The following is a 72,089-nucleotide window of genomic DNA, read 5'->3' as shown; positions in this document are numbered from 1 at the left end:
AAGAAGAGCTGCGACTGGCTCCTCAGGGAGAACTCTCCTGGGACTCAATCATCTTTAGGCCTCTAGGCCCCCCAGCTCCCAGGGGGGGCAACTCAAACCAAGACACCTCATGTACTGCCAGTATTTTTAGAGAAGACTCATTTAAAGCAGAGTTAACCATGGTACATAAAGATACTATTAATAAGTTCTATGTGTTGCACACTAGGAAATAGCATGAAGTTTTGTGATACAAATGATCATCTCTGTATTAAATGAGGTATCTCCCACATAGACAGCTTCTCAGCAAAAGCACTGGACCACCTTTTGTATATTAAGGTGTTATATTCAGAATTCGTGTCTATTCAAGAACCAGTGCATGTGAAACTTTTTGACAGAGACTTGAAAAATGCAGAGCTAACAGGCTCCCCAGTGAGAGAAGAAAAAGATGGGGATCTCCTTTGGAGTTGTAACTACAGAAGAACTAAACACTTTTTTGCATAAAGCTAACACTAGAGGAAAGGTTGTTTTCATGCCAGAGTCCTTATTTACAGAGGAAAGTCCTAGAAGTGCCTCTGACTTGAGTGCTTGTAGGAAAGCTTTTAGACTAAATGAATGAGCAATAGCAAATTACAAGGACAGAGCGATATTCACTCACGATTTCTAAAGAACACTATTCAGATCTGAAACTGATGAACTACTAAGAGTAGTGTGTGATCAGCCTTGGTATCAGAGGAATGAAATATGTCAAACATAGTACCATCTGGTTATGTAAATCTCAGAAGACCCAGTTTTGGCTTTCATTCAGGACAAACTAATAGAGGGGGAAAAAAAAACAAACACACCAAAAAAATACAGTATTAATGGACTGAAGAAAGAGTTACATATTGGAATATTATAAAATGAGGAAAGACATAGGAAAGATCAGTTGAAAATAAGCATCTGTTTCTCTTAATACCAAAATGGTTTGGGTTGAAAGGGAACTTAAAGATCATCTAGTTCCAACTCCCCTGCTATGGGTGGGGACACCTTCCACTAGACCGGATATGCTCGAAGTCCCATCCTACATGGTTTTGAATACTTCCAGAGATGGGGAATCCACAACTTCTCTGGGCAACCTGTTCCAGTTCCTCACCACCCTCACAGTAAAGAATTTCTTCCTAATATCTAATCTAAACCCACCTTCTTTCAGTTTAATGCCATTTCCCCTTGTCCATCACTGCATGATCTTGTAAAAAGTCCTTCTCCAGCTTTCTTATAAGCCCCTTTTAGGTACTAAAAGTCAGTAATATGGTCACCCCAGAGCCTGCTCGATTTTAGGTGGAACAATCCCAATTCTCTCAGCCTTTCCTCATAGGAGAGGTGCTCCAGCTCTCTAATAATACCTAATATCTGTTATCAAGTTATTACACAAGAAAGTATTTGCAAATAAACTGTCAAAAAGTTTAGCCTTGAAAATTTATGAAAGTATTTTTTTCACAAATTTATTAAACTATGGAGGGAAAAAAAAACAACAAACCCAGCCAATCAACCAGAAAGAAAAAAAAAAAACTAAAAACAAAAAAAAAACCAAAACAAACAAACAAAAAACCCCAAACCAAACCAAAAAAACCCACAAAAAAACAAAACCAAAACCAACCAAACAAAAACCAAACCAAAACAAAAACCCAAAAACCAAAACAAAACAAAAACCCAAACCAACCAAACAAAGAAAAAAGTCAACCCAGCAAGTTCTACTTACAACTGCCAGGAAAAATAAACTTGGTTTACCTGTTTAAGTGTCTCTTCTCCCACTGCCCTCATCTCCCGCTTCCTTCCATGACCACAGCACCCAGCACAGCTCTGTGCCTACCAAGTACTGATGTTTGTCTATAGGTTCTCCACAAAACCAAAGCTTTACAAAACTGCAAGGCAGTCAAAGCAGAGAGGTGTAACATTCCTAACTGCTGTTCTTTGACCTAGTAGGAGAGAGATGATTTAAGTCACACCTCACTCACTTCACTCTGTTATCGTCATAGTGATCTGCCATTTAGCTGAACAGAGAATTGAACTTATGGCTTTACTCTTGGCATTCCTCAGACTTCAGATTTCCTCTGAGAGAGCCTGTTTATTACAGAGAGTGGCTTGTATCATGGGTATTCTCAACCCTGTCAGTCTGATTTACTTGTGAAACTAGAGAAGAATAACTAAACTGTTTGTGAAAATGTTAAATGCCATATCTTTTGCAATGGTCTCCAGTCCATCTGCTGGAAGGCACACTACTGAAAGATTTGTTTTTGAAATCTATTTGATGTTAAAGCTAAAACATTTATACAGGAAAAAAAAAGAACTAGGTCAATGTAAATGTAACGTCTATCCCAAACTAGAATCTCATTCCTAGAACTACTGATGGGATAGCACTATTTGCCTCACCATTATAATTTCTTTGTGCTCCAGAGCTACTACCTTTTTCTTGCCTAAATCAGTTCAGATTTAGCTCCTCACCCATACTGACTCATTCCTCCAGTCAGGTCAGGCAGTGCTGTGACACAGAGCTTCTCCACCTCTGTGCTCTGACCACAGCATACCTGCTCACCGGAATGGGCACCAGCCTTCTGGAGTTTTCCCTCAGGCTATGGTTTGCAGCAGCCCATGGTCCCAACACCTCTTTCACAGTGCATCACGTCACACTGCTTCTTAAAGGAAATTAATGGGTATTGCTTGAAAAAAAAACTTGAAAAACATTACTCTGTGCTTGAGAATTTTCTAGATCTCCCTGTGAAAGAGACACTTCAGTCGGAACAGACGTTACAAGATTCTACTGCAGAATTTCCTAAGAAAATGGTATGAATTATTCTGTGTCATGTGGCTGTCCAGACTGTTCCTTGTAGACTTGATGTATATTCAAACACCAATTTGCATGCTGTATATATTGTATGAAATACCTTAAATAGGTAACAAACATGATTTGGTTGTTAATGCATTCAGACATACTTTCATGCATACTTTGTTTCCCAGATTCACATGTACGTAGATAATAACAAAGATGATATTCACCTTTTTTCAGAAAAGTGAGGATTTCAAAGTTCTAAATTTCATAAATTATTGCTAATATTTGTAAGGAATTACAGGGATTAGTAGAAAACAATTGCTGAAGTCTTTAGTTAGATAATCGTTCGTTCTTAACATCATCAAAAATGTCTTCACCTGCTACTCATTTTCTCTTTGATTTGAAGTGTTTGTTTGAATAAGTATGGGCAACAAGATGTTAAAATTTGTTCATACAGAAAATAAGGTGCCAACAGGAGCAAGCATATTTAATTCTATTGTGAAGTAGTTATATTTTGAGTGCAGGCTTACTGTGAGTAATTCAGAAGCACGCTGATACAGGCATCTGGTGGCTTCTTGTTTGGAGTAGCACTGCTATTCTCAAATATTTTAAAACCATGAGTTTTCTTATTCCTGTGGCCTCAAAAGAGCACACTTTCAAGCTTATCTCTGCAACTTTTAGGACTAGGAACTCACTTCTTTTTCCTCAGTTAAAACTGAAAGTCAAAATAAACCCATGATTTTGAGCTCCAAGACTTTAAGGGCAAAAGATGAGGAGATTAGCAGGAAGACAGAATGACACAGAAATTGTAGGAAACTACAACAGCATTCTAAGAGAATACTGTATAAGTGAACCCCACAACTCTCACTTTTCTTTTGAGCAAGTCACTTGAACTTCTCCTAATTATAGATTTACCACACTTCCTTTTGAGCAGAGGTCAACACTAAAGTGATGCATTTCAGAGAAAGAGAGAGAGGGACCAATTTTCTACAGATTTAAAATGACACTACTTCATTCGACCAAACTGTTCCTCTGCAGTTCTCCAGCTTTTGCAGAGAAAACATGCTGACTCCTACACTCTGTAGCATACAGCCACCGCTCGTGGCCCAGAAGAGCAGAGAGCCCTTAAGATGGAAGCAGCACTCAAACTTCACTAGTCCCTCTTTCCTTCGTAAAAAGAGAGGTTTTTCAAGTTATCATCATCCCATGCACATCAATTGCATGAGACGACATGTTGCAGCTGTGGTATCTCATGATCCTCGTCCTCTGTCACAGGGACCAACAGCTCCCAGATTGTCACAGAACTCGCTGGCTAAAGACTTAAGTAAACAGCACTCTGTGTGTGTGTGTGTGTGTGTGTGTTCATGGTTGTTTAATTTGTCCACTGCATTATTTTAATTCAATGGGGATTTCACCATTGCTGTGAGAGTTCAATGATATATTCAAGGCAGGAAGGAAGAAAAAAGTGCCCCAAACTGTGCTCTTCTCAAGTGACAAACCTGCACGTTTGCATACATATCTTGGGAATATAATTTTTTGTCTGAAGAAACCTAAGTGTTTAAATTCTGTTTAGGTTTGCAGTGTGGTTTGGTCGATTTTAGCCTAATATATTTCTTTTTTCACAGGAATTTCACAAAGTAGAAGCAGGACAAAATATGGTCCAGTAACCTGAATCTACTTTTTTATTGTGGTGATTACCAAAATTACTTACTATGCTAAGTGGATTTTATGATTTCACAGATACCAAATTTGCATCACACAATTTTAGTAATATTGATTCTTTTACATAATATTTTTAAACCATGGAAAAAATTTCCAGACTCGTCTATTTAATACAGATTATAATTCCTCCAATAGTCTCCAATTAAACTCCCTAAATCATGTAGTGGTAGGAATTCCCTTTCTTAACCTTACTATCATCGATGAACAACTGAGATATATTAAATATTTTCATGTATAACAATAACTCAGAAGAAATTCTTCTTTCACAAATGACAGCACCTCCCAACCTTTTCATTTTACTTGTTAAAACTGAACTTAACCTTTCTCTTCCCTGGAGTGGCCTCTTCACAGTCATGATTCCTGACCTACTTCTTAGTTTTTTCCCTAAAGAAAATAAAATCCCCTCCTGAATTATGAAAGTGGTGAAAAAACCAATGTCGATAATGTTTAATAAATAACCTTTGTTATAACAGTCTAAATCTATGTAGACTAAGCCCTGACAGCCCTCTCACATCCCAGAGCTGATTTGCATACTGGGTCATGAAATGTGTTTTAGGATATTTGACTGTAGACCTCATTGAAATATTCATAATACTGTGTTCCAAGTAACATTCAGTATAAATGGCCACTAGAAATTGACTACTTATTGTGAATACCCAAAACACCTTCAAATTTGTGTTTTTAAAAAGTCAAATCTGAAATACATTCTCTACTTGAAATCAGCTTTTAGTAGCCTTAATTATATTAAACACAAATTTCCCATAAGACTCCTGCAGCCCTGAACATATCCACACACATGCTGCTTAATTGAGAGAGGCCATCAGAAACTGACCTGGAATAGCAAACTGCACTGTCTCCGAGGGAAAACAGATGCTGAAAGTAGGAAGCACGTATTCTGATACAGTATGAAAAGGGTATGTGCTACAAACATGGTTTTCAAACGTCTGGACTTCTGACAAATCCTCGTTAATTTTGTATGTTATAGAGATGATCTTAACCAAACCAATAACACTTTCAGAGATTACCAATGCAATGCAATGCATTCATAATGCACTTCCCTCATATGATAATTTACTTACAACACATAAATTTTATCTGTTGCCTGTGTTGTTCCTAAGATGTCAATCTCTCATCTTTCTGTGTTTAAAGATGAGGTCTTACACAAGCAATTTCATTTTCTTTCCTGTAGAAAAATTATGAATGCCACATTTTACAGGAGTCTAAAATGTTCCAATATAGTATTTTACAGGAAATGATTGAATTTAATAGAATTTGAGCTGAACAAACACTTTTTTTTTTTCCTTTCAGTGTTTTTTTTTAAATCATTATTTCTTATAACCTGTGGTCTCAACACAGTGGGACCAACAGAAAGCATGAGAAGTTTTTGCTTACAAAACAAGCATCTCCAATTCCAATGCTTTCACAGATTATTGGACATTACATCTGGTTCAGTGCTAGACAGCAGACCAGCAGGTAATTTTGTAAGGGAGCTTCCCACTTAAGAGGATAAATACAATATATCTGTAGGTAATGAATTTTTTTTTATTGAAGGTTTTCACCTTCCATGCTCAAAGGACAGTAATGTCAGAATTGACCCTGGTAGAAACAGAGAAGTGAGAAAGAGCGGAGATAAATATATTCACTTCAAAGCTGTTTCTGTTTTAACTGTTCAGAAAGTTTGCTTTCCAGCTCCATCCTATTCAACAAGGGTCATGCAAAAAACTTCTCCAGGAGAAATCTCCACTGAAAATGGCTAAGTTAGGAAGAACCTCTGCAGAAGTTAATGCTGTTTAGCTGCTCCACTTGAGAGATGGAGAAAGAGTAATTCTTTCACAAGTCTGAGTTTAAGATAGCTCTGTTACCCACGGGTAGCGAAACCACAATCGCATTAGGCAAATTATTTCATGCGGTTTAGGTTAAAGCTTTATGTCATGCAAGAGTATATTTCTGTGCAGTGAAAGACCACACATGTCACAGGCACATTCTTATAGCAACGTTTGAAAGCTGAGAAATTTTATTGGTGTTACATGTCATATATTGCTCACAAAGATACAGGGCTCCCTTAATCCTCTAAGTCCCATTTTAAAAACCTCAGAAGGAAAGATAAAAGCTTATGCATTTTGGAAAGGTCTACAAACTATCAGAAATAACTTTTCCACATTGAATAATGCTGCAAGATTAACACTTCATATCGTAGGACCTATCATGTCTAGAAACAAATTCTTCCTGCTATTGGACAGAGGGAAAAGTAGTGTTTACATCTTTTTAACAGTATGAAGTGCCTGCCTCTAATGCTGATGAGTATACTGAGACCTTAATCCTTTTACTAATCTGGAAGAATTGCCAGAATACCATCACTTTCAACACAAAACCAAGTGAAACTTGGCAACTTCAATGAACATCACTTTGGAGACTTTAAATAAACTGAAGTCCAGAATTCAAAACAAAACTCAACAAATGTGAAGCCATGCAAATCAAACCACTCAACCAAAACCATTCCCATGAGTCGCTAGGAAACAAAGCTCTGTTAATGCAGGGACTTTGCTCAACATCAGTGACTAGTTGCCTGTCTGGAAAACCCCAGGTGGCAATGAGAGAAACCACAGTTTGCATTGTGTGCATCAGCTCCATTTTATCTTCCCTTTACGCTCTAAGTATAATGCTAAAAGCCCTCCAGGGGTCTGAACTTGCTGGAAAGACAACATATATTGCATCTTTACACTGTACACTCAATAACAGGGTGAGAGAAGTTTCTTCCCATTAATTGATTTGGTCTCCTTTGTCCAGGTCAGCCCCATCCTCTTCAGGGTTTAGCTGTTCAGTGGATTAAGTACAAGTACGAGCAATCTCAGGGTCTACACCTTTGTTGGGGGCTGGTATACCCTTACTATTATAAGAAATATGTGAGCTCAGACACAGCAATGTCAGAGTGAGAGGTAGAGCATTGAACAATTCCCGGAAAGGGTATCTAAGTCTTCATAAATTTAGTTGCCTCTTGAAAATCAAAACACGACTCTCCTGTTCACCATATCAACACAGTGATTGGTAGGATCCACAAAGCAAACCACAGTATCTTTCACACAAATTTAAAATAAGCATTGTATTTAAAACAAATTGATGTATAAGAAAATGTGTTTTCATATTTTGAAGGATGAATTTTTAATAACTTAATTAAAACTTCATAAAGGAAAGAATCATTACTTGTTACACACTCCAAGTCCATCTATATCAAACGTATCTCCACAACAGCCCTCTATATGTATATTAATGATGCCATCAGATGCTTAAAATACATGCCCTGAATAATACATATTATTTAAATTAACTCCCATTCTTAATGTTCTCAAGGAAAAGTGAAATCAATCAAATGATAAGTCAGGTTCACTCTCAGTTATTATCATTTCAGTATTATTATTTATTATTAATACAAATATCAGTGATCAGTATGTGTTTACAAGTGATCTCATTGAATCTATTCAGAATCCAGACATTGCAAGTCACATCAACATTGTAGAACAATTCAAGGCTCAATGAGCAGAAAAATCTCTGCCAGCTTGACAAGAAACTGGCTTAGACAACTCACAAAACTGATGACCTCTCATGGTTTGGAGAATTAGCATTCTCTCTTGTTGCTGGTACAAAAATCTTTTCAAAAGAAATGAGAAGTTTTCATCAACTTCATCTGTCCTGCAGGACAGAGAGGTCAAGGAACAGATCAGGTCATCATGGTCTTGAACTGTAGTAACAGTGTAGCAGCTGATCGATGGGTTACGCAGACCTTGCACATTTGAGACATCCCTCTTTGATGTCATGCAGCTACACCTGGTCTCTTTCAGATGATATCAAAAGTTCAGTGATGCTTGAGAAAAAATATCTTGAGTGGGAGCAGCAAGTCTGTTATCTAAAGAATTGCCCATAGTTAGCTAATTGAAGATGCAGAGATAGTTGCTTCTATCTCAATGTATGTAAGTAGTTAAGTGTAGTAGGTAGAGAAGGGACTAGAGAAAAATTGCAGAAGGGACATAAAAATAGATACAATCAAAACAGAGGATTCTTTTGGGGAACAGGATTTGAGGAACCAAGAGAACTTAGGGGTAGAGGATATTATAGCGAATCTTAAGAAAGTTATCATCACTTTCTTCATATCTCCTACACAGTCCAAATTTCCAAGATTTTCCAGGAGAAGGTCACATGATTTGATAGGGGAAGTAGATGCTCTAGCTATTAATGTAATTCATCTGTAGGATGAGACTTTGCTTCTGGTTTATGGAATCAATATCTGTGATTAACCATACGTAAAAGAAGGGTGGGCTTATCGAGTTATCCAAAGAGCTTGAAAGCCTGATTTTATTTGTCAGACATGGGTAACTGTGCTTTCTGGGATATCTCTCTCTGACACTTAATGTCAGGACATAAGTGAACCTTGATGGAGCAAGAGATTGGAAAAAACCTCTTTATGGTATGAACTCCAATCACTGCTCTCACAGAGAAGCAATTTGGGTGAAACACTGCAAAAAGAGCCTCTCTCAGAGGTTCTCCTGCTCACTGAAGGAGACAGAGCCAAGAAAATCTTCAAGGTTTCCTTTGTGACTGATAAATGACAATTATCAACCTCATGAAGTCATGGATGCTAGGGTTTTCTATGGGGAGCTTACTACTGCCGGGAAACAGAAGTATGAAAAGTAACAATTACAAATATTAGGTAGCAAGGATAGTTCCTGGCACAAAAGTTGGAAATAATCTCACTGAGATTCCACCAGATTCATTTCAGTTTCATATGTGCCATATATCATGTCATTTCTGTATGTTTGGGAGTGTGATTTTTATTCCTCAAGTTCAGTCCTGTCCAAGCTCATGGCTATTGAAGCTTTAGGACTAAATTCAGTAGAAGAAAGACTGAGTACCCAATTATCAATACACTGAAATTAATTTCTATTAAATTTGACTTCTATAAAATTTCAAGTAGGAGAGTCACTTCAAATCGGTAGACACACTGGCAATTTTGGTTGTCTTTTGCATAATACTTCTCCCTTTCCACACTAGACTTTTTACAAACTGCTCACAGAGACAAACACAGTTCAAATTTCTATCAAATCCTCCATACCCATAATCCCTGATTTATCTGAGGCCACTATGATATTTTTTTTTCTTTTTTTTCACTTTAACTGAACTGGATGTGATGACTCAGGAGACAGTGGGTTAAATAGATGTCCAGCCAGCCTTTTCACATCATTTAAAACAGAAGCCCAGTGTTACAAAATTCACTGCTGAGAAGAAAGCACACCTAGATCAAGGGCCAAATAGTAGCTTTCTCTGTAGTATTAAAATAAGTAGAAAAGACAGGGACTGTAATTACATTAAAACCCTGGCCTCAGTGTAAAGCCAACTACACATTTCCCACCACTTCAGGAGCAGTAGGCAAAGGTGTTTTGCCTGACATTGTTCTCAGGAGGATTACCAGGCATTTCTCCTTGAAATGCTCCTTTCCAGCAAGAATCATCCTCACTGATGGCTTTTTCCATCAGAGCCCTTGGAGGAAAATCACTGCAGTAGCTGCTGGCTGGAAAGTTCTGGCTCTGCAGCAGTGAGTAACCAGGAGCAAAAGAAGATGGAGTGGTCTGCATATTGCACAGGATCCAGAGTCCAAAAGGAGAGCACATTACAAGTGTGAACTGAATTTCAATAAAAAAATCCCTTGGAATCCAAACTAAAAAAAGAAAGGTTAATGACATTTACCTCCTAAAAAGGCCAACATGTATACGCTACAGGGGATGTCTTTAAGGAATGACTGATTGGCAACTACTTTCTGTATTGCTTCTGTTGAATCACCAGCTTTATAATGCAGAGATCTGCATTGTAAGTGACTGCAGTGAGGAGAAAAATACAACTTGCAAATCTTACCTTTCTAGAGAAATCACCAACCAAGCATCCATTTCATGTAGATTTTGACTGTATGGTCTAGTCCTAATCACAGAAGTTAAATCTTGAAATTACAAGACATTAATGTCTTGAGAGTGCTATTTCCCTTGGTCACTGACTCTGTTCAGTACCGATTATTTTTAGAACGCAGAGGTTGCCAGTTCCAAAGGAATGTTCCTAAAGGACTGCCTTAACAGGCACAGTCAGTCAAATAAATTATGACAACAGCTAGAATTACCATTTACCTGGCTGTATAATTTAACTATCCTGACTAATCTATAGCTTGGCAAAGACAGAGTTTCTTGGCCTTCCAGGTGTGCTATAAGGTGAGTCTATTTTCACAGCCTTCCCAATGAAGATCATGACAACTGTAAACTGGGGCACTGATCCAAACTGAGAGTAACTATCATTTGGCAATAGATTTAACTCAGTGCTTTTCACTCTCTATTTTTCAAGCGTCTGAAAAATACAGGCAATAAAAACCTGCAACTGGCAAATATAATACATCAAATTAAGATCCCAGAGATATGCCCAGCAAAAGTACAGCTTGCCCAGGCTGGAAGATATAAACTGCCAGCCCTTAAGGCAGGTGAGAAGAGATCATTTTGAGTTTGGGCACAGAGCACCTCTCACCAAACTAAAGTAAGTTTTCACCTTTGAAGTCTCTCATTACCAGATACTACAAAAGCAGGGTACATCTTTCTTTACAGTGTCCCCCCTTTGGGAGCCAGAAGTCTGCTTGCATTTTGTTGGGTAAACTTAAGTTAGCATTAAATTGCAATTTGGCAACAACACAATGGTATAGATATCAAGTTTGGTTGCTGAAATAATCACTCTGACTTACAAAGACTGAAGTAAAATTTCTGCTTTTATGACTACATGTTCCTACTGAAATCTGTATTAGCCACTTGACATCTTGTTCAGGTACACCTACCTGTGCTGCAGATCCAGCTGCACTGCAGTACAGGCAGCTCAGCTGCTGGCCAAATTACAACTGGGGATAGTCAATAATTAGACTATGCATGAGATTACACAAAGGTAACATGAAGGAGAATCCTTTGAAAGCCAATGCCATGCTACAATATGAAGGACAAAAGAGAAAAAAGAAAAAAAAAGATAAAAGGCAGCAATTTTCCTGCTTATACCGCTGGGAATGTAATTCCTTCCTTCAGCACAGCAAAGCTCAAAAATATAGGGCACAGTGTGGGACAGAGGGTCAGTGGGTTATACTTATTTATACACTATCTCTATTTGGTTCAAGGACTCCTCTCAGATAGAAAATAGAAAGAAAAAAGCCTTTCCCTGGTGGAGTTTTCAGCCAGTAGAAACTGAATATAATATTGTGCTTTTACAACATGCAATAGATCACCAAATTCATTTTTATTGGGGTCATAAGAAAGGATTTTAGCTCTAGACTTCAGAATTAAGGAGCTGGTGCACGAACCATATGGATTTCTTATACGAAGTGCCTGATTGCTATTGTGGATTTTGGGAGGTTGGGGTGAGGGAAGGGGGATGTTGTTAGTTTTTACACTGAGCTAAGTATTTGTCTGGAGTTCAAGACTAATTGTATTGTTGTTGTGTCTGAAAATTATACATATTAAGGTAAAATGAACTTTCATATAAGCCAAAGGAAAGTAATTTGAAAAGGCAAAAAATGCAAGCCTGTTCTAGCCTATATTTAATATTTTACTATCATTGTTAGTGCTTTTTGTGATTTTTTATGGGTTTTTTTCTGTTTAGACATTTCTGTACTTCTGTTCTCTCCTCATTTGTTTAGATCATTTCTAGATGTAGGATATAGAAAAGCTGTTACAGATATACCACATTTCACTGTTTGCAGGTCAGCTTTCAGCTCGTGGGTGTTGCCAAGGGACTCTGTGTGTTTGCTCTGATCTTCTGGGCTCATCCTTCTATTCTGCCAGGATCGATTACAAGGTTTGCTGTTACAAAACTGGGTCCAGTGATCTGGGCACTTCACTGCACCCTCAGTGACCTAGAGAAAGAAAAAACCCAAATTACTGATGAGAAATTAAAAACAAACAAATAAACAAACAAAAACCTAAACCACCAAACAAAAAACCCAAACAAACTCAAACAAAACACCAATGAGAAAAACAGCTCACATTTGATTCACTTTAGGAGACGCAATTAATCCACATGCACAGAAAACAACAACAACAAATCTTATCACAATCAAGAGTGCTGAAATAAGTATAGTTGGCATACAGACAAAAATCAGGAAAAATCTTGTATCCCCTCTTTAAAATTCTCCTCTATTCAAAAGTCTTTCAATGCACCTTGTTAAAAGTTAAAACATTGCCACAAAGTCTTCAGTTACATGAATATGAGTTTCTTCCTCCTTTGCCTAGGATTTTAAAGTAGAGAACCGTAGCATTTTCTTTTAATTTTTCTCTTTTTCCTCTCATCATCCTTTGCCTGTGCCTGGGAGAATTCAAGCCATATATATCTAATACCTGGGAGAAAGGTAGAAAAACAAATCTAAGAATATGTACATCTGAAAGGGCTCCTGCATTTGCTGGGGCCAGTAGAAGATAAAGATAAACTTGTGAGCCAAGCTAGAACAAAAGGCTAAGAGCCATTTGAGGAAAAGTCTGCGATGTCTTTAAAAATAAACAAAATTAGTACAAATGGAGACTGTGATGATATTTAGCTCCTTTCATAAGAAATAAGCTCCACACTCAAATTAAACTTTATAATAGCCTTTCAGGTAAGCAAGAAGTATTGCCCACATTAATTAAAAAAAAAACAAAAAAAAAAACAAAAAACAACAACAACAAAAAAACCACCAATCAAACAAAACACAGAACTAGCACAAATTATATAGCATATTTGATCCATACTTTTAAAGTATATTGGCCTATACTCAATAAGAATGAGGGACTTTTAGACAAATCTTAAGTTTCTTTCACACAAATGCAAGACACTTCACCTCAGTTTTTCTATTCTTGCTCAAAAGCAAACATTGGACTTCAACTATGTAATCCATGTAACAGATTTTTCACACTGGGAGAGTGGTTCCCTGGAGGCAGCTCTGTAAAAGGACAGAGGTCAAACAGTGAGTTTAGGAGTTGTATGCTCAGTGTGTGTCTCAGCAGCAAATCAAACCTTTTAATTATTTGCAGTCTGTGGCAGAATTTCATGGATATGCCTATTTTGCCAGTGTTCTCTCCTGAGCTCAAGCTCCTCTATTAAAGGGATGGAAATCCAGACTCTGAATAGTAAATCTTTGGACTTCATCAAGCGGCTTTTAAAAGTTCATAATAATAGCCCGAGTACTGAATTTTGTCTTCTTACATGTACATTAGAATATGACAGTCTCTACTATGCTAGTTATTGTTCTCATCTCTTATTCACTGCCAGAAAGTTGACAAGTGACTCCAATCAATCCATTATGTGAATTTTCATCATCTCATTATTTTACTTTGAAAACAAGTATCAGTAAATATCTGCAAAACTACCCCGGTATTTTATTTCATAGATGTCTTAAAAATGCTCCTAAAATATAACACTGACTCATATATAATTTTTTTTTTGCAAGCCTATGCTCACTAATTCTTTCCTTGTTTTCCATCTGTATCTGTCAACTGCCTCCTGTCCTAGCTGCTTCCTAGGTAGAGACCACCTTTCTATTCAATATTTTAACAGACTTCTGCAAAAGTCTACTTGGCCATGATTAGAGCTCTTAAAAATGCAGTGATATCTGCTCTATCAGCAATAAATAAATGCAGCATTGATTTCTTTCACCAAAGTGAACAATGTGTTCTTAAAAACCACAGGTCATCTGATTTTGATGATTCACTACAGGCAATCTAGCCAGTAAGATTCAAGTGAACGTTTTCTGGCTCTTGCACTGCTGTTCAAAACATCACCTTCAGTATCCTTTTGTATACAAGCTCTTTAGTAGAGGTAGGTTTAATTTAGCTCTTATCCATATTTATAATGGTCCTCTAATCATCATTGAAAACAATACACCAAAGCTGACAAACTCTGTTACAAGAGCAATTCCAGTAAAATCAGTGGGATGTGCACCTGATTTAGGACTATTTCAAACATTGAGTACTTGCTGACTCCATTCATGCCACATATTGTAAATGTTTATTGCCTCATCGCTTATAGTTTTAATAAAAAAAGCTCAGTTACACCATACCCAAAAAGTAAAATAAAATGTATCTTCAAAAACTATGAGATCGCTTTAAATCATGTATTATCTTTAACATAAAAGAAAAAGTTTATAGCTTTTTTTTTCCTTACTTTATGTTATCTTGGTATTTCTTCTATGCTTTTATGGCTAGAAACTCACTAATTACTTTTCATTTAAAGGCAAGAGTCTTGTGTAAATACATGAGTTGGGGATTTAAGAAAACCCTAAATGTCACAACACTGTATAATATCATTTTTTAGAAGTTTTGTGAAGAAATAAAAACAAATTCATTTTTTCTTCCATAAAATATATACTATCATTTTCTGAATTAGACTACTTGATATGATAGTGGTTTTAACTTAATTTGAAGAAGAAAGGCATTCCAGAAGAAAAACTTTATTCACACACAGAAAATTGACAGATGCCTTTTTTATGGGTTGATTGCATTTCAGTATTTTTCAAGTGATGACTCAGGTTTTCCTTTTATTTATCCACCCACAATTCCTTTTTAGATAGCTTATTTTTATTTTTTTAATGGAATATATTAATGAAGTAGCATATTTTGCTAGACAAACCTCAATTTCTCCCCTCTCTCTTCCTCTCCCTTCCACAGTTAAAGAGCAAGCACATCCCCAGAACATCACTGTTTATTGAAATGAAAGTCTTTAGGGTATTTTGGAAGCAGGAGACTTCGAAGCTTGAGTGAGGTACTCCACTGGCAAGCTTTCAAACTTATTTGCAGATCAGGACCTCTTTTGTAGAAGTCTCCCCAGGAGGAAGGCAGTTAGACACCTGCCAGTAGCCTGCAGTGGCACCATCCCACTGTGATGTTAATGAGATGAATGAGAGCACTACGGAGAGCTGCAATAATTACAGGGTGAAGAGCTTGTCTTTTCCTGGCCCTCCTCTCTGGGCTGCCTGCTCTATAAAGCAGGGTCTTTTGTAATACTAATTACAAATGTTAATTAAACATTTCTTTGGAATTTTGCCCTCCATTAATAGGTCAGATAAACAGGGAATAGCAATGACAGGCACAAGTCATTATAGGCCACATGAGAAAAATACCATTTATTTGTTCCCTTCCTTTAGTCCCTCCAAAGACATAACTTCTATTTTAATTTTGTTTTATTAAAGAGACACTAAAACCACTGAACTATAGCGTTTCTGCACAGACATAAAATAAAAATAATTTTTACGATAATGGAGTTAAACCTAGTTCTAGCGCCCCTTCCGCTACTACTCAATCTATTCTGTGTTGGCTTGACAAATTTTAAGCATAATCATGGCTCTAAGGCTACATAAAAGCCCTTCCAAACACAGATTTAAGGAAACATTCATGACAGTTGTTGATGACAGCACAAAATCTAGTTTGACGGCTTGCTGTGGCATGAGCAGCACATGGCATTCCAAATCGTTGCACTAATCCCATTGCCAACCCAGTCCCTAGAATTACAGGAGTGACCCCTGCTCAGATCAGAACTGAGCACAAGCACTTGGCAGATATTGCCACAAAAAAAAAGCTCTACCTCTTGCCTGACAGTCTGCCACAGCCAGATGCTCCCATCCAGGCTCACATGGAGCAGTAATTTAATACATCAGCAATACTATCTATTTCAGTGAAATAACTTCTGCTGGTTCATCTTACCTTTCTTACAGTTTACATTGCTAAGGCACAAGAGGGAACAAGACTAGTTCCCAATTTCATCCCTTTAATACTTTTTTTCAAATATGTATATGTGGTTTTAAAAAGCATTTGATGAAACCAAACAGAAACAATTCCTTTTGGAAGAAATTAAGCCAAAAGATGCGCTTTAAGAGCAAAATTAATGCATTCCAACAAAGACATAAAGGAACCTCACTGCAAACATGAGAAGGATGAGAAAGGTTTCACTCTCAAGATTCATTCTACTGGGCCATGTCACTTGTGAATGCAGTCATAGACTTTCTCTAATTTAATCTTATTTCCATTACCCTAAAATAAGAATTTTACATTTTTTCACTTTGTCAGATAACCCAGACCTGGGATCTTCTGTTTTGACAGGGAATGAGGACTGGTACAAAACTGAAAAATCCATTATTTTCCCCTACAGCTCCACTGCTTTGACAGCAGCCCACCATATAAGAAATAATGGTGAGACAAAACCTATGGTATATGTCAATATGAGAACCTCTTGAAGGCTTATGACTCAAAGGTATCTTTCTGCATACTATTAGTAACCATGGCATCACTGGCCTGGGTCATCAGACTGCATTCTTACTCACACACTTCTTCACACCATGGACTTTGAAAATAGTCTGGTTTACAAACCTAAGCATGTCAAGACCTGCACCTTCACAGTGTGAGATGGGTAGATACATGAAAACTGACCCAGGCTCATTTACAGATTCATAGAATTTGCCAAAGTTTTGATTCTTTCATCAGAGATTTTTGAATAAGTTACTGCCACACCAGTGAGGGCAGCTTTTATTTCACAAAGCAGAAAATGTGACTGTGCAGAGCTCTGAGTACTCCTACAATTTCCAAAATGCCCCAAGATGTATCATGAACCTAACTCTCTCCTTAGCAGCCTTCTATCTCCCACTTGCAATGCAAAAAGGTAAGAGGGCTAAGGAAGCCCACATCTCCTTAAGCCCATATGACTCCAAAAAGCTGTTTTGCATTGTTACAGCCTCTGTTAAAATTCAGTCTCGTGTACTTGGTTGAGTCAAATAACTGTTTTCTCCAACAGCTGCTAATGCAGTTGTACATTGCCAGCTCCAATGGTAGAAAGGCAAGGAAATTACCCAGCCTACCACTGAAAACATGGCTGTCATCATCGAGACTGTTCAGAGCTCTTCTACTCTGCTGAAGATCACAGTAACTAGCGAAGTATTTTTTATATCTCTGGTAATCCTTTTATCCTTGCTAATCATGCCCACAATTTCAGCTGAGTTTGCAATTGTTCTAAAATGATTGTCAGGATCCTAAAACCAGCTTGCAGCTGAGGAACAACATGGAATTTAAACAGAAAAGCCACAAACGAGAGCAAAAGAAACACTGATGCAAATAAGACTCTTTTGATTATCCACGCTGATTTCTTAGCACAGACCATTGATTTTTAGTGCAGAAATCCGTACATCAGTCCATAGCTTCTGAATTAGAGTATACAGTTTTCAATAGACATTAATTTTTGATCTACAAACTTCATTTGATATTTATTATTCAAAGTATCATTTAATAAGTTGTTATAATGATAAAATATATCAATGATTAAAATTTACCTTTCAAAAATCTGAATTTATCTGATTTCAGCTTCTGGACACTTGATCTTGTTACACCTTTGTCTGCTAAGATTAAAGAACCATAGTTTTCTTCACATAGATATTTTCAGATCATGACAGAGTCACCTGTCAACCTTATCTTTGATAAAGTAAGCAGATTGATTTTCTTAAAATCCCACACTGGAAGAGCATGGTTTTCTTCAGCAGAGGGAAAATATTAATTCCCAGAAGTTCTCTAAAACACTGTGATAGAGCTAGGTAGTTTCACAGAAAAAGTGTCACACTTCCACCTTTGTTTTTAAACCACACTATAAAAATTAATACTGACATAGCAGGAAGCTGGACCTCCAGAGCATTCACTCAGTCTGAATTAACCTATAATCCTATAATTCCTAAATTCTTCAAGGCAGCAAACAAAGTAGAAAGTGGTTTTAAAAGCAAGATAGACATTATGTTTCAGTAGAAGGCACTCCAATGAATTCAATATGTCCACAGCATGTTACACCACCTGAGGCTCTAGAGCAATAGAAAAGATATAAATCATAATGGTCCAAGCATAAGTCTGACTTAATAGGGAGATACTACATTTTTATATATATATATATATAAAAATATATATAATATATAATATATAATATATAATATATATAAATATATTATATATAAAATATATATTATATAATATATAGTATGATAAATATATATTATATATATATATAAATAAAAGGAAAATAAAATATTTTTTACTATAATAGTAACTAGTCTTCTGAAGTCTGTTTTATAAATACTTTAGGAGACATACAAATTGCTCTACACAGTATGGCAGTTCCCATCTTTCATAGAAAACGTTTCAGTCTCTATAAAAAACTGAATATTTCAGAAGTAGTTTTACAGACCAGTTATTTAGCTTCATTTCCATTACATTTTGCAAGATGCCATAATAATTTTGTGCTGAATGTGTGGCAATTTCTCCCATTTCATTTTGTAAGACACCACAATAACTGTTTGCTTAAAGTATGGCAATTTCCTGGGAAAGCACTTTTCACTGGACAAGACTTTGATCATGCCAGGGAATGTACCAGCACACTGCAGCAAAGCCACGTCAAACATTTACCAACTATGACATCAGATCAGATGTATTAACCTAACTCATCTGTCTTGCAAGTCTGTCCCAGAAGGCTATGTCATATTCATGCCAACTTTAACTTCTGACAGTGTCATTCTAAGGAGTCTTAATTTTTAAGATAAGTTACTACATTGGATTACTGTTTTGAATGTAGGTCTTTGGATCAGAAAGATCCAAAAACCTGCAGTCCGGGTAAGTCTACACCATTGATTATGTGTGGCCCAGGGTGTACGTTTGAAGTCAGGCTTTCAATCCTTCTCTATTTATCTCATTTGGGTTTGCATTGCAGGACAGTTTCAGAACTGATGATCTGTAACCCTTTTGGATGAAATCAAGCCAGAATATACATTTTCAGAGCTGGTATGAAGGAACTTCCCCACAAACACTTAAAGGGTGGCCACAGGGTTTTGCTCTGCAGATTCACTTTCTAGTATAGACATAGCTTTTCACTAATTTCATCCTATTTTGATCATTTTCATCTGTCAAAATAATCTGAGAGAGAAACACTTGGGAACCAGTTGTTTGTAACTGTTTTATATAGTTCTCTCTTTCCAGTATGGTTATAAGGTAGTTTGAATTTATTCAGCCTAGTATGTACACGTGCCTTTGGGTATAGAAGGCTGAGGACACAGGAATTGCTGTTTAAAGGAGGAAGCACTTCATGCATGTGCTCAATTTTTCATAGAATTTTTTTGTCTGATACTTACTATGAATGCATGGTTTATTCTGTCAGTGGTCTGTGGTTAACACTCCCTATATACCTATCGGCATGATAAACTGTAATGACTTCATAATAAAGTTAAAAGCCCAACATAAATGCAGAAAAGCAAGGAATTTCAGAGGTAAGATTTGAATTTCATCCCTCACCCTTATTTGTACTGCAACATTATGAAACAGCGATATCCTAGTTTCTTAAGCACAAATATAGAAAATGTAAGGACAAGAATATAAACAGTGAAAACCGTGTATGTTCTGACAGGTTCCCATATTTCCTCAGAACTTACATGTTTTCTATCATTTTGCAAACTCCCAAAACATTTTTGCTAAAGCTTTTTCCTTTATCTCAATGATAGCTGCACCATTTCATAATGAGCCAGGGCTAAAATAATTTGATACATTTTTGAAAAAAAAAATCTAGTTTATGGCTTACACTGCAGAAGAACATGTTAATAAAAGAAGGATGTCAGACAACATATCATCACTTTATGCTGAGTCGTGGTGCCTGTGACATAAATGCCATGAAAGAGCTCTGGAGTTTTTGGTTATTTTATTTTTTGGGGGTGTTTCTTTGCTTGTTTGCTTCTGGTTTGGTTTGTTGTTTGTTTTTTTTTAATCTGGAGAAACTGTAGTATACTTTAAGTAAAGTCTCATATAAGGTTTTTCCATTTTGCCTTCTCCTTTCACCTATAGACCTAATGCTCTGGCAATAGGTTATGCAAAACATAGGTTTACTTATTGATTATTGGCATAAAAATAGGATTTGGATACCAGGATCTGCCAGTGAGTACTCCCAAAAGCATGACCTTACAAATTGAACTTAGGTGCCTTGCTTTCTATTTGTATGACCTAGCAGGCTTTCTGCAGTTTTCAAAAGCTAGGAGCAAAAATCCAGCTAAAATTCAACAGCTCTGCAGGTACTCAGCATTTTCCAAAATCAGACCCAAATCACATTACTTATATTGAGTTAGGATCTTGGTGTCCAATCTTTTACATAACTTTCCAGCTCAGCTCTGCAGTCTGATTCCCCACCATACAACTTTCTTGCTGAATGTGAAAGACAATGTTTTTTCTACCTTTTCTAGTAGATCTGATCCTGTTGGACAAGATTTGTCTGACCTGTTATGAAAAGCTTCCAAACTGCTGGAAGGGAATTTGACTGAAAGATTACCACTAAGTGCTCATGCAGTGATTTGAAATTTTGCCTGTGAATGATTAGAGAGTGCTTATAGGAATAAAAGAAAATCTAAATATCAGGATGTCAGGGATTCCAATTCCCTGGTAGATACAACTTATAAATTATTATGTATTATATTCCAGTCATTCATATTCCTTTGGTGCAGAATCATTTGATTTTTGGCTGATATGATAGATAATATTCTATTCTTACTGGAATAACACAGAATTCTACAATCAGTTATTTGGAAACATCATTTCTAAAACAGTCTATAAATCTTTCAAACAAGTATTTTCATAGGAAGAAGATTCACTGAGGACATAAAGTCCCAGAATTTTATTTGAGATAGGAATTTCCACTTAAAAGTCTGAAAACTTTCAAAATTTAAGCCAAGATTTAGTTCTAAATTTTCAGATGAAAAAAATTGTATTCTTTTAGGGCATATGCATTTTCCATACTGCAAAATAAATGAGGGGAAAAGAGATTGATATTATTGTTCATTCTGTGTAGGACATCACAGTTTTGAAGAAACACCAAGCTGAATGATCTTTTTTCAGTACTTCATATATTGTCAGAATCATTCAGAATTGTGATGGTGTGCTCCATCCTGCTCTCCCAGCCTGACCTGTATTCCCCATAACTCTGTTCAACTCATTACCACTAGTGGTGATGGCAATGGATGTGTCTGGCTGTGATGACTGAATCTGTCTCATAGTGGATTCAGGGGAGAGAGGTAACACAATTAGCCAAGGGCTAATCTAAGCAACAGCAACTGCCCCCACCTTGTCCTCTAGGCACCAAAAAAGCAAATGTACCTTGTCACTGAATCTTGTTAATAACACACACCTTTACTTCCCTTAACCATAATGCTGATCAAACTGACTCAAGTCAAAATTGGAAGAAACTAATTTCTGTAGTCAATATGCAAATATGTCTATAAGTCAATTTCTTACTCCACAAGTAGCAGACAGGACCTGTTTAGCTCTTCTGCTAAACAGAAGGATCCCCCCCTGAGTACAGATGCCTCTCAAGGTTACTCCTTGAGGTTGAGAGACTCCTTGCTTCAACATTCTCAGTGATTAATAACATGCTAAACTTGGAAATCTTAGCTAACTAATACAAATGATTGATTATGCACATATAATCCTTTAGAAATAAACCATTGACCAAGTTGGGACTAAGTCTGGATCCAGACGCATACAAATTCCCCTCTGAGAAGGAATTTATAACCCAAGGGGATCCTTTCTGAACCTCATGACTCAGTCAGAGGGTCTCCCTGATAATTTTGCCTGATCTTGTATTTATGCAGTAAATAAGCAAATGGACCTTGTCCATAACTGAATCTTGTTAACATCTGTCACATTTACTATCAAATCTTGTTAAATCTCTGTTATCTATGAACATATTACTACTTCTCTCTCACAAATAAACTGTGTCACATCATCCACAACAAGAATTACACAGATAACTCTTCACATTAATGCAGCCCATGAAATTCTGGCCTGAGATAGAATAATGAAGAATTGTTTCAATTCACTCAGAGATTCAAAGGCAAAATCATGCAGAATAGGGGTATGATAGGAAGAGACTTGTATCTTCAAGAGAGCTCTTCAAGGCTCTTTCCACAGCTAAACAATTTCTTTAGTTAGTGCATTGAGGAAATCTGCCTTAAATTTATCTTTTCACAGAATATTTGTGGAAGAAGTTAAAGCCTTTGTTCTCAGAGAAATGCAAGAGCTGCAATTACACCAAGCCTCTTATGGAGTATCCTGGTGGGAAGAGGGCCCTTGTGCAATGTCCTTTTCCGCACACCCAAGCAGAAGTCAGGCATAATATATTTCAGAATGAGGATGCTGAATTCCCCTGCTACTTCAGCAGAACAAGTCAGGATGCATACTTCCATCTTGCATATCAGGATGAAAGAGATCAGTGCTGGAGACAACGGAGAAATCAAGCAAACTCTGCACTGAGAAAAATGTGATGGGGAAACCCCATTGTCTACTGAAGAAAATTCACTGTTCTTTTTGTCAGAAGTTAAATCCTATGAGTGTCAAATATACTTGATAAACAGAATTTTATGGCTAGGAGTTTTACTTCTTTCTGCTACGTGCTGGACTCCTGTCCATTTGAAGACAAAGCAGGTGCTATGAAATAACTTCAGAGAGCTTTACAGCTACAGATATACAGATGACAAAGATATACAGAGGGATTGGGACTCAATCATTTGCATTTAATTGCTGAACCAAAAAGTACAGCTTGTATACCCACAGGTCTTCAGCCTGGTTATATGGGAAGAGGAGACTGATAAACAAGACCATGTTGTGAAGGCCTGAGTAGAAATTAACAAACTCTGGTTCCAGAGTGGAAATGCATTTGACATTATTGCAAGGTAGGAGAGGGTGGCTTTGTACCAGGCTGGAATGGTGTCATTTCAGTGGTCTAATGGTGGTCTTTGGGTGGAGCCCTGACACTGGGTCTATGTGAAAGTCTTTGCATGAGATAAAATGAGATACAACCACTAAAAAAGAAAAAAGCAGGCCAATCCACAGCCTTTCACCATACTGCTGACAGTGTAGCAAGTTGAGTCATGGTACAATGGATATGGTGTGTCCTCAAAAGTTCATCTCTTATCCTAACTTGGAGTCTCAGATGTAAAGCAGTGCTGAACCTTCAATTATTATTACACCAGTACAAAAGCCATTGCCTCAAGAGGCTCTAATTCTCACTCACTACAGGTCCTGGGCCCCACACAGAGACCAAAATTAAAGATGACTAAGCTCTACCTTCACCCTTCAGGAAGCAAATCTTAGAATGACCACCAAGGCAAACTGACACATCAGAGGGAAATCTAGCCTGACAGGGCCAGCACTAAAGACATTTCAGGGATAAAGAGAGGTCTCTCTCTACTCTACAGAGCTATTGATCCACTGCTATGCAACAGCACTGAATTCTCCCTTACCGGAGCAGCCTAGGTAATCACAAGTAGAGTTAAGAAGCCCTCTCACGCAAGCCTGAGAGGGCAGGATCGAGGCAAGAGACTTCTGTGATAGTGTTCTTCTAGGAGATGTTTTCATATATAATGCTGAAATCACACTCTAATGAGTATTTCAATTCTCACCAAAGGTAGAAAAGGTACCCAAAATATGTTTTTGCTGTTTTCTAGTACGTCTGCTGGCTGCTCTGTAATACCCATCAGAAGCAGCTCTAGTTCTTAATGATGTGGGAAGTTTGGGTCACCATCCTGTTGGTCCTTTGTCAGATAGAGAAAATTCAGAATCTGTTGTCTTCCATCTCCTTTTTTTTTTCTTTTTCCTTTTTTTTTTTTCCTCTGAACAGTTTGAATGGCAGACTAAAGAATAATCCTGTTCACAGCTAATGTGCAGTAACAGGATTGAGCAAAAAACTCACTTAAGAAGCTTTCATCTGGGTCAGGACATACTGATACCATATTTCAAGATATACGTTCCTTACACTTGTGTAAAGATAAATGTTTCAACTGTAGGTTTAAAAAAAAAAAGGAAACAAAAAACGCCACCACCACACTCCAGTGACACAATTACTGAACTATTAGACTGCGTGAAACAATTTCCACCCATGTTTGCTTTCATCACATATTATGCAGTACTGCAAACTACTTAAAGTGCTTCCTTCCTATACAAAACCAGCTATGTAATAAGGTTTATTTTCACTGCTTCTGAGTGCCCAAAGAACAAGACAAAGTCACTGTAACAAATTGTGCCTGTCATAATGTCAGAAAAAAAGGAACCACACTTTTAGGTCATAACCATCTCTGACAGCCACGGATCCAGTCATCTCTCTGGGACAAGACAACTTTTGTGTCCCTCAAAGTCTCTTCTATACTGGATCACTAAAGCCATTTCATTACGGGGTATCAACACCATGGCTTTTATCTCTCACCAGTTTCTTCTCTTCCAATAGTGGCAACATGGGTCTTTCAGACAATGACATCAAGGGAATCCAACAAGATCTAATCCCCCAGTCTTCAATATCCTGTAGAATGCTGGATAGGAGTGATTCTTTATTACTTCTTATTACAGTTCTAAGTATCATTAATGATGAAAAAATAGTAAGAAAATAGTAGCTGTTAAGCTGGCTGTTATAAAGGAGATAACTCTGCCAGCCCAGCTTATAAATGGCCTGAGCCAGCTTTTCAGAAGCCTTAATATCAGTCTTGCATAGCTTGCACAATACACCCATATTATGCATTTACTTTGACTCTAATCCCAAAGTCTCAAGACTAAATTCAGCTCTTGCTTGTGTATGTGTGTATGCACAACTCATCTGGTTTGAGTGATGTCAAAACTTCTCATATAAAGTTTAAATTTATCTAATCCAACCTTCTGTTGAAATCAGGGTCTTGTATCAGGTTGTGCGGGTACTTGTCCATTAGAGTATCTAATATTTCCAGTGAACATAATCCTACCATTTTTCTATGCAACGTATGGGTTCTCATGGTTCTCTATCTCCCCATGGTCAGACGGAGGTGCCCTGACACTGTTCATGCCTGTCGCCTTTATCCTGTCACCACAGAGTTATGAGAGTTCTTCCATTTTATCTATAACTACCTTTTAGAGATTGGAAAACTGAGTAGTGCCAGACAAAGCCTTCACTTCTCTAAAATGAATAAACCAGACTTCTTCATGCTTCCTTCATATATCAAGTTCTCTAATGCTCTACTTACCTTGGTGTTACCTCCACCAAATCCTCTTTAATTTTTCAATGTCTCCTGAACTGGAGGATCAAAAGTGGACACAGTATTCAGTTGTGACATATTCAGATTCAGCACCAAGTAGCATGAAAAAATCACATCTCAATCTCCTAAGTGTACTGCAACTCACTAGCCTGTTTGCTTTCACTGATGGAAAGCCGCACCGCTGGGTCATGTCCAGCTTGCTGCCTACTGAGACTCACAGGTCCTTCTCGGGTGCACTAGATTCCAACCAGTCAGACCCTTGTCTGCATTAGTGTTTGGGATTATTCCAGAGGAGGTGTAGAACTTCACATTTGTCTTTTTTAAAACCTTGTTGAGCCAACCTTTCGGCCTGCTGATATCTCTCAGTATCGTGGCTTTTCCTTCTCACATTCTACTTCTCTTCCCAGTCTTACATCATCAGCAAGCTTGGCACAAATGCATTTGAACCTTTCATCCAGATTGTTTATAAAAATTGAATAGTATTAAACCCAGGGTCAGTCCCTGAGGAACTCCATACAAGGCCAGTTGCATATTTGACTTTGAGCTACTAGCCAACAACAACTTTGAGCTAAGCAGCCTGACCAGTTCTCCATGCAGCTTGTGGCACTTATTTGAAATACATCTTCCCAAGCTGTTAACAAAGGTGTTGTGGGACACCATGACAAATGACTTGCTAAAATTATGGTAGATGCTGTTCAAAATACTACTATCTTTTGTTGACCTAGTTGTTTCATAATACAAGACAATGGAACACACCTTACCCTTTGTAAATCTGTCCTGGCTTTTTCCAGTCACTTATTCTGTCACATCTTACAGACTTTGCGTCCAGTTTTTCCAGAAGGTTTGTAATTTGACCCTGCTGTACTGTTAGTGGCTTGCCATTTGCTTTGCCACGGCTTCCTTTCACAGGGACTTGGGGCTAACTTTAGCTGTTTAGACTAATGCATGGAAGGCATCAGACATGTCACCCTTTTCTGTGCCATTTTTGACTTAACGAGTCAAAGCCATTCAGCAGCAGGTTTGCATCTTCCTTGTACTTCTGGATGCTACTATCATGCCTATAGGAGCCTTACTTGTTTTCACAACATATCTTGAAAGCTGCCTCTAAGTCTTCCAATACTTCCGAAGTCCTTTGGCTTCCAAAACAGACAGTTCTAGGATCCTTCCTAACAGTTCCGTAAGTCAAGTTGAAATCTGTTCTTATGAAGTTCTGGGTCTTTATTCTCCTACTTACCTTTCTCTGGCTCTTAAGGTGTTAAACTCTATTACTATACAGTCCCTGCAGCCCAGGCTGCTGTTGAAGGCCATAATAATGGGTATTGTATCTATCTACAGGCTATATAGGGTAACAAGAGGATATAGACCTATGAAATAACAGCACCTACAGGCCATAAAACCACATGTAAATTCCTTGTCCAGCTGCCTTTGAAAGGTAAGTTTAATAGCATCATTAAGTACTGGAAAATACAGGCCTTATCCTTCTCTATATGAGCTCAGTAGGAGCTACCAGTTAAACTTCAGTCTGCGGGATAACTTGCAATTAGTCACATGATTCACATGACTGTGCCAAAGCTACCTTTCCCACACTCCATATTTTGAGCTACAAATTATTTCTCTGCAAAAATCAGAAAAAAGGCAAATGACACAACTCTACACCAATGCATGCAATATGGGTAACGAACAGGAGGAGCTGGAAGCCATGATGCAGCATGAAAGTTATGACATAGTCCCAGTCACAGAAACGTGGTGGGATGATTCGCGTGACTGGAGTGCTGCAAGGGATAAGCTCTTCAGAAAGACAGGCAAGGAAGAGGAGGTGGTGGGGTGGCTCTGTACATTAGGGAGTGTTTCAGCTGTACAAAGATCAAGGATAGTGATGATAAGGTTGAGTGCCTATGGATAAGGATCAGGGGAAGGCCACAAGGCAACATCCTGGTGGATGTCTGTTACAGACCACCTAACCAGGATGAAGAGGCAGATGAAGTATATATGTAAGTGGCTGGCTGATGTTTCATGATTGCTAACCTTTGCTCTTGTGGAAGACTTTAACTTGTCAGATGTCTGCTGGAAACTCAACACAGTGGAAAGCAGGCAGTCTAGGAGGTTCCTGGAGCATGTGAGAGATAACTTCCCAACACAGTTGGTGAGTGAGCCCACCAGGGGGTGGCTCACTAGACCTGCTGTTTACAGGGAAGGGTTGGTTGGAGATGTGGTGGTCAGAGGCCATCCTGGGCACAGAGAAGATGAAATGATGAGTTTTTGATTCTTAGTGGAGTGAGGAGGAGAATCAAAAAACCTCTACCTTCAACTTCCAGAGGGCAGATTTTGGCCTATTCAGGACACTGGTTCAGAGGGCCCCTTGAGAAACAGTCCTTAAAAACAAAGGTGTCCAAGAAGGCTGGACATACACTAAGATGAAAGTCTTAAAGGTGTAGGAGAAAGCTGTCCCTGTGTGCCAGAAGATGGGCCTGTGTGGAAAAAGACAGACATGGTTGAACACAGAGCTTTCACTGGAACTTAGGCTAAAAAAGAGAGTTTATGAACTTTGGAAGAAGGGGCAGCCTGCTCAGGAAGAGTACAAGGAGGTGTTTAGGTTATGCAGAGAGGAAATTAGAAAGGTGAAAGCTCACCTAGAACTCAATCTGAGCACTGCTGTGAAGGATAATAAAAAATGTTTTTATAAATACATTAACAACAAAAGGAGGGTCAGGGAAAATCTCCATCCTTTATTGGACCTGGGGGAGAAAATTGTCACCGAGGATGAGGAAAAGGCTGAGGTACGTAATGCCTTCTTTACCTCAGTCTTCAACAGAAAGACCAGTTATCCTCAGGGCAACCAGCCTCCCAAGCTGGTTCACAGGGACAGAGAGCAGAAGAGACACACTGTAATCCATGAGTAAATATTTAGTGTCCTGATGAGCCACTTAGACACTCACAAGTCTCTGGGAGTGGATGGGATTCACCCAAGGGTACTGATGGAGCTGGTGAAAGAGCTTGTCAAGCCAGTCTCCATCATTTGTCACCAGTCCTAGTTAACCAAGATGACTGGAGCTTGGTAAATGTGACACCCATATACAGGAAGGGTTGGAAGGAGGATCCAGGTCTGTCAGCCTGATCTTGGTGCTGGGAAAGGTTATAGAACAGATCATCCTGGCCGTGATCACAGGGCACATATAGGACAACAAGGATATCAGGTTCAGCCAACATGGGTTTCAGAAGGAAGGTCCTGTTTGGCCAACCTGATCTCCTTTTATGACCAGCTGACTCACATAGTGGATGAAGTCTACCTGAACTTTAGTAAAACCTTTGACACAGTTTCCCACAGCATTCTGCTGGAGAAGCTGGCAGCTCATGGCTTAGACAGGTGTACTCTTTTGGGTTAAAAACTGGCTGGATAGCTGGGACCAGAGAGTGGTAATGAATGGAGTTACATCCATCTGGTGCCTGCTCACTAGTGGGATTCCCCAGGGCTCAGTACTGGGGACGGTCCTGTTTAATATCTTTATCAATTATCTGGATGAGGGGATTAAGGGCATCCTCAGTCATTTCACAGATGACACTGAGTTGGGTAGGAGTGTTGACCTGCTGGAGGGTAGGAAGGCTCTGCAGAGGAATCTGGACATACTGGATCGATGGGCCAAGGCCAGTGGTATGAGATTCAATAACTTGAAGAGTCAGGTCCCACACTGGGATTACAACCACCTCATGCAGCACTACAGGCTTGGGGAAGAGTGGCTGGAAAGTTACCTGGCAGAAAACAACCTGGGGGTGCTGGTCCACAGACAGCTGAACACGAGCCCAGGTGGCCAAGAATGCCAATGGTATCCTGGCTTGTATCAAAAATAGTGTGGCCTGCAGAACCAGGGCAGTGATCATCCCCCTGTACTCGGTATTAGTGAGGCTGCACTTTGAATCCTGTGTTCAGTTTTGGGCCTCTCACCATAAGAAGGACATTGAGGTGCTGGAGCATGTCCAGAGAAGGGTAACAGAGCTGGTGAAGGGTCTGGAGCACAAGTCTGATGAGAAGCAGCTGAGGGAGTTGGGGTTGTTTAGCCTGGAGAAAAGGAGGCTCAGGGGAGACCTCATCACTCTCTACAACTACCTGACGGGAGTTTGGAGCAAGATGAGATTTGGCTTCTTCTTCCAGGAAACTAGTGACAGGACAAGAGGAATGACCTCAAGCTGGACATCAGGAAGAATTTCTTCACTCAAAGGGTGGTTAAGCATTTGAATGGAGTGCCCAGGGAACTGGTGGAGTCGCCATCCCTGGAAGCACTCAAGAAACAACTTAGTGTTGCACTTAGTCCTATAGTTTACCTGACAAGATGGCATTCAGCCAAAGGCTGGACTCAATGACCTCGGAGGTCTTTTCCAAACTTAAAGATCCTGTGATTCTGTAACACATTTTTAACAATTATGAACTAATTAGATGTGGGTGGATATAGAAGTGATATTGAGATTTTTCAGAAAGTCTTGACAAAAATCTTGATTTTTCTACAGCCAAAAGTAAAACTCCTATGAACCTTTCTGAAAACAGGATTTTACCATCTCTCCCCTATCCTGACCATATTACAATTTTCAAAAAGTTATTTTAGTCTAATGGCTACATACAACCTGTCACAGGTATAAAATTTATTACAGCTGAAGAATCCTTTTGAATTCCTGTACACTATTTATAAAAACAGATAATATGTATGATAAACAAAGGTAACACGCAAGTTCCCCAGTGAAAGTTTATATTTCATCTAGGAATGCCTGAATACCAGTCTTTGGACTGCAAGGGTTTTTGTCTAGGAAATGCTTTTCTTGCCACTGTATCTCAGAAAACTGGGATTATACCTATGAACAATTATTACTCAAGGAAACTATGACACCAAATTAGTTAAAGTAAACAAATATATATACAAACCAACATCTTTAGCCAATGGTCTTCCAAATAATCTGCCTGGGCTTTAACAAAAACTCCTGCAAAACTGGGTAAGCAGCAGGATACTTTCATATACTAAGAACTTTTTTTTTTTTGTCACTCTTTCTGTCACAAATGTTTCCAAAGGCTGGAGTTCAAAGCAATCTCAACATTGTTCAATAAGACTTAGAAATTAAACAGTTACTGCGCTTTGCAGAGTCCTTTGATTGAGTTTTGCAGGTGGAAATTCTGGATTGGTGCCAAGCAGAGTCTGTGATTTCTAAATGTCAAAAATCAAACCAGTGTTATCTCAGACATTTTTTCCAGACAAAATGCACTTTTCCAGTTGCTGGAAATAGGATTTCTATTCCTAATCCTTTCTCTTTCTACATTTTTGCCTTGTAATACTACACAGTTTTCAGATTTTTCAGAAATGCTTCAGAATTAAGAGTTCTGCAATAGTACCTTCCCTTATGTTAGCTTCTGACCTAACTGAATAGTTAAAACCAAAATAAAGGAAAACTAACCTAACTTACTAGGTAACTAAGCAAGATAACTTGTTTAGCTGCAGTCATTGCTGTGTTATTACAGATAACACTACCAGTTCCCAATAGAATACTTGTAATTTGTCTTGGTATCTTTCCATCTTTCCTAAAGCCCCAGATTTCACAGTCAAGTGAAAACTTTCATTAGAAAGGAAGTGTTAAGAACAGAACATGTGTGAATTTTTTAAAAATACTTGAAGTAGTGTCAGGATTTTATGATGCTTGGCTTGTGCTTTTTGAAGCTTGAAGTTGGCAATACACACATTCATATTTCCATAACTTGTAGCAATATTGCTGTCCTCTTCCTGTCCTCAGCAAAACACTGAGACAAAAAAATACCTTTCCTGATGCCAACTTTATTATGAAAATCATTTTCTAGAAAGAACCACATGAAATGCAAACCTAATGCCTTGTCTTCCAGACTTGATGATTCTTAGGCTGTCTTCTTTTGGGGCCTGCCCTTCAGGAACTTCACCTGCACTTACCTACATCCAGCTCCAGTCTTCCATTTGTTGGTAATGATGCAGCTAGACCTTTAGACAACAGCATGACCCCTTCAATGCAGCCAGATACTAGAGACAAACACTGTCTAGCTTTTAAAACTACCTTTCCATAGGGCACACATTTTTCACTGCAACTGTTTTCTCAAAACCAAAATAAAATACATTTTTCTATCTACAATTTCTTCATATTTCATGTAATTTGTTAGAATAGAACATGGGTACAACATCTGGTGCAATTTAGTCCAAAACTTGCTAAGTAGCAGGGTGAAAAAGGCATCTCTCTAGAATCCAAGGAGGAGGAGCCCTGAAAAAAAGACACCTTAGTAAATGCTTTGTTAAGATGATGTCATCAATATTTGCAAGTTTGATATCTTCTGGACACACATAGGCATGCAAGAAAACAGTGTTCTGGCTTTAGAGTCTTTGGAATTTGGAGTAAAGGCTTTAAATATCATTAATGTAATTAAATTACACCACGAAAATGATACAATTAACTTTGCAATGCTTTTTACTAAATTTACACAATGATCCTGAAGTAATTGAGACCCACCTCATCCCTTTGCTATACTGTTTGCCGATGAGTAACAACATAGACAGCAAATCAGTATTTTTTTAACCTAAATGTTTAGACAGCAGGTGATAAAATTCAGCTTTTCAAGTGCTGTAAAAATTCAAATTCATCTTCATGAAATTCAGATCTACACATTCCAGGACAGAGAAAAAAATGCTGTTAATTGAAACTCACAACAATTCAACTTCATCTGACAAAAACATTTTATCTCGTTTTGCATTTCCATGCAGCATCATTCACCAGAGAGCCATGCTGCAGGACCCTGCCTCTTGAGATAGCATGGGACTCAAAACTGAAACAAATTCTCACACTGGCATAAAGGTGTATTTTGTACATACTAGCAAGATAATGCTTTGCACTGATTCCTTTTTGTACAGACTGTAGCTCTAAAGCATTATTCATAAAACCATGCATAATGGGAAAAGCAATCTACCTTGATGATGTGATAAGTAAGTAAATGCAGAGATAGAGTGAAAGTATGTCTTTGCTTGGTGATGTCAAAAAAAAGAAAAAAAAGGAAATATTTCAGCTTATTTGCCCCTGAAAGACAAATGATTTTAACTGTGCATATTCCTCCATAGTGTATATTCTACTATAGAGAAGCACAGTTTGAATAGCTTATGTTTTCAGGGCTACTCTAACATTCATTTTGCCTAGATTTCTGTGAATAATTCCAAAAACTGGACAGGCACAACTAAAAAGAGTAAGATGTTAGCAAGAGAAAAAGGGAAATGGGTAAAAGATGGTGCTTGCATTCCTTGGGTAAAATTTGATTTTTTACTTTCACCTTTCAGTGCCACATTCACATACCATGGCTGACTAAGAAGTTTCAAGGCAGAATACCTGGGACAGCCCCAAGATGAAAAGATGCTGAGGAAATTGATTTTCCATGCTTAATTCCTATCAAGTCTAATGAACAGAAATGATCTACTAGCCTTTTAGAAATGAGAAATGGGGAAATAAAAAAAACATTGCCAATGTCTGCTGAGCAGGGTTCATTTTCAACTAGCATGAATATCTGTCATTTAAACATACAAGAAGCTGCCAAGCTGACAATGCTTTTCAATTATAAGAAAAGCCATGTCTGAAGTTTCTCTTTTCCTGAAGGGTGACATCTGCTCTGTAACTTAAAGCATCTGCACCGTCTCTTTTGCAATGTAAGATATCCATTGTGTCAGTTAGAACAAGGCAGGCAGATGCTCCTTACACCTCCTGTTAACTTGTGCAACAGTCATGTTGCCAGAGTTAATTAAGACTGACTCTTTGCACACTTGACTTGTGCAGACATACACCATCTTCTCTTCTTTGTTTCTAGGTGGCTTCCTTTCAGATATCATGGGTCATTATTATTAAACACAGTTTACCACTGTTCTCATTTGAAATATGCAGTTTATAACAGACACTATAACCACTGCAACAGATAATATCTCTCTCTCTTTCGGGATAGGCCACCTCTTCTCTTGTAAAATGAGAAGTTGGCTTTGATTGTCTCTCCATGGAGATATGCACTAAGATACCCAGTAGAGGACCTTGTCTGAGTTCTGAGACAGAGCTACTGAATGCAGTTTCCACCATCACATTGCCCAAACTTCAAAAATTTCAGGGACAAAATCTGTCCTTTCTGCCTAGCCTAGATTCCCAAGAAAGTTCGAAGACCCCCTTTCTATTACAACTGGGCTCCACAGTCCTAGTAATATTTTGCCCCTTTTAGGCAGGGCTTCAAAGAAAATATAATATTGGGCTACTTCATGCCTTCACGATTTCTTTCTCTCAGGGAGTGGCATAGCACTCATACTCCTCCATCTGTCTGGTTGTCTCCTCCTCTACATACCCAGAGTTATATGATCAGCAGTAAGTGAAGGACACAGAATAACTAAGTTGCTCTTCTACATAATGGAGGAGTACATGTGTTTTTCTTCATAAATTGTGAAAGAGTCCTCACATTTGCTCACTGCTTGCATGCTGCCCTCATTAGCACATGACTGACATGAAACTCTCAGTACTTGCCACATTGGTACACAAGAAGTGGGGAAAAAAGGCTAATGGGGGTGTTTTACTGATTTGGCAACAGAAATCGCAAAGAAGTAAGCTCATATGGAAACCAAACTGTAGCCACTTACCTGCTTAATTTGTAATTTTAGTTCATTTCTCATTAGTAATTTTATGAAACCCTAACGAACAGGAAAATACAGAATGAGCTATTTTTCACTCCTTTTCCAGGAGAGAGGCAGGTCTCTGAATTATTCTCCTCATTAAGTAAAAACCCTTCCATTTGTTTGGCATGACAGTGACACAGGATCTCTCAACAGCTATTTCAAAGGCTGTTGCAAACTACAGAGTTTCCTGTGTGAGAAACAAGTCTATACCTCCACATTATTGGGAGTTATGTGGATAAATCTCCATTCAATGAGATGAGAGTATGCCTCATTCAGCATCAAGTTAATAGCCAACATTTTCCAAATTCACCATAGCAACAATTATATAATGGCAAAGGGGTGAGAACAGCCTGCTAAAGCAGACTGTTGGGATGGTAGATGAAGCAATCAACACCTCACACTTTACCTTTGTTGCATACAAAGCTTTGGTAGTGGTCAGTGCAAAATCAGCAAGGTAAAAGACAAGAAGATGTGGTGTTCGATGGTGTCCTCTACCTACCTATGAGAAATACACAGCACGTTCTTGCAACTCTCATGAGCCCTACAGCTGCTCTCCAGGTGAAACATTGAGCATTTCAACATCCCAACTGGAAATAATACTGCAGTCGGAGATCAATGAATTGTGGAGTCACACATATTCTTAAGATGTAAAATAGGGAATCAAGAAAAAGAAAATATTTTATTACCTCCAAAATTCCAAAACCATTCAGAAACCTATGTAACACATCTCATAGTAAACTGTTGCTATAAAGTAGAATCTGTGAAGATAATAAACCAAAAAATTATATTGCCTTACAAATGAAAACAAAGCTAAGGAAAAGTTGATTTCATAATGAAGTGCAGTATGGTAGTACACAGTGTGAGCTGGCCAACATCTAGCCCTCTATGCTATATCTCAGAAGATGGCATGCTTCGTTACATTCAGCTGCATGCTCCATTTTGCACAGTGTACATCTGTCTCTGAGGTTTTGTTCTCTCACATGGACATAATTATGGAACCCTGTTTACATCACTTCGACAAAATGAATATAAAATCTGGAAGAAATTCTAGGACACAAGCCCATACACTTAAATGGTACCAGGCTGCCACGTTAACTGCTTAGACCTCAGAATATTCTCTCTGTTTTACCCCCAACCACCCTCCTCCACTCCAAAAAAATTATAAAATTGTATCCTTTCAGAACAACTAAGACCAGCGAAAGAAGATAACATTAAGTAAAAATAAGAGTGATAAAACTGTGACATAAACTAATACATAATGTCAAGTCACTGAACAGATCAAGTAATTTCCTTTACAGCGGTATAAGAACCCTTACCATGTTCAACAAACTGGGAAAACAGGCAACAATATGATGACCAAAACAAATCTCTAAAAATTAAAGGTAGAGCATGGGAGAGGGTGGGCAGAAGAAATGCAGAGTTGTAGAGCAAACTAAGTACAACTGTAATCAGGTCTAAGCAGGTAAGTGAAATACCTTAGTAACATGTGAAACAGTTAGAAGCGGAAAAACTTGAGATTTTTGCTTCTTGGCAATTATTTTATATAGTACTTATATCATTCCACATTCAATTTACACCGAATTCCACTGACCTAGCATACAATCAAGACAGCACAATAGCTACTTTATGGGCTGTGATAACAAAGTCGATATTAGCTGCTTACACTTGTTCATCTGTAACTATTCAATAGAACATCATGTCTTGAATCGTATGTGGCTTTAAATACTTTTTAAAATTTGTGAGTATGCACACTAAGCTAGCACCCAACATGCACTTATTCTATTGACAGAAATAAAAGATGTCCTTGGGTATTCTTAACAAAAGAAGTATGAAGGATTCATTATAAAAATAATTCCTAGTTACCCTCTCAGTCACAGAAACTAGACAAAAAATTCAGAAGTCAAACTGAAGCAGGATAGTTTTTTGGTTTTTTAAAGGTATCTATGCCTTTTACATCTCATGAATAATTACAAATGTAATTACAATTTTCACCTTTTGTGTTTTCAACTCAAGTATGAGCAATATGTGATGATGGGTCAAATTCAGTGTTTGGGCTTTTTTTTACTTCATCTCTAAATTTATATGGTTCCTCTTTGTATTACTCGGTGACAGCACGATGGTGGAGAGAAGATTAGAAATTATGCTCTTCACAAATATCTGACACATTTTGTATGGTTTTGTTTAAACTATCTTAATCTCATAGAAGCAGGTGGTACATGTGTCCTATTGTCAATATGACTATATTAACAACAGGTAAATTTGGCTTTTTTAGAGAGAATTAAAAATCTCTACAATACTAATACATACAAATCTTATCCTTCTTGCAACACTTGTGAAATTTCATCATACTCTTCTCAAAAAGTACCCTAAGACTTTCAGGAAAAGGGGGAAAAAACCTCACATGCACTCGGAGGAGCAGAGCTGAGTTAATAGCTTGCTTTTTCCAGCCTGAGCCTTTCTAAGCACTCCTTTGAACTGATGCCCTTTCAGATTCAAATAGTATGACTAATAATTGCCATATATGTCTCAGAATCTGCTATGCCCATTAAGCTATAGTTAGTTTTTCCTCCACCTCTTACTACATCAAACACAGCAGTCACCTTTTTTTAGTGATCTCTCACTTTACAGACATACCTATTTGCCTTATCTTTCATTCCTTATGTAGCCTTTAACTGACTTACAGTAAGCAACCCAGTAGTGTGGCGGTTAGTGCACAGAATGATGTTTGCTCCTCTGTTCATTTAAGCCTACTGAGTCTTGTATTAGAAAGATAATTAAGAATCTCACCCTTTTTGTTTATTCAAGCCCTTGAAAATCCCATCTTCCTTTGACTTTAATCTGGTAAACCTTTGATGTTAGTTGTTAACCTGCTTGTATTTATCAACAACTCAAAATTCGTATTAACATAGAGAAGCAACAAGCCTCTACTTAGTCTGTGCACGTGCTGGTGGGGAGGGGGACAGTGGTGGAAAGGGAAGCTTGATTGAACCAATTTCCACTAACAAATCCTTTACACTTGAAGGATTTTGTCTTACCACAGGGTATTTGGGCAAGTTACTGCCTAAGAAGTGTGTTGTAAACGTGGAGGTGTTTATAGACCAGGAAATATTTACTTGCTAGGAGAGGCACAGATAAAAAGATACAGTTTCAAGGAAAATGCAGATGCTGCTTACTTTAGAATTCTCTGTTTCTTAAAGTTTTTATATTTATAGACATTCCCTTGGTGAGGTCATTTTTAAGTACCTTTTTTTCCCACAGGTGTTTTTACAAGTCACAGAGGCACCCCAATAACATGGCACATCCTTGTCCCGTTTAGTCTGGCTGATTTCAACGTCCTCACTTACACCAAAAGCGGTAGCTCATTTCCTCTGCTGTACCAGTGGTTTGGGGTCTAAGTCTCCTACAGGACACACATGTGACCTCAGCAGTGGTTCCCCCCCCAAAAAAAAACCCCAGCCATTCACTGCAGCCCGCAGGGTTCTCCTTCTGGTGAGACAGTGCAAGGACTTCTCTGTGGGCTGAGACCTGGACCACCAAGTATTTCAGATAAATGAAACTAATATGGTGTCTTTGACATTACCTGCAGCGTGCCCCACATTTCACATGAAGCTGTCATGGGCAAATTTCTAGAACAAAAAAGGAAAAAAAGAGTGTTCTTCGGAATGCTCAGTGGTGTTCCACAAATCAGTTCAAAATGCTGGTGTCAGACATCCACAAAGTTTGTACTGATGACCTGGCTATTTATAGTCAGAGGAAAAGCAGCAGCACATTTCCTCTGCTTTCCACTCCAGCACTTACACCCGTTAAGGCCTCATTTAGGACCTTATCCAGACTACAGCCATTGATCCCTTGCTGTCAAATCACCTGGGGCAAAGTGCAAGTACAGAGTAGGATGCAACTGTGGAGCTCAACTTTGCTTAAATTGCCTGGTGCCTTGTTGGCATTCAGAGTTCACGTTGCTACAACCAAGGTGGGCCACCAAGAATAAAAGCCACCAAGGGTCTGGTTGTATAGCGAACAAGATTAATATGGTTTGTGGCTCCTTCCTTTGACATTTACCAAATCCTTTTACTGTGTAGAATAAAGTTATCCCTGAGAGAAAACCAAAGTCAATTCACACTTGCCCCACATAAAGTCAGCAGCCTGTGAAAAGTTTCATAGATACCACAACATCTGGCTAAAGGTCCAAATAATAGGACCCAAAAATCCCTGTAAAGTATGAACAAAGGGTGTCTCTGCTGGACCCAAGGGAACCACATGTAAATATATGTTTATTATTATTTAGTTTACTTTTACAAAAGTCAAGAAAGGTGCATTGGGTGAAAAGGAAATGCTAATTGCAGCGCTCTCAAAAAGTCCTTCTCAAGGTTCCAAAAAAAGGAGCTAGATTCTCTTCTCAGGTTCAAAGCACTCTCGCTGTGCTGGACTGACAGAGCAGCACAGTTTGAAGTTGAAAAGAGGGAAAGCGTGGCTGCTGCTCTTTGAAGAGTGGAATAAGAAAGAGTAGCATTTAAGAAGCTTTTAGAAAAACACACCTTTTTCGGGGGAAAAAATATGTATATTTTAAAATGGCAGAAGTTTAATGAAAAGTGAGGAAAACCTCATTTTATGAAACTTTGTTTTGGCGATCCATTTTCTATGAATAACACCTTTTTCTCCCTCATTATTTCTCCCATCCAGGAAACAGGTTCTGTGGCAGGGCTGATAAAAGAGTCAAACACCTGTATTGATGGATTTGTTTTTAAGCATTGTACATACTTGGCAATGATAAATTATCACTTTACACATACATGCATATATAGGATGTGTATATGTGATTGTAGAAATGTATATATTCACTTACACCATATAGATATACACACCCTACACATCCAACTTGAGAGACCATAATATGCATAAATATATACATGTGAGTAGAACAAATTCAGACCTTGGCAGTAGAGCATGTATTTAACCTCATTATGCAAATAAACCCACCAATTTAATCCTGGACAGCAGCAAACAGCCATAATTTCTTTTCAGTGGTCAAAGCTTTACCTTAGATTTACCTGTAAAATTTTCTTCCTAGTCAAAACAGCACAAAAGAAATCTGGTCCCATATATTCCCTTATACCCCTGAAAAGGGGAACATCTCTCATAGTCACAAACATAAAGTGAAATTGCCTCTGAGATTTTAGATATTTGTCAACCAAAAAAAAAAATAGTAATTGTTTAGTGTTGATTACTACAGCCATTAAATATTATTGCTGAACCAAACACTATTTTTTTTTGTCGAGTATTTTTTGAACATTAAGGACATTACTGAGGATGGTCGGCATCATGTCAGACCAAAAATCCAGCCAGCCCAGTACCTTGTCTCTCACAGTGGTAAAAAAAAAAAACAAAAGCAAAAAAAACCAAAAAAACTCACAACACACAGCAAACCCCAAACCCACAAACAAAAACAAAAAAATAACAGTAGAGCAGGTACATATTTATTTTGGTTTATTCTTTACCATGATACCATTTGTTTTAGAGTCCCTTCCATTCATGAGTCCCAAGAACACAACCTGTATTGTCCTCATCTGATATTACTTTATGCTGTTTTATACAGATTCAAATCCACAGAGACCAGAAAAGGCTGTACAGAGTTTAATAAGCAGTTCTTAAAAGGGTGGGAGCTAAAATTATCTCTGGACAAGAATCCCTGCTTTAGAGTAGGACAGTGCCTTCTGCCAAGCAGGAAGAAACAGATGGGGGCTGAGAACTTCAGATGCCTTCCCCTATGACAGGGTCTGCACCCAAAAGGCAGCAGTTGCAAAGCAACACAGACCATGAGAAAAAAAAAAGCCCAAGATAAGGGAGCATATATATGATCCCGCCTCTTTGCACTTTTGGTTATCAGCCACTAGAACTGAGCCAGTATGGAAGGAAAAGTACCCTGCTGATGATTCTGACCTAAAGCTGATTACTCTTCCCTACAGGCTAGGATAAGATTAGGAAGCAGATCCAAGTTCCCCAGTTTTGTCTCCTTTGTATTCCCAGGAGCATGTGATTAGACAAATACCCCTTAATCAGGGGTCAGATTTACTGCTAGATCCCATAACAATATGAGAACAGGGGAGAAAAACATGAGACAGAGGAGTTAAGAGTTCTGGATCTCCCTCTCCCCTGCTGTGTGTTTTTGGTTTGTGCCCTGCCACTCCATACCCAAAAACTGCTGCTTGCTAGGGCTATTCCCAGCCCTGGCTATTTTTACACCTCTGAGTCCCATCTTGTATTAATCACTCAAGGTATTTCTCAGCCCCCACAGTCAAAACATATAAGCTGACATATTCTGAAAACACACTGTCATTGTTTTACCAGATATGACTCCCACACTGAAGTTGCCAGAGTAGATGAGATCAATGGTCAACACATACTTCTATCCCAACTCAGAGAGTAAACAGGTCTAAGTGATTCCAAAGAAAGGATAAAAGGCCTTCACTGGACAGTTAGGCAGAGCTATCCCCCACTGTGGGCCAATTTCAGGCCCATTTCAGGCAGTCACTGTTTGGTTTATGCCCTTGGAGCATACATACTAACCTCCCCTATGAATTTTTATCCCAACTAGCAAAACTACCGGTAATTTTATTTGTAACATGCAAAGCTGAATCCTCTATACTAAATTCACTATCTCAGCTGTAAAGCCCTTCAGACTTTTTTTGGTGCAGAGAACGTACTTCCTTTTAGGTATGAATGGGACAGCACCGTCCCATTCATACCTAAGCACACACTACTTGGAAAGACAATGTCAAATCTAGTAACAATATATTTTACACTGTCATTTAAAACATCAAATTTGCTTAAGAAAATTTCCCTTCTTATTACATGCACTACACCACTGTACAACTTTCTGGTGAACTAGCCTCTCTATTTGAAAAAAAAGAGAAAAACAGAATGCAGGAAAATCCCAAGTGGCTTCACATGGGATCCACTCAAGAAACAGAGGGGATCACACAAATAATCTAAGATTTCTGAGTAGCCATCTTCTATATTTAATAAGGTATGACGAGAACAATGTGCCATAATAGGACCGTTGCATTTGGATCACACTGAACTGGATAAGAGTACCACTATGTCTATCTTATTTTTTTCAAGTTATATTATTTTCAGTATATGTAGTTGTGATACTCACTCTACTACCGAATTTATTAGCAGATAATATCCCATGTAAACTCATTAGCATTATTTATGTTCAGAACTTCAAGAAGTACTAGCAATGACAGACAATAGATTTGATCTTCAGTGTAATTATTAGGTTTCCTCAACAAAAGAAACATAATGTGCACAGTCAAAAAGAGAATTCTGCAGTTAAAGCACTTTTCCATCCTTCCCCATAAAAAGCACTGAAAATAATGGAAGTTCATAGACTTACATAGAAATAGTTTGGACTTCAAAAAGTCATCTAGTTCATATCTCCTCTCAAGGTAAGATGAATATACATAATTTAAGGCACTTAATCTACCCCTTCATTCCTGCAGTGTTGTCCCTTATTATAGCTGCATTTTATGTACATTATACCTTACATAGACTAAGTCACTAGATAACTACAGTTTATCATACATCTCTATTAAAACTAATAATTTTGAGAGTGAGAGCATCTGTTCACCCAATCGTCCTTCTAGTGGAAACTTCTTTTTAAACCTAATATAATTGTTCACATTCCTGGTCTTTATCTTGCCAACATACAGTTTACAGAACTTAAATGTCTCAGCACAGTTGATGCAAATTTACACAGCAGCTTTATGTGCATTTCTTCAACTCTTGTATGTTGCTCTTTACTTATACCCTGGCCTTTGGAAATGGCAGGTCAGTCTAGTAGCTCTCACCAAGCAACAGCACTGGGGTGCTGGTAAATGGAAATAAATTGTTCAAGAACAAAGCTCAAAGAAAACTATAGATAGGGCTTATATATATATATATATATGTATATGTGTGTGTGTGCACGTGTGTGTATAATTTAAAAAAAAAACCAAACAAACAGACTATACTTGCAAAGTCTATGCTCTGCATCCACTGCATTCCTTTCCAGTTCTGCAGTTCCAGCCAAACAAGAGATCAGGTTAGGTTATTTCCCACAGAAGCATGATTCATTCCTCCTAGGAGCCATAAGGTTAAACCCCATAAAATGTAAATCCCGTTTCAGGTTTCTCTTGAGACTGCTTTTGTTCCATTCAGGTATGTGTTCTGCCTCATCACAACTGAAATCAGTTGTATTAAAACTAAACAAAGACATTCCTGAGGAATCCAAGTGAAGTGTGACTAAATTATTGTCTCCTGTACTTCTCAAGCACTGTTAAAAATGAGACTTCTTTAGTTATTCTAGGGACAAAAAAATCTTGTCCCAACATGGGGTGTTAGATCCTATATTGGTTTTAACAGACTCCTTATAAAGTTTCTCTTTTGTACTTCCCAGCATGCAGTTTGGTTTAGTAGAATTCATTGTAGTGGTTATTTGTCCTAAGGACAATCAAAAGTCCTGATGACATGACTAAGAGCCTATTTGAAGGAATGGGTTTGAACCATGGGGCATTTTGGATTGAAAAGAAAAAGAAAATGGCCAAACCTTTGAATCAAGAATTTAAATGATCAACATCCAAACTAGAATTGCACCAATGCCCCTCAGGGATGAACCTTAATATATATAAGGATCCTCAGTCCTGCTACTGACATTATGTTACACTGAGTAGTTCCTTTCCTCAACCCAAGAAAGCCCCAGCACAACGTACATGAAATATAACACTGATTAGGGACCAGGAACATCATCACAAATTCCAGAGATTAGCTTCTGCAGATCAGACTCTTAGATGGCTGGGGGAAAACACTTTATCAACCACTAGAAAACATATGCAGCTTTAATTCCACTGTTTCATGTTGGACTTCTGTTTCTTTTGGCATGTGTTTGCAATATCAAATGCCACAATACTGATGAACACTCAAAGACCATATGATATCACTAACAAAGTGCAAACTCGACAAATCCCAAGATGTCTAGCAATGGAGTTCAGACTCTATGTCTTTGTAAACCCATACCCCCTGGTTTCTTGGTTCAATAGAATGCTGATCGAGAAAAATACATGTCACTGGAATTTGAAAGTCTGCTGTGGAGTTCCTCCCATCCCTCCATCACTTTCTACGTGTTGATGCTGAAATGTAGTAAACAGGCATTCGTAGAGATCATATTCATCTTTAAAAGTGAGCAACTGCTGGCTTTGTAAAGCCATGCTGACATTTTGCCACCTTGCTCTGCTGCCAATAAAATTTGGTAATTTAATGAAGTGGAGATCTAACAAATGTGCAAACCTTGGTGGATTATCAGCATCAAGGTTTGCATTACAGTGTGTGAAAAAAGGATTAAAGAAGTACTTTTTAGTTATAATAAACCCTGAGCATTGGATTAAAGCGCAATGGAGCTGGCAAGAAGGATACAATATCTATAGAATTTAATGGTAACGTAGCTCTATCAGGCCCTACAGCTTTACTTTCAATACAGCATTTTCCTCTTAATCCCTTGTTTGCCAGCAGTAATGTTGTTGGATTACAGTGACCACCAGGCTGTGGCTATTTACATAAAAATTAGGCAAATGTCTTTAATAAGGACAAAATTACATAGCTGTTGGATATTAAAAAGGTTTTATAACTTTGAACCTTGCTGCTTCTGTGATTTTCTGCTAAGTTTAAAAGATCAGAACTCCTCCCTTTCCCTCACAGAAGCCAGCAAAAACTTCCAGCCATTATCTGCCACAAGAAATTCACATTGAAAGCTGAGGGGCTCAGTAAGCATGTCTGAACCAAGCTAACATTTTGTTGGTCATAAAACAGAGAGCAGATTCTCAATTGATTTAAATTGCCAGCCCTACCCTAACTTCAAAGTACTAATTTTGGTTTATGTTCTCTGTGCCACAGGAATAACTGACAGGAAGGGACAGGCTGAAATAGCAAAAAAAAAAAAAGATCCATATCCACTAAATATTTTTCTCTACTTGATTTCAGCAGTCCTGCCCTGAATATCTATCCACTCGCTCAAAATGATTTCCCCTGTTCCTTCATAATTTTCTGAAGCAAGAGATTTAAAAAACTTCACCTGGCACCATGGGGCTGGGGCTGAGAGACTAAATACAGTCCTCAACAGCAGCAACCCAGATTCAAGAAATGAGGAGCTTGTACTGGAGATGTAAGCAAAGGTAGGCCCATTACAGATGGGTAGCCCCAGCATATCTGTTCTTCACCAGGAGCTGAAAGCTAGGGAAGCACATGAACTTGCAAGAGTGGGGAAAGGAGGCTAGGAAAGATAAAAGGGCAGCTCTAGCCACTTATATAATCAGAAGGCATACAGAGGAAGAAGTATCTATTAGGATCACTAAGAAATAACATCTGCGCTTAAAGGTTTTGTTTTATATCACCTGAGCAGCAAAGAGAAAGGATGCTCAGTTTGGCCAGCTTTAATTCACCCACAGCATGAGCTTGTCAGGTTGCTGCGGAAGCAACAGGCAAATGAAGAGCTCAGGACAACAGGGTGCACATCACTACTGCCAGCCAAGGAAAGCAGAGAAAGATATCAGGGTATGATATCCTTTCCTGCTCCTCTGCAACTTTCTTTAAGTTCTGCTTGTGGGAGGCAGGTGGTGACCCAGCCTGTGGTTTTGGAAGGAGGAATGGATGGATTTGTAGAAACACACTTCACTATTCTTCTGTACAGAGTAAGAGCAGTCATATGGGAACATAATAAGGAGAGCACTTTATGAAATGTGTGTCCATTCAGCAGATGACAGAACTAAAATGACATCTTCCACAGCATTTGAGAGGGAAGCCTTCCTCCCTGATCTCCACCTCACCCCACGGCCACCATTTGGTAGATTGTTTTTACATTGACCAGCTTATTTGACAAATACAACCAGAGCATATCCCTTAAAAAGAGACTTAATTTATATTAGGGTTCTTTCTTTAATATGGGTGCTACATAGAAAGCCCCATTTTCTTTTCCTTAAAAATCAACTTTAAGCTAAATAGTATTTTTAAAATATAATACGCGGCTCCTGTCTTGCATTTTCCAATTCATCACATTTGACTGATTAGAATACCTAATGCATATATTGAAAATGAACAAACAAAAAAACACTGGAACCAAGACATCAATAATTCTAACTTTGTTTCTTACTAAACATGGGCTTGTATGTTGGTTATATTGAATAGTTGTGGTTTATTTGAAGAAGGCCATTTGCTTAACTGCAAATTATCTGATTATTCCAGCAACTTAAGAAAACGATTTTCTAAATAAAGCTTATTTCCATTCTTTCATTATGGAAAATAGATAATAAAAACATTACTGAAGAGTTCTGTCCTAGCTTTTTTTCTAATTTGCTTCATTTTTCTTGTAGCTGCTTTTTCTGGCCCTTACTGCACTATGAATATAGGGGGGAATAAAAGTGATTATTTTATTTTTTTCTCTCCCCCCCAAAAAATGCCTCTAATAAGATGACTATTCCCTTGTGCCTGAGAATGTAACTTCTTTCCTCCAGGACCTGTTGTGAGTAGGAGTTCTTTGTATTCTCCTTAAGAGGTAGGATAGTTTTTCTGCTGAAAAGACATGGTTTGCTTCCTCGCTTCAAGCCTGGCTAGTTACTATTGCTAGTGGGCAGTAAAACTAAGACTGTTTCTCTATAATTCACCTCAGTCCTCCAACACCTCTACTCTGGACCATTGTGAAAGTCAGAAAAAAGAAAGCAAAGTGTTTTCATGAAAAAAAGATACCCATAAATCCTATGGAGCACAACCTATAATACTCCATTACATATCCTCAACATATCCTGTTATAACCATCTTCACCCGTCCTGTTAAAACATTTGTAGCTCTAAAAGTGCGATCTAGAAAAGGGAATGGCTAAAGGAGAAATGACATGCAAAAAAAAAATATTTTCATAAATTAAACAGAAATTTAACTTTATAGTCTTTTTCATTTCTGTGTGTCACCCTATCCTGCTCCTTACTGCACTGATTATGCTACAGCTTATAAAGTAGCTGCTTAATACTTCATGCTAATTTCATACTGACTTTACCCCCATCAGCCTTTAGCCGATGTAGACTTTACCAGGACACATTTTAATTACGTTCTCTCTAAGGAAAAGACAGTTATTTTTCAGTTGTACAGATAGAGATTTTCATAATGAGAAGAAATTCCTTAGACACATTTCCTCAAAATTGCCCTTTACTAACCTCAAAAAAAACAAAGCAACAAACCTCTGTCCTTCCCTAAGCACTCCTCATCCTTCCCAGTCCGACATCAGGGTGCTCCATAGATCCTCTTCACCAGAGTTGGCTCAGTTGCCCAGGGCTGAATCCAAGAGGGTGTGTGGCTGTGCAAGCTCACAAACAGCTTAAGGAAGCAGTCGTGCACTATGTACCCTTTCTTAATTTGTGCATACTTATTATTTTAATCAATATCTTGGTAATTAAAATCCTGCATGATCAATTTTCTGGCCTTCCTACAGGCCTCTCTAATTTTAAAAAACATTTCCCAGTCCCCTAATTCTACACTGCTGTTGGCTGTTCCAAGAATCACCAAGCTCCCTCCTCTGCTTTCAAATTCTACAGAGACTGTCCTTGGCCATGTCAGCTAATATATTTTCTAAGACTTTTCATTACAAATTTAATAATATCATCCACCGATATTGTCAAGCCTCTGCTTGATTCTGCTTACTCTTCACTAAATGCAGTATTAAGCCCCCACTCATTTTCTTTACCCAGTTTTACCTCTGTTATTACACTAATAATACAACCATTATCTCTGAAGTGATTCTACCTACAGTCAATAGCCTTAAGCTCAAACCCTACTTCCTACAAAGCCTATGGGGCAACACCATTTTAAGAACACAAGATAGGCAAATAGTCCTTACTCTTGAGGACACATTCATACCTTAATATAGTGCCACAACCACAGTGATCATTACAGAGTAATTCATTTTAATTCTAAAGGCTCTACATCTAATAATCAGAAACCATTAAATGTGTCTAAAAAAGTAAAGTGGAGAACCACACACAAAATGACTTCAAGTTTCTAGCTGGAGAACATAAGCAGCCCAAAGAGGACAAGCAGCTCTTTAATAATCCAAGTATTTGAACCAAGTACTGATACAAGGGTGAAATCTTAAATTTATCCTATTACAGCAACTATAAAAGCAGAAAGATTCCAAGATTTAGATTTCTATTTTCCTAAACTGGATGGATTTGTTAGTTTTTGCTTCTGTTTCTTCAGGGGTTTGGGGGGGGGGGGTGGTTGAGGTGGTGGGTTTTTGGGGGGTTGGGGAGGTGGGTCTTTTTTTAATCTGAGAGCTGTACAGGGCAAAGAAATATTTCACAGTATGTTTTTGTACAGGGCCTCATGCAATAGCTTTCTCTAGGTGCCAAAGAAATATATCATTAATAAGCAAACCATAATTTCAGGCTTTTTCTTCTGAATTTATCACAACTGCAACAACTGATACCATTCAACACCAGTAAACAAAAATGTATATTTCCCTTTTTCTCATTTTTTAAGCAAAGAGTCTGAACTTCCTTTCAAATATCTCTGTTTTGTTTTTTTTTTTAATTATATTATTGACATCAATATGCAACGTTGCAGAAGAACTCTTCCTACTTATCCTGATAGACCAAAAGTTACATTTTCAGGATGCCCTTGTTCAGAGCTTCTGATCCTGATCTGATTGAAGTCAAATGAAAAAACCCTCTCTGAATCCAGTGATCCAGGACCAAGTCTTAACCATTCTCCCAAAGATTCAGGCAGTATTTCCCCTCCCCCACCAGAGCTCTTGCACTTGGGAAGTTAGAGTCTCTGCTGGTGAAAATTAACCAGCTCAGTTGTATGGACAGATGTGGACCAATTCACACTATCTGAAGATTGAGACTGAAGGCACTGTCATCCCTTCATAAAAAACAAAACAAAACAAACAACGAAAAAAATAAAGAAAAAAAACACTAAAATAAAAGAAAGAGAAAGAAAAGTCAGTAGCAAAAAGAAAAGATCATTCACTACTTAATTAAGTGACCACATTGCTAATCAGATTTTCCCATGAAGATGCTTCAATTCCCCTCTGCACACTATAGGGGAAAAGCTAGCAGCTGTAGTATGGGCTGTTGAGATTTTTCAAATGTCCCTCTGAGAATTAGAGCTGCAGGATGATTTCTGCCAATTAATTCAATAGGCCAACAATTTTCAGCACTGTTTGTATGTTAGCTAGGTCTGCATTAAGAAATATGAAATGGCCACAGGGCCTACATCTGTTTCCCTAAATAACCAGCAAAGCACAATTATCATAAATTTTTTATTAAAACCACAGACCACTGTATTATTTTCACCCATGGATGTTCCTTATGAACACAGTTGAGAAGTCCTTTCACCACCAACACATAGATTTAAGACACCTGTGCTGAGCACTGCACAAGCAGACTAACACACAAAACATCACATTTCCCAACCAGTGCATAACACACATTTCACTCATTGATTAATGCACCTTCCCCTGATTTTCATTTCCCCTCATTGTAATAAAGAATAAGATCATGCAGCAAAGCTTCCTTCCCTTATGAAAATTTCCTACTGACACTTGTATCCTCTCCTGAATTCTACTCATACCAGTTCTTCCTTCGCTCTTCAACCTCTAAGCTCAAACAGCAGCTCAGGCACTTCTTGCTTGAACCTGAACACACCCCACAAATGAAACTCTTGGCTGATCTTCCTGTCCACCATACCTACTTAGCTTTCAGCTGTCACCGTAGCCAAGTAAATCACAGAATTGTTGGAATTAGATGATCTTCAAGGTTCCTTCCAACCCAAACAATTCTATGGTTCTATGATGTCAGAGGCAGGGACACCTTTCACTAAACCAGGTTGCTCAAAGCTCCATCCCACCTGGCTTTGAACACTTCCAGGGATGGGGTACCCACCACTTCTCTGAACAACCTGTCCCAGTGTCTCGCTGCCCTCAAAGCACAGAATTTCTTCCCGATATCTAACCTAAACCTACTTTTTTGCAGTTTAAACCATTCCCACTCGTCCTATCACTATATACTCTTGTAAAAAGTCCCTCTCCAGCTTTTTTTATGGCCCTCCTCTGGACTTGCTCCAACAGGTCCATGTTCTTCATATGTTGGGGGCCCTGGAATTGGATGCAGTATTCCGGGTGGGGTTCCACAAGAGTAGAGTAGAGGGGCAGAATCCCCTCCCTCTACCTGCTGGCCATCCTTCTTTGGACTGGCTTTCTGATATGGCACATTGGTGGGCCATGTCAAGTTTTTCCTCCAACACCCCCAAGTACTCCTTCTCAGTTCCCAGAATAACAGCCTATATAACTGATGCTGGATCACCCACAGAGCTGGCCTCCACTCTTGTTGCACAGGGCCCCTTTTCCCACACACCTGGCTATGATATATGGCAGCACTGAGTGCTGGGGCCAGCTAGCAGAGTAGAAATTTAACCCAGCAACTATGAGCAGCCATAGAGAGCCTTCTGTCTGTTTACCTCGTAGTAGCATTTTGTGAAGTACACGTGCCAAGCAGCACTCTCATTCCTGAATTCAGCTGTAAGAGGTGAACAGTAGACTAAGGGAAATAACTGATCCTTTGCAAACTTCATTCTTTCCAATTCACCATTGCTGGCTCATCTCCGTAGTTCACTGTGGGGTTAAGGTAGCACTTAGAAGCAAGTTACACATTTTCAATGTGAAGCGTGAAAGACAAACAGCTACTTCTGACATGGTGAAAAGTGGCCTGGAAGACTCACACTAATACAAGGGGACAGAAACAAAGGGTGGAAAGGCATCTCAGACCATCTTCCTGTCTAGATCCACACACAAAGATGAGATCAATATAGCATGTTTTTTTAATCTATCGCATATTTATTGCTGCACATACTTCTAGTCCCAGCATGTCAAAAACTCTTCTAATAAACAGATCACTTTTACTGAAGTAGCCTTTCCTACATCTACACAGCACAATTCAGGGTGTGCTATCCTACTTTACAAATCAAATTATTTTATTTCACCCACAGAAGGAAAAAACGAACAAAAAACACATGGTGGTTGTTCACCATATTAAGGTATCATCATATTTCTTCTCTTCAGCAGCTTCTAGTGTGGAGGGGTGAGGGGCACATTTGCTTGGACAAATCCCTCAAGTAGAATATTGCTTTGGCCTGCTCATTTCTCTCATGACTAGAGGTGGCTGGTGCCATCAGCATTACATTATTAACAGGAGCATTGCTTCAGCATTAAAAGGAAAAGGGGTTTTATGAGAACGTCATAATATTTCACAAGAGAAAGAACAACCAAGCTTTTAATGCCCATCAAAACCCACTTGTTTTTCTGATCTCTTTCTTTTTTAGTTGGCAATAAGTATTTGCAGTCAAGTTCAGAGAGGTTATATTTTTATCTCGGTTTTAAAAATATATTAAAAAAGAGTCAAAATATCAGAGGAATTCACGGCAGAGAAGCACCTTGCAATTATTTATTTTGGAGGCATTAGATCTGCTGACATGGTATTTAAAAAAAAATAACAAAACAAAAGGCCTTTTCCCTCTGAAAATCATTCTTGGATTTCAAATGTTTCCATTTAAAGGCAAAAGACACTTCTACAGAAAAATAAGTAAGCAGTTATCAGTACAAAACAAGCCCCTCCTCATAAGGTTTTGATTTCCACTCCAGTGTTGTACTTGGAGACTTGCCTCCAAAGTGATCATCAGGGACTTAAAACCCCATATGCCAGTTTGCAAATTGTGTCTAAAGACAAAGTAGATGATATATGTCATTTGCATATCCTCAGTAAAGAAGGATTTTTGTTTTGCTAAGCTAGAAATAGAATTTGACAACAAGGGAAATTCAGACTTCTACCACAGCACTCACAACTTTTTGGAAGGATCACGATTCTGTCACATTTAAGGACTTTCTGAAAGGTGCCAAGTGCCCGTGTTCTCGCTTGGAAGCTGAAGTGCACTCAGTACCACAAAGAAAGTGAATCATGCTTTTAGGTCTTCTAAAGGAACAGCTTCTCCTCTCTCTACAAGCATATTGAGAATCAAGCCATCTCTTGACCACTGAGTAAAGCTGAGTACTCCATCCCTGCTCCAGCACAAATCCAGAGAAAAAAAATCCTGTTCTCTGTAGTTAAATTTGTCCTATTTTTGGAGGAATGCTTACTACCAGCAACTGTGATGATATCTGTGAGATCTGCCTATCACACTGATATTGTCTCACTATTTTCTTGGATTCAGATAGCTTTGTCATCAACTCTGGTATGGAAATGGTGACTCTTCTCATGGTAGAAGTCTTGTTTTGATCCCATATTTGTACAGCACCTCACACAACAGTCATGGTCTGCAGCTGGAACTTCTAACCACATCATACAATAAATACATAGTTTGATCTAAATTTTTTCCACATGTATCACACAGATCTTCTGTCAGCTTCTTGCTAAAAAGGAAAAAAGTTCACCTCTACAGGAGTTTATTTTTACCATAAACATTTTGACAGTTTGAAAAACAAAAGACAGGTGGTTAGATGAGGTGGTGGTATTTTGAGAAGAGTAAACAAGCAATCAGAATAAAGAGCAGTTATTCTACAAGATATTACTAGTCAGCACTGTGTCTGGCTGAGATGGACTTAACCTTCCTCATAGCAGCCCGCATGGTGCTTTGTTTTGGACTTGTGGTCAAACCAGGGTTGATAATATACTAGTGCTTTAACTATCACTCAAAAGCCTTGTACAGCATTAAGATCTTCTCTTTTCCCACCGTGTCATCCTCAGCAATTATGTTAGGGGTGGTTAAAAGGTTTGGATGGGATGTTGCCAGGACAGCTGATTCAGTTTGTCTAATGGGATATTCTATACCATACAGTGTCATGCTCAGGTGTGTTTCCAAGCTGCCATTGCTTGGAGACCCCCTAGGTATCAATCTGCTGGTGGTGAGTGACTGATTTTGCATCACTTTTTTATTTTTATTTACACAGAGGTGCACACATGTGCACACACACTTATTAAACTGGTTTTAACTTGACCCATGAGGGGCTTTTTCTGCCTATCCAGTTCTCTCCCCCATCCCAGTGTAGGGGAGCTGGGGGAACAAGACACTGGTTGGGAACTTAATCTATCAGCTGGAGCCAACTCAAAACAGTCCCTTTCAGGTACACCATGTGGGGCTCAAGATAACTATATATTTTATCAGAATGTGTTAGACTGAATTCACAGTTGTTACACCTGCTTAGCCATTGCTTGTCAAGTTACTACTTGCTGTTGCTGGCCACAGTGTTGATATTCTTGTTCTCCGCACTGGTTTTCTTGTTCCCTTACCTGCTCCCTTTACTGATGCACACAAAATTTCAGGACTCAATAATGTCTGCTTTTGGCTTTTCCAGTGTAACCAGTACTACATGGGGTAAGTTGTTGGCATTGATCATATGATGGGTTTCACTGTGGAACCCCAACCATCCAAAAATCCAAGAAGAGGTCACACGGACACACAGAGTCTGCTCAGACTGAGCAGAATGCAGATATTTTGGATACCATGCCAAAGAGCTGACTCATGCCACGAAAGGCCCCACTGTATAATAAATTGACAGAAAATGGGAATCAATATGCTCTGTTTACTGATGTGTCCCATCATATTTTGGAAAAGCATCAGAAGTGGAAAACTGCTCTGTGGAGTCCCATATAACATATCTCAAAAACTGTTAAAGGAAAAGGCAGGTCAAGTCACTTTGCAGAAATAAAAGCCATCCAGCTGGCTCCAGATATTGCTGAATGAGAGAAGTGTCCGACACTATCTCTGTACTGACTCTTGGTTGGTGGCAAATAGTTGTGGGGGTGTTACAGCAAGCAGAACAGATCTACAGGCAGCATAGAGGTAAATCTATTTGGGCTTCTGCACTGTGGCAAGGCACTGCTGCCAGTGTAGAGTACCTTACATGATGTAAAGGTACATCATGGAAATTCTCAAATACCCAAAAGCCATGCCAATGAAGAGTGTCAAAACCATGAGCAGGTAAACCAGGCTGCTAGAAAAGAAGATGACATTTCCACTATCTGAAAAATAAATGGCAAGCTGTCAAACAGATATGAAGTTGTTTTGAGAACGGACAGGAACAAGTGTTTAGGATAAAGAACAGCTGTTCTCCAGACATTGTTAGACAATGCCAGTTGTCTAGAGAAAGCATAACAAGGAGCATTAATAATTTTGCAGTATGGAAGCAAGGAGTTAGAAAAACACAGTTTACAGAGACTGCCTGAACTGTTCCCCTCAAACAGAATGGGGGGAGGGGGGAAGAAGAAAAATCACACCTCAGGAATGCACTGTGGACTTGTACAGGAATGCAATGAGGACTAGTGGCTTTTGGGAGTCAAAGGCTATATCTATACTGAAATATTGAGAGACTGACGCATTAGAAGAACCTGCTCAGGGACAATTCCTGCCCAGGCTGTTTTTCTCTCAGCCTTGTCTCTGACAGACCTTCCCAGTTTACCTAGAGGGGACCTTGATGTAAGCACACTTGAGCTCTCCTCCTCAAGAACACTTCAGAAAACTCTACGCTGAGCAAACACTTGCACATGATCAATATGAATGTTAGATGTACTGGGACTTGAGAATTCAAACTCTCCCAGTCTGGTCAATGTCAGGAGCACATAACTGACAGGATGAGTTCTATGTTTAATACTGAAGCTCCCAGTTTAGAGGCAAGCCTGAAAACCAAGAAAATCATTTTTTACAATTAGGTAGTGATGTTCAAATCAGGTATCATTTAATATTAATGTATTATATTCACACATACATATTGTTAATTGGTTAGCTATTCATCACGCTAATCACAGAATGGGGTTTTTGATTACTTTTTTGTTTCCCAATTTCTATATGTAGCCTATTAACTAAAGATAACTCTTGTGGTTCTCCTTTGGTTATGCGAGGGCTGGGGTTTTTTTGAAACAACATATGATTAAGAGAATTAAAAATATAAGTGAGCACGTTGTCTTGTGTTCCTTCACATGCCAGAACAGAGGTCTTGTCAGGCAGGCATAATTCCTTAAAGAAATAGTTAATGTAGTAGCAAAGTGCTCTATCAACTGTTCTTCAGAATAAACAATGATGAATAAAGTCTTAGAGATGACCATACCTCAAACTAGAAATCACATTATGTTTTTAGAAATAATCCCTGACAGTATTAAAGAGATACTGCTATAGACAAGATGCAGCTTCCTTCAGAAACACAGGAACTGGACAGAGGAAATATTCTGAATTCATGAATTAGAAGGGCCATATTGGCAGCTGGCCTTCGGGTGCCTGAACTTCATATGCAAATTAATCTGTAAATAGCCTAATTGCAAATGGCTTCAAAAGAAAAAAAAATTACAACACCCTACAATTTCTTCTCCCAAATTATTTCAGCACTTATCTGCTAACTGCCTCTCAATGAGGTCATTTCTGATTTGCATGTTGCGATGCTCTACTATTTAATTTTTTTTTTTAAATACCTAGTAGTGCTACAGAGGCAATCAAGCTAAGACAGTGTAAATAGTCACAAACATTACAGAGTTCAATTTCTGTTAGTCACTTACAGCTGTAGATAGTTCTGGATTTGGTATATTTGAATCAACTTCTAATCTACAGAACCATTACTGTGAGGGTAATAGAGGAAAAATAATCCACCAGTCTGAACCTCAGATGCCAGGATATAGTTACAAGGTTAATCAATATTTTAAATTGTATGTACACATTGATTTTGCTTGAGTAGTACATAGAGTCGATATAGAAATTATTGTGATAACACACAAAATGAGGCTTTTTGCAGCTACTTCTCATACTGAAACTGCAGTTTTAAATTATTCAGTGTGACATCAGAAGTTTAACCAAAAAATAAACAAAACAACTCTTTCCCTCTCTTCCTCCCCCTACCTCTTCCTCTCTCTTTAGCTACAGTTCTCAAAACATAACAGTTTTTGCCAGCTCTGCAAATTCAAGTAAGTAACACCAATACACAGGGAAGCAAGCAAGGCACAATGCAGATATAGCTATTGCAAAGCAAGTAATGAACACTGTTCATTTCAGCTTCATTCAAAACAAACAAACAACAACAAAAAAAAAGACAAACCACAAAATACTCCCACACAAAACATCTCACTAGACCTTTCAAATGGAAATTAACAGAAATTAAAGATATTTTTTCCTTTATAACAATTTTTCAGTTTCTTCTAGCATGCAGACTCCCAAACTAAATGTGTGTCGTAAAAATATTACTTCATTCTTTTTTTCACCTCACTTTATCTACAGTTATTCTTTCTATAGAAATACAGCTCTCGTGTTTCAAACTCTGTGGATGATTACTGTTAATGATACACACAAAAAGATGCTTCCCCTTACTGAACCTGTGCAAGGCAACTTGCCTGCTTCTAAGAGATATCTATGTGGAAGCTGGGGTAGAAGTACACACCTACATACCCTCCTCTTGCTAGGATTTGTCTTTAGCAAAGATAGCTGACTGTAAACATATCCAAAGTTGAACTTATCTAGTTTGGTCATATCACAGATTTGAAACATTCTCATTTTTGTACTATCAGTCTGAGTTAGTTTGCAAAAAGAGAAATTGGTGATTCTTTGAGATTTAATTACTGTAAAGAAACATAGTGGAGTTCAAAGCTCTAATGCATTCAGTCCATCTACTGTTTAGAGAAACCCTACATTTGTAACTTAGATCAACAACTGACAAGGGGAAGAGTGAATACACTCGAATAGGAAGCCCAGAAGTAGTAGTTAAACTGTCAACCTAGACCTTGGAGAACTGGGTTCAAGCCTCTACTTCACCAGAAGTTTCTGTATGGTAAACTAATCACTTAGCCTTATGAACGAGTGAGTTAAGAGACATTTTAAACCTTCAGTTGGCATCCTGAGCATTCTCTTTCTTCCTCTCCTCTGGTTCCCTCACACATAATCCAGTGGCTCAACCAGGAGCAGGGAGATGTGGAGTCCAGTTCTTACTCATAAAAATGCTTCTGTATACTTTATTACCCATAGCAGAGAGAAATTGCAGCCCACACCTAACCAATTAGCTAGTGTCATACTCCTTCTTTCCCCCCCTCCACAACAATGAAACACTGGAGAAATAGATAGTTCCGCAAAGTCAATTTGATTTTTGTAGCTAAGTCAGTCTCCTGAAAAATGAGGTTTTGAATCCTCTTCAGCAAAGAAGTTAAATCTCTCTCTTGCTACCTGTAAACACTGAACTTAAGAATTAGGAAGAGAACTCTTCACCACCACCAATTCCTCTCTCTTTTTTTGTCCTTTTCTAGCAATACTGTGAGAAGCAAAAGCCACACTTCTTAAGCTAAGAAAGGAGAGAGGACAAGGAGAAGAGAAGAAGCTCCAGACAGCAAGCATCTGAACTACAAGAGCCTGTCAAAGATTTCTGACACAGTACTTGTCCATGTGCTTCTTGTTGCTACCTGTAAGCAGATTACTTCTGCATATACACAGGGAGTTTTTGGTCCCATTAGAAGGGCCTTACTTACCATGTACCTTTTACAGGTTATATACGGCCAAAAGATTTCTGGTGTTGTAGGCACTCAACATCTAAAGGCAAGGCAATGCATCACCTGACTTCAAAGCACCTAAATATTCTGCTGGTTCTAAGGCGTCTGATCAGAGTTCTAATCTCTACTGACCTTCTCTTATATCCATAGACAGTGTCACAACCTGTTACATGTTACCATGGTCGTGTCACAGCAATGCCATGCACAAAAACATACTAAAGACTACAAGGTATTTAGCCGCTGGAGTAGCACAGGGCACAAATTCTTCATAACAAATTCTTCATATGAAGTGAGGGCAAACTCTACACCCTCAAGATTTTATCAGGCACAAACTTTATTTGTGCAGGCAGTCTGACTCATGTGTACTTTGAGCAACACTTTAGAGATGATTATTCAGGAAAAGACACATAGTCAAAGCAAAATCAGTACCAGAAACTAACTTGATTTGTATCATAACAAATGCATGGTCGAATTATTTGGAGTTTCACTTTTCTCCTTTTTCTCATCAAGAAAACACAGACAACAACAACAACAAACTTTGATCTGTACCCCTGGGCTGCATCTGAACTGGGTTTGAGGTAACTGAAGAGGAGGCTTCAAAACCACCTGAATGAATCATGAGGGAACAGGTCACCTGGGCCACAGCTCTCCCCTCGTCATATACCTTATGAAAGCCTTATGAAGCCAGAGGAGTCAGTTACACAAATGCATACTTCACTGGAAATTTAAGCTGGATTTAAGCTGCTCTGCACTGCTGAAGCAGTGCAAAGCTGCCTTTAGAGATTTGCGAATGTAGCTTCTTATTGTTACACCTCAGCTTTCAATAAATTCTCCCCGAGGGAACATATGCTTTCCTTCTACAGTGTCTATTGCTGGATTATCTTTTGCTATCTGTGAGACATTATTTATTAGCATCTTGCACTTCCTTTCTCTTATTGAATTAGAAAATGCATCTCACTGAATAGGGTGAAGAAAACAACTTACTCACAGCAAGGAGCACAAACCCAAGCCTGCACTTCTCAGGAGGAGCCTTTGTGCTCTCTGGCTCATTAAAGATTGAATCCCCACAAGCACTTGGGTATGAAAGCCAGCTGGTACCACTTAGTCCTTATTTAAATCCAATGCCCAAGGGATACAGAGACCTCATACATGAGGAATTTCTAGCAGTATTTGTTTATGGTACTTTCAATTTAGTTTAGTGGTAACCTAGCAGGCACAGTCTCAAGATTTTTATTAGCACATATTGTACAAAGTTTCCTTTTTCTTTTACTCTTCCCTCCCTCTTCCAAAAATTAAAAATGTTCATAATCATCCATCTGCATTATCACAGCATTAAAATTAATTGGCAATGACCATTCCTTCACGTGATCCTGGGGTTGGTTGTCTATTTTAAATCAGTAACTGTGTTAAGATGGTAAGGTTCTTAAAAGGTCTATAGGACCTTTGTAACATTACTAGAATTTTTATTCTTCATTTTGTTTGACTCCTGCATCTGTTTTTCTTTTCACCTTATTAAAGTTTTCCTCACTTTTATTTGAAACCAAATGCTAGTTTTGGTTTTATGACATTGAGGTGTTTTGATCAGACCCTCAATTGGTTTAAACTGACATAATTCCATTGCTCTATGGGCTTCACTAGCTTTGCTGCCACTGTCTATGCCTTTGTGTGTTACAACTGAGACAAAAATAAAGGTGTACTATGTTCACCTTATCAGACAGATAAATTGTCAGTGTCATGATTTATCCTGAATAGCAGATGTTTTCTAAAAGAGATTTTCTTTAAAATAAGGGGGTTAAAAATGACCTAATATACTGCAACAAAATACTGAAGGCAATCAGTAAGACTGTTATTATTTCTTGAGATGGATGGAAATCTGCTATTTTCTACCTTCCCTTCCAATATCCCAAAGAATAATGATGTGATTTAAGAACATAAAGCTTGCAGCTCAGTTGTGGCAATTTATGTTCCTGTAAACTCGATGTAAGCCTGAGCAGCCCAATATTTTCACTGTGTATTATAAAGGATGGCATCCCAAAGGTCACAGCAATTTCCACAATTTTACTTCCAAATTTATTTCTTTTTAGTTTTTCGCAGGGAAGTGCTGAGATTTACCTCTGACCTGACCTACTTCTCAAAACTTGAACTGTATATAAAGAATGAAGGGATTGCTCAATGAATGGATTCTTTCCTGGGTAACACAATTGAAAGACAAATCTCACTTCATAAGGAGGTATAATGTTCCCATAAACGCATTTCAATTCCAAAGTGCGAATGGTAAGCAACCTCTTGCTCTAACCTTTTCTCTTTACACTGTATGTAATGTTTTCAGATTCTGTTGAGGAGTGTGTCTAATTCATTTTTCCGGCTTAGTGAAACTCACCCCAAGTCATTTCCTATTTGCTCTCTTGCTGTGAGTGGAGTCACATTCCCAGTGAGGAGTCAGCTCAGTTCCAGTGATTATCTCTCCTGCAAGCAGGCCCAGACCCAGGCAATGGCCTGAGAGGATGCCTGCTCATGCTGAGAACATAGTTTAACAGTATGTTAATAAACACACAGGGAATGTGTTATGCAAACAAAGGCCCCAAGGCAAATCCCTCTGCCCTCAGAGATGCAAAAAAGAGTAATACATTTGGGGAGAACAAGGGAATAGTATCACATTTGAGAAGCAGCCTCATTGTAACGAGGCTAGATTTGCAATGGAGAGAGTTAACATGAAGACACACTGTCTATCATTCTCTTTTGCCCTTCCTTTGAAGATCATTAGAGTTGGCACTAAGAGGAGTTACACAGATTAAAGGCAGCTAGATCTGTCCTCACTTCTCGATGAAACAGTTATCATCACAAAGCAGCATACCTTCAGCAGGCTATTAATTACATTCCACTAAACTCCTTAAAAGGTAGTTGATTTTAACCTTAAAACATCACTGTTTGCCAATAAGAGACCTTAAACCTAAATAATATCGATTTAATAGCATTAAATAATTAAATAATGCATTTAATAATATAATAAATGGATAAATAATAAACTAATGTAGTAAAAAGTATTAAAAAAATAAATATTAAATATTAAAGTAAGTCTTAATAAGGGTAATATTTAAAGTCTAATAAGGGTAATATTAAACTGAAGTGTTCCATTCACTGTGCTTAAAAATCTTTGATACAATCATATTTTTTTTCTAATCTGAACTGTAACAAAGGATTTGTGCCTTCTTAAACTCTCTACACCCCCACCCCAGAGCCCAGTACTAAATTCAGAAACTGGCTCAGATTCTTCAAAGAAGCTAAAATGTCATCGCTCTCCCTTTTTCTTCATCTCACCTCATCCCCATGTCAGTTTTATACTCCAGCCACACAGAGATATACATTAGGAAGTCTCACACTTTAATATGTCACTACAGTACAGAGAAATGTTAATCTTAAAGGCACTAGAAAAAAAAAGTATGCAAGAGTGATAAGAAATATTCATTCACTCTCTGATGACTGTTTCAAAATCAGAAAGAAAAAGGATAGGAAGTCTCAGTACTTAAATATACTCTCCTTATTCTTCTGTTGTCATTAACATTTGTATAATCAATTAGTCCTCAGGGAAAAAAATAACCAACATTTTATACACTTCTTTAGTTCTGAAAAGCAATCAAAATCTATAATAGCCTCTCAGTTCTGACGTTTAATATAAGCTTGTATGAGTGAGGGAACCATAGCTGGTTTTGCTTTCTACATAAATAATTTTTTTTTTAAAAAAATGAGTTAGGAAAAATAATAATATGGGGGGGTTGGGACTAACAACGTTTTAAAAATAATTATTTTTGGTCCCAGTAACAAAGAATATATTTAGGAGCCTAGGATAAATTAAACAACTTGTATTTTTCAGTATAGAACTGTATCATTTACAACCTAGTCAAATTGTATCAAATACAACAACAAAAACCAATCCCATAGCATTTTAAAATAATTTATAGCTCCACGAGGTAAACAGCAGGAGGATTTTTTTCTTGCCTTCTGTTTGCTACTGTAATCACATTCTGGGGACACAATTCTGCATGGAAGTGGCCGTAAATATGCTCATGCATTTCCAGCTCATGGAGGTAGTTACAATACGTATATTAAGGACAAGTTTTACAGCCAAATGTAAGATGCAGAATTCTTTGATACTGATGAAATTTCACATCTCTGAGGGTAAGATTAATCCCGTCTAATTTTGGCTGCTCAGGAAACTAACCTAGGATCACTCTATAGTCAACAGAGAGAGGTAAGTAACTCCAGTGGGGGATTCTTCCTATTTACTTTGGACATCAATGTTTGTTTACTAATGAGCTGTCTCACACACTCCTCTGACTTGCAGAGCATGCCTAAATGGGATGTTCAGATTAGACCCCTAATTTTCAAACAACTGAAGTTAGCAAATCTAAATCCATGCTGCAGGCTATCTGCACTGCATCCAAGTCTATTCCAAGGTTGGTTTGTTTTTAATGAAAGCCTGAGCTGGGAACTGAACTGGGCTGGGGTACAGTGAGGAGCTGGAGTCACTGCAGCAGAGGCTTCACTGTGTGTTTCTTGCCTGAGCACCTCCCTGGTGATCCTGGCCAGCCTGCTTGGGGACTGCAGCCACAGTCCCTGTGCTGATATAACAGCTGGGAAGATCCAGGCTCTTCCTCTTCGCCCTCTGCTCCCAGCTGATTCAGCATGATCCTACTCCTCATGCTGAGAGAGCACGCTAAACAAACTTAGGCAAATTAAAAAAAAAAAAAATTAAAAAAAACGTGTAGGGAAGGAAGAGGAAGAGGAAGAGAAAGAGGAAGGAATACTTTTCAACTCACTAGGGAAGTTACTAGAGAATTGAGGCAGAAGAAGACCCAGCACAGGGAGGACATAGGACCCCAGGGGAAGGAGTAAAGGAAAGAAATGCAAGAAGGGGTGAAGGAGTTCCTTGGCAATGCTGAGACAGTCAACTGGCTTAGCTGCATGAGCTGAGCAAACCTGAGTTCTCTGTTACCTTGAAAGGCCCATTATTGATATTGAGACAAGCTGGTTCGAAAGTAAACTCAAGTATGTCTAAACACAATGCAATTAGTCCTATTAGGTACAGATAAATATCAAGAAGACAGAGTTGATCTAAGCTACAAAGGGAAAATAAAAATTTTGGTATTGGACCAGTGTTTGGCACACTGCTCTTGGCAGTGCTACTGAGCAGCTGAATCACACTTCTACCTTAGGAATGGGCTGGGGAAGATAGGTCAAGCAAGTCAAAGCTGTACGGAGCCCCATGTATTGCAATGTGCACAGTATAACTCTGAGGATAGAATCAGGATGTTCCATCTCTTGATGATAGGAAGGAAAATAGCTGGGCACTGCATCATCCAGTCAGCTAATTACCAAATTCCAGTTTATTCAGCGTGCTTTGTCTACCAGTAGGTAGGGACTTTGGAAAAGAATGCCCTGCATGAACTGTGTCTACAAGAAAACAATGTGACATATAGATAAATCCAGATACTTAAGCAAAGTATATTTGCTGCCTGCAGGGCACAATGACAAGGAGAAAATTATAGTTTGTGTGGGGTTTGCTGGAACATAAAATGCACAGATTTTATGCCCTCATGCTCCAGTTTGCTCTGCTTGACTGACAAGGTGTACAGACACATTGTTATCAATTTACACATCTTTTTGCACAGAAGAATCCAATGCTGCACTTCATGTGTTTCCTGCCGAGGTGCTTTCCCACACACCTGCAGTGCTGCAGCCCAGCTAGTAATCATTGACTGGCTGCCACTAAAAGGTTGGTCTGTGATCATTCCTTCCCCTTCATTGACACACTGACATGTGCAAGTAACTATTACCTAGAGTTGTACAAAACCACAGTGCAAAAGGTTATGTATACTGCACTGCTGGCACAATTTACATCCAGTCTTTGAAACCTTCCCTCCTTCCTCTGGTTTGAGGTAGAAAACATGGCATTATACTGCTGGGTGAACAAAGGCTGAGAGTCTGTTATGAGCCTCAGGGAAGTCAGGGCATCAAACTTACCACCTTGGTAAAGCAGTAGTTAGACAAAATACTTATAATAATACTAATGAACAGCGGAAAAACTGCTACACAATCACCTTTTCACAATCCTGGTCCCTGGAAATTGCATTTCTCCCGCTGTAAGCTACTTGGGCAACTGGGTAGTCATGGTCTTCCTGGAGGCTGTATTGCACAACCTGCCTCAGTATTACTGCTCTGGACTCACTGCTCCACAACCAGAACTTAAGGGGACAGTGGGGCAGCAGCTCAAAAACACCCTGGGGCAAATTCTTCAGTGACTGGTATGGGGCTCTTACAAACCCTGAAAGCTTCTGCTGCTGCAGCAGTCAGAGGCCATGGTGGGAGTACCTCTTCCAGTCTTGGATGGCCTGAGGCAAGAAACATCTTGCCCCATTAAAAGTACTTGGCCCACTTTCCTCCCGTGTGATGTGTTTGGCCATTCTCTCTAGCGCAATCCACATGGGAACCAGTGTGCAGGTTATTTTCTGGCACCGCTGCCAGGTTCTGTGTAGCTCAAATGACACTTTTCAAGGATGCTAGTGAGCAGACCGAGCTTTTTCTTTTTTTTTTTTTTTGTTTGACCTGTCTCCTTGTCTAGTAATAATATATTAGTGATTATACATGACACATAACATCCTCCAGCTGACTGCTTCACTGCCCTGCAGAAAAAAAGAGGAATAGCCTCTGTCCCTACATTACCAAGGGGGAAAATAAGGCACTGTAAGGAAAGATGTGCTGACTGTGGTTATAAAGCACAGCTCGTGAGTACGTCAAGCAACAGGACACAAAGACAGTCCTGAGACTTAACTCTGCATTTGCCCCATTCCTCCTTCCATCCAAGATACTTCTCACAATCACCCTTTCCCCAACACCTCTCTTTTTTTTTTTCCCAATAAAATTTTCCCACATTTATATTGTTATTAATTGCACTAATTTTTCTAATGCTTTCATCCTCAACCACACAGTTCTCAGCTAGTATCTTCCAGAGAATACTGTTTTCAGCAGTCCTGTTTCTCTGACTGAGCAAACACATCAACCCTTCACTAAGTTTTCTCCTCAGGACTGGGGTAGTCTTTTGCTGATGCTCAAGACAGAAAAAAATGACTGACAATGCACAGGGCAGCAGGGGTTGGATGTATCTTCCCACCTAGTAGGACCTTCCTCACTTTAAGCTGCTCTCAAAAGCAAAGACAGAACAAATAGGTAGGGAAAAAAAAGAAAAGAAAAAAAGAAAGAAAAGAAAAGAAAAGAAAAGAAAAGAAAAGAAAAGAAAAGAAAAGAAAAGAAAAGAAAAGAAAAGAAAAGAAAAGAAAAGAAAAGAAAAGAAAAGAAAAGAAAAGAAAAGAAAAGAAAAGAAAAGAAAAGAAAAGAAAAGAAAAGAAAAGAGAAGAGAAGAGAAGAGAAGAGAAGAGAAGAGAAGAGAAGAGAAGAGAAGAGAAGAGAAGAAAAGAAAAGAAAAGAAAAGAAAAGAAAAGAAAAGAAAAGAAAAGAAAAGAAAAGAAAAGAAAAGAAAAGAAAAGAAAAAAGAAAAGAAAAGAAAAGAAAAGAAAAGAAAAGAAAAGAAAAGAAAAGAAAAGAAAAGAAAAGAAAAGAAAAGAAAGAGAGAAGGAGTAAAATTAGAAATCATTTAAAGAATCCAAAATTGACTCACTTACATGATATACCTACCACGGAAATCTTGAAGTCCTGAACCTGAAAAATATTTCTGTTTGGTAGAATGACAAGATGACAGAAGGCCCGAAGTGCAATTTCACAGGGCAGTCAAGAAAGCATGAGTTTCCCTACTAACACAGGTCAGCACGCAACACATTTCCACAGCATATGACTGAAGTCCAGTTGTACAATGTTCCTTCTACAATAACAGTTCCTAAGTCAAAGCATAACTTCTTAGTACAGATCCCACTAGAACAACAGTGCATGGACTTGGGTGTCTAAAGTATGAATATTACTGTAGGAAGCCAAATAATTTGGCTTGTTACCAGACATAGTTAAAGTTCTCAGAATTTTGGCCTTTATTTTCTTATACTTGAAAAAAAAAGTATCCGACATGCACTCTACAGGGTTTGGAGAAAATACAGATTAAGATGTTAAAAACTTTCTTAAATTGAAACCACCTGCTTGCTTCAATATAATTTTAAGACAGAAAAATACAAGGGAGAAATTCCATTATTTTGAACCAAAAGGGTTACACATTTTTGCAAAGAATGCTTTAAGTACAGGCTTAGATATTGTTTGAATATAGACAAAACTGCATTTTAGAAAATCAGTCCAGAAAAGACTTTCTCAGGTGTTTTCTTCATCTGAGTACAGTCCACACAATGAATTTCTGATAGTCAGAGGCACAGTAGAGTTCAAGTTCCCTTGCACTCACAGCAGTCAGTGTGTTCAGCTAACTTGTTATTTGGGTTTTATTTGCAAAGGACAGCATCTGGTACTTAATCTCCAGAGTAGAAGGAACCATTTACGCAGATCTGAGATTGCTTTGTGACAGGTGCCAAAGAGTCATTTCCAAAGTCTTGTGAGCTGACCATATGTTATATCTTTCCCAAGTTGGAAAAAAGACATTCAGCCATCATACAATTCATTAGCATCAGAGGATAAATAGATAAATAAGTGATGAAATTACACTAAATATATAGTCCATATATTCACGTCTCACACAAACTAGACCAAAAACTGCATGCAATATAATTACAATGCAAAAACTATGGCTCAGGATTTAATTCCAGAAACATGTAAAGATCAGGCTGAACTTGTAGTTTTGCAGTGCAGTGCATCAAATAAAAAGTATTGTAGCACAATACCACTTTTTTACCGCAGTCTGTGTTCACCATGTCACCACTCGTACAAGCCTAAAACCATATTTATAGAAAAGTTTTTACCAAGATGCAACTAAAACATGGGAGGAGAGTGGGAATACTTCACTGAATATTCAGTGTAAATAATAATAAAGTCAGTAAATTATTCAATAATCTGAGTGCTTTTTCAGTCTGATGTTAACTAAGTTCATGTCCCAAGACTGAACTAACAGAAGGAGAGGAACGGGAGTCTGGATGCTAAAGTTTTACTTGTGGGAAGTGATGAGTGGGACCATACAAAAAAGAGTCATGAGACTTTCCTCATCATAATTTTTGTCAAAAAATTCTGAACTGAGCTGAGGTACAGAAATTTATGCAGGCCTCAATTTTCCCTAAGTAACAGATGGTCCTGGTGTCTGACCTCAGCCATCCATATTTCTTACTAGAGGGAGAAAAAATTAAAACATCCACATGTTGCTCTCCAGGTTATCAAAATCCCTCAGTACTATAAGCAGCAATATCTGGGAAGCTGTTTCTAATGCTTTTTCAGAGGCACTACCTGGGATGGGAAAGTTTTCTACATATTTTAGAAGATCTGGAGAAAGAGAGGAAAGGATTGAGGGGTCTCCAGGGCAAGAAAGAAAAATCTGGCCTCTCATGATTGATGCTACACAAATGCTATTTCATACATTTTTCAATCTCTAGCTCTAATTCCAAAGACTGATGTAGACTGGAAGAATCCCTTCAACCATGGGTGGCCAGTCACCACGGGAAGGAGAGAGAGAGTGGTTCAGAGTAACCAAGCAAGCCTGCAGGAGTTTATCCAAAACCACTGCCTGCTAAAAGGCTCCTCAGGATCTGGACTGTGTAACTGGCATAAGCCTAGCACTGATGGGTTGAGCCATCATTAATTTCCAGCCATTTGGGAATGGGTGATTATTTGTCAGTAAGATGTGATCTGAGAGAGGTGCTATTAAAATGAAGAGAGAGTTGTTATTCTTGTACTGCAGTAGTGATCTAATACAATGGCAGAGCAGTGTGACTGTGGTGAAATTCACAGGGGAACAGACTTCTTCCTAGGGCTCAAATTATCAGCACATTTTCATTGCTGCCTCCAGAAAGAGACATGTAATGCTGTCAGATGCTTTTTGAGTTGAGAGTTTTTTAAAAAGAGGTGGAATTGTATGCATTAAAGAAACCAATATTTACATAAGGACATTTCTCTCATGAAATATAAATGCTGGAATTCTGCTGGTTACAATCCTTATTTTGAGATTTTACAGGAGGGCAATAAACTGAAGAGGAAGCAATGCTCCCTACCCACTCACTATTTCGATTATCATATATGAATTTTAAAGGGGTTGGGTAAAATCCAATCAAAGCTACATTTATAGATATTTGTACCTTATACTGCTGTCCTTGGTACACTCATCCTTACTCCAAGCAAAATAACTCCAATTCAGGCTACAGTTCCTGAAAAGGAATGTGACTTTAATGAAATAAAAGGCTCATCATGACAAGTCCAGGTTGAGAATAACACTCTACCCTGTTGCCATTACAGACAGAGACAGAAATATATCAAAGTCGCCTAGACACTTGAAAGAGAATGGCAAATAAAAGGGACATGTCCAAGCCGTGCTGATGGCAGGTGTCGGAAAGTGAACATCAGCAGGATCAAATAGGAGATCTTTTCTCTGTTGCTTCTTGAAAGGAAATAAAAACCCCAAGACCCATAGATTTTTATTAAATACAAAGGAAAATTAGATTAAGGTAACACTAAAGGAAGAGCCTGGGGTTCCTACAGCATGAGCTTGCAGACTTTGGCTTACTTGCCTCCCAGGACACAGTACAAAGGCAGAGTATTTGGCATCAAGTCTTTGCTAGCATTTCCCTGTGGACTGCCTGAAAGAGCTTCTGGGTGGGCTGAGAGGTATGTGAAGGCAGTTCAAGGTCCATGAGGTACCTTTTATTGCCCCCATCCTGTCAGAACCCTTTTGTGATGCCCCACTGAAGAAGAGCAGATATATGTACCAAGAAGGTTAAGAGTTCACATCAGCTGGACAAGAATTGACTCTAAGAAGAAAGCTCATCTGCTATGATGTCAAGTACACTGTTCTAGTCCCTGCTCTGGAAGAAGCCGATTTAGCTTCCACAATTAATGAACTCAGGAAAACTGTATTCATTTCTCAGCTCTGCCACATGTGTCCCATCTGACTTTACTTAAATCCCTGAGTTGTCATTACATCATATTATAACTGGGCTGGCACCGCTTGTAGCTGAAACCATTGATGTGAGCACAGCACTGAGTCCAGGACCAGAGGTGATTCATTCACGTAGCACTAGGTGAAATTACCAGCTTGGTTCAGATCCGTGCATTGTGCTTCACTGATCCATAGAGATATGTCTGCACTTCTCTAACAGGTGATCAAGCTGGTACTATTTATTATACTCATTAATATTTCCTAGTTGCACACCCTCTTATGAGCCCCTCTACTAAGCTGCTTCCTAACTTTACCCAGTTTAACTTGTTTGGCAGAAATTTTACTGTGCAGTTATTTATATCTTTTCCTGGAAGATTTCAGGCAATGCTTTTCAGTCATTTCCAAGAAAAAAAGCTAATAAGAAAATACATTATCCTCTTCATGACAATTCTTTCTTTGGAATTCTCTCCTGAAACTGAGTATTAGGCAAAGACCAGAAATTTGCCTCGAAAGAGAAAGGAATGAATCAGGGTTGTATCTTTTGCCCTGTGTGAAAATTAGTCCAAATGTAGCCAAGTTAAAAGCCTTTGAATAATTGCTGTTTGTGCATATCTACGATAGGCTGCTTTGATTTTAGCAGCTGAATTCCCCAGAGAGTCTTCACAGGATGTGCTGGAGATTTTCACAGCTCCTGCGCTTTAGGAAGCATTGCCTGTACTACTAAACAGAGAACAAGGGAGTGTGTTCAAGCCAAGGGTCATAGGTATGGTTTTCCTCTGTAATGACTGCTTTGATTCAGACATGAGTGATAAAAACACACAGGATTGTCTTTCCTGTGCTGTTGGTGCCCCTACTGCTGGCACCCAAGCAGCATGAGGAATAAAGCTGTCCAATCAGAAGATAGGGGAAAAGGGAGAGAGGAGGATACAAATCTGACACAGAGTTGGTGCAGAATGCAAGGAGATACAGAAGTGAAAAAAGGTACTAGGAAGAGATGAAATAGGAGCATGACTTTATGGTGAGTCGCACAAAGGACACCTAAATTCACATGGTATTACCATGTTCATTTTATAAACATAGGACTGATACTAATGCTTATCCCACATATAAAAGGTTTAAATCCTGATATTTCTTAATGTTTGAAGAACATGGGTTCAGTTAAAAAAAAAAAAAAGTATCACTTTGTGTATTCAAACTCCCAAATTTATCTAAAAATAAATAAGCAAGATAAAAGAAAATAAAACATACATAGACAAAAATTTCATTATTTTGTATCTTTCTAAAACACATGCAGGTCATCAGCAGAGTTGAAAGCTTTACTGCCAGCACACAGATTTTGCCACTGAGCTAATGGAGCGGCTGTTTGCATTAGCAGATTGCTGTCCTCCTTGCAGGCAGATGCTGAAGTGGGATGCAATACTCCATTCTGGCAGATGGTTCCAGAGCGGAGCAGTGACATTCAGGGATCAAGATATCTACTCAAATGTGTTCATAAGCTATCTGGCTCAGAAAGCGAGTGTGCCAATGCAGCTCAGACTCATCAACTACTACTCATAAGCTTGGTTTCTTTTCTCATTAAAGCAGTTCATGGAAGCCCGATCTTGCCTCTTGCCCTTGGCTCCTAAGCCAATCATGTACTCAACTGGGTTCTCACCCCCACTTTAACCTGCTTGCCCACCAAGTCTTCATGTCACTGCATGTACAGCCTCATGTCCCCTCTGATGCCTAGACCCAGAGCCTTGTGCTCTTCCTGTGCCATATCCAGCCTCCTCATTCCCAGCCTATTTGCCATTCTTCATCACCATGCTCTCCATGAGGCCTCCCAGCTCCACCCTCCTTGTCTTGGTCTTGTAACTCACCTGTTTCCTTCACTCTCTCAGTCAGATCTGTCCTCCCTTCTGTCTCACCTTTTTATCTCAGCCTCACAAGATCTGCATCCTAACCTCCCAACCCATGCAGTTTTGTCTTCCTCCCACATGCCTAGGCCTTCCTAACTATCCCCAGCCATCATTCCTTTGTAGCAAGGACAGATTTTAATGTTCTGCCAAAAAGATGGTATATGTAATGCCTGACACAAAGACTACATATCCCCGGTGAATTTCAAAGCTTGGAGTCTTTGAGCCTCCTAAAACTGTTTTAGCATGGTCTAAACAAAAGATTTCTAGCAAGCTCATTTCTCCAAATTAGCATCTCCAAAGCCATTTCAATGCTGCAAAATTTGGCCTCTTACTAAAAGACAATAAACAGAAATCATTGCAATGTTCAGTGACTGCTTCTAAATGACAGACATGGGAAAGGGTTGGTCAAGCCTAAAATTGAGTAATGTCATCAAACTCACATGCACTAAAAGCTGCTGCAAATAGAGTAGCAGAGTGTAAGATAAACTGTACTGAGGTCAATATGAAAAACAAGCAACTAGTTTTTCAGTTTAAATGCACTTTAAATTTCCTAGGTCAAGGTGAATAGGCCACTCCAAAGAGGTCTAAATTTCACCTGTACTTCTGTGCTTTGTCATTACTACCAGTTTGAAGTCCAGACATTTATGTACAGATAATCCATTCAGTGAACAGTAATAGTTATTTAGTTGTTGTGATTCATGTAATTCATGTAATTTAGCTGACCAGTTATCATTTAGCATCATCATAAAACTGCAAATAGCTGTATATTAAAACAAATAAACAAAACAAACAAACAAACAAAACTAAACCAACAAACAAACCTTCCATTCAAGGGCTGGATATAAAACTGCAGCTGGAAAGTTATAATCTTGCAATAAAAAAAAAAACTTTTCACAAAAAAAAAGAATCACTAAATATTCAATTTTTACAAATTAGTCATTCAGATCCATTATTAATTGCACTATCTTTGGCTACTTAGTGGTTTTGATTGCTTTTGATATTGTTTATTTTATGATGTTTTAATTATTGTTGTTTATATATTACAGTAATTGCATTTTAATTGTCTTTGGAGCAGCACCCTGACTGTCTTGGCAGGGAGGCACTGAATAAATAAAAGCATTATTATTATAAACATAACTGATGGTAATAGTTTTTCACTATGTATTGTTAACAATGCGGAAAGAAAAAAGTAAATATATAGTCTGTAAGAGAGAAACAGTAATCAGGACCTCAAGGTTATATATCCAACTCTGTCACTGATTACATCTGTGACTTTGAAAAGTCACTTAGCGTCCCTCTTATCTCAATTTATTCATCTGTAAAAGGATTATCATAACACTGTCCAATCTCCCAGGATTAGCAGGAGAATTAGCTAATGTCTTTAAAGCATTTTGATCTCCTCAAATGAAAAGTGAAAAAAAGTTTTAATCTTTAGATTATTAATGATAGAACAGAAAAACTGGTATAATCTACTAAACTGGAAAGTTACTCTAGTATTAATATTTTTAATCTAGAATTGGTGCATTTATATCATCCATACACTTAGAAAATAAATCTTTCTACTACTAGCTACTACTAATAAAGGCAAGAATGCGTTCCAGAAAGAAAACAAAAATGCCTTCTGAAGTTTCCAATCTGAAAAAAAAGAGGGAAGCAGTGATTTGAGATACATAAAATGTTTTGTCCTCCCTATTTCTACATCCAATCCTTTTTTATAAAAATAAAGAAAAAAGAAAACATAACACACAGCAATTTTTTTCTTAGGATACTCAAAGATAAAAGTTGTTTCTGTGCATTCCCAGCATAAGAATGGAAAGAAAAAAAAAAAAAGAGGGGAAAATGCTTCACACTATAATTCAGGTAACAGATCTAAGCTTTAAAATCAGAGCCACTTTAAAAGTTATAGAAAAACTTTGAAACTGACAAGTTGGGCAGGAGATGAAAATTGAAATTTTTGTAAGATTAAAATATTTGGATTTCATGTAAACTATATAATACTCTCAATTATTTTGCAAGGCTTCAACTGAATCAACCAGTTTGGGGGGGGTTTCAAGTAGTTTGTTAGAAACCACTAAAAATTAGTGAAAGGAGCAGAAAGAAAAACTTTAGACTTCAGCAACCTACCCACTTGCTGGATCTCTAGCCTGAGGTGACTGATAGCAGTCTATTCTTTCTCCATATTCCCATCCAACTTCTTACATGCCTATTTGCTGTTGCAATTAATAGTTCAGCAATAATGCAGTAAAATCTCGAACAAAATGACTTCACTTTTGCTGTGAAAAGGTTCACTTGAACTCACCAAGATTCATTTTTCTTATCATTAT

General features: G+C 38.4%; 1 long non-coding RNA gene across 2 annotated transcripts; it reads right to left on the bottom strand.

The window, feature by feature from the left end:
* Positions 1-31,737: 31,737 nt before the first annotated feature.
* LOC127476462 (uncharacterized) lies at positions 31,738-49,084 on the bottom strand. Of its 2 annotated transcripts, none has more exons than XR_007906625.1 (4): positions 48,917-49,084; positions 37,848-37,893; positions 34,954-35,025; positions 31,738-31,844 (listed from the first exon to the last, which is right to left on the bottom strand). It is a non-coding gene; the product is annotated as an uncharacterized LOC127476462 (long non-coding RNA). The 2 variants fall into 2 exon arrangements; XR_007906626.1 differs by lacking the exon at positions 31,738-31,844 and adding an exon at positions 34,673-34,766.
* Positions 49,085-72,089: the final 23,005 nt, after the last annotated feature.

This window comes from Manacus candei, unplaced genomic scaffold (genome assembly GCF_025592945.1).
Source record: "Manacus candei isolate 608988 ecotype Guabito, Panama unplaced genomic scaffold, ASM2559294v1 h1tg000049l, whole genome shotgun sequence".
Classification (NCBI taxonomy): Eukaryota; Metazoa; Chordata; class Aves; order Passeriformes; family Pipridae; genus Manacus; species Manacus candei.
The sequence above is the reverse complement of the archived record's forward strand: the minus strand, read 5'-3'. Positions and strand labels throughout refer to the sequence as shown.